Raw genomic sequence first — 70,413 nt, 5'->3', positions numbered from 1 at the left:
AAAACAGTTACAGCTTACCTGTAGGATTCCAACAGATGAACAACCTCTGTCTGTCCAAAGTGCCTAGCCCAGTCCACAGCCATCCTGAAATAGTTGCACAAGTATTTTTATTAGACTTTTCACTTCAAAAGATGCATATGAAGAGCACATCAAGAGAGGCAATTGACATCAGACTTTTGTACCCATTTCTGTATTGACATCGGTACTGTTATTGCTGGATCTGCAACTTCCCATTTGAAAGTGCTTGAATAGGTGCTAACAGCTGACTTTTAGGTGACTACAGTTCTTTACCACAACAGAATGTCAGTTTTACACAGGAGCAAACATGCACGAGGAAGTGAGGAGGAAGAAGGTGCCATTCCTTTAAAAATGGTGCAGAGATCAGACCTGCCTGTTTGCAGTATCCTTGAAGTCATCTCAAAAAGTCACACCCCAGGCATAACATCTGGCTATTTCATGTCTTTCAGAAGCTGTCTCCTCACTATGCAGTTCACTGTTTTATCTTTAAACTGCATTTCTTCCCCAAGTTATTCAAATGTTAGTACCAAATATCAGACCCCTGGAATCCTAATTCTTATCATTCCATACTACAATTATTTACTGTACTTCCCTGTTTACATGAAGACATACTCCATGACCACAAAGCCTGAGTTTCTACAGATTCACAAATATTTTTACATGCTACGATATATTTAGAAACATAACAGAAAGATCTTCTGATATGTGTAGCTCCATGAAACTAGAATTGCCAAATATTTTGGTCCAATTCAGTAGATTACAGTTGTTCTACTAACCAGTATCTTACATAAGACCTACTGAAACAAAGTTTATAGCTCATCATCAAGACCATGTAATTAAGAATTCAATTTAGAATTTACAGAAAACAATGTGATTATGAGGAGTTAGAAATTGTTGAGGCTGTCAAAATGTATAGTTCTTACAGCAGTGTGATAAGTTAGCAAATTAATTTAGATGTTAAAGAATTTTCTTTCTCTCTCCTACATTGACAAATAAATCTATCTTTTGGTTTCTCTGTTTTTACCAGCCATTAGATGATTTGCAGTGGATACTTGCTCCCATGCTGATCAACTGTTCTACTTGACTCAAAAAGCCTCCCCCTGAAGAAATCATCAGAGCAGTCGCACCAGTTTCACTGTGCCTATAATCAACTGAGAAGTAAAAAAAAAAAAAAAAATCCAGCAAACCCAGTAGAAATGTTATTTTTTCATCTAAATACAGTACAAATACTGCTTTCAAATTCCAGTCCAAAGAGAATTTGTTTCCTCACTTTATCTCTGAAGTTAGTTCATATGAATTCTACACTGTTTTAGAAACACACTTCTGTCAATACTTCAAAACAACAACTAACTAAACAACTCATTATTTTTGCTAGCCCTATAATTTTTTCAGTCGGCATCAGAATGCAAAGGTAACACCATTTGAAACTGGAGATAAAAGTAGCCATAAAAATCTAAGTACGTCTGAGGTTGCTTTTTTCTTATGTAATAACACATGAAACTTACCACTGACATTTTCAGTTAAAATAAGATTTAACAGCTGAGCAAACGAATCAGTATCTTCATGCAACCAGATGTCAGAAAGACAGGAATCCATTTCTTTTACTATCCACGGTTCAAGGCAATTCACATCTTTTTCAGTCTGAAAATAAAAAACAATATTGAAAGCTTAATCTTTTCCAAGAGTTGTCTTTATTCTCATACATTACCCACAAAGAATTGGAATGGTTATTTTTCCCAGCAGCAACAGAAACCCAGCACTCAGGCATCGGTTCATGCATTGATTTTGTCATACGCAAGTACGAACACAATGGCAGTCGAGCCATTTGATCTGAGGAAAAGCTGTGTGCAACCACCCGAACTGAAGAGCACACTTCAGCTAGAGCCATTCATCCTCATCAGGTAATCTTTAAAATACGTTAATGTCCTGAAAGACTCGACAGAACTTTAGAAAACAGATTTTAAATGGCTAGTAATACAACACAAATATAAACACCTGTAACATCTCTTCTGACAAAAGAAAAAACTTACCAGTTGATTAAATACTGTGTCACCACCATCATCCAACCGTTTGTATTCCTCATTTGTCCTTGGAACCGATTTTTGTCTCCGAGATGTCCCTTTGTTAGTGTTATCTTGAGCTGAACACCACTCATCAAGAGTGTTCTTCTGTTTCTCTTCTAGAATGCAAAGTATTCCCCAAGAAAGTTTTAGAGTCATATTTATTATCCATTGTTTTCTACTAAAAAAGTTAGTTACAGCAGGTTTTACCAAGTTTTACCTATTCAACCTCTTTTATTTAGTCTAGAATGCTACTACCAGTCCAACATAAATGACATGTTTAAGGGTACCCAAAGTGCACCACTGCAAACAAGGGCTATAAAAACAAGGTAAAACCCAACACTTTGGTGTTTAATCCCCCAAACCTCCATTATTCCAAACTACTGCATTCAAAGTATCTCCCGTAAGTAATCACCTTCCACACAACCTCAGACCAGATCTTTTTCCACAAATGGAATTCTGAAGACAAGTGATACAGTCCCTGCATGTAACAACTTACTTTTCTACACTAGTGGAAGAAACATCAGCAAACACCAGTGTCCTAACTGAACTTTTCTGACCCCAGTGATCAGAGATGAGCACTGTGATCAATACCCAGTTAGGACTGGATATTGAATGTTATAGCTTTGGGGTTTGCATTTTTTACTTTTTCTTTAAATAATCACTGGGATCATTACTTTCAGTTGCCAGGAAAACTTCTGAAGCAGTATCTACTTAATCAACTTAAAACCAATGATGTTTAGCTCAAGAGTGTTAACACTTAAAAAAATACATCCATGCCTGAAGAAAGCAGTGAAAAATGTTACTGAAGGGAATACCTTGTCCATTTAGTGCAAGATGTACAAAATCATGCCTGCTTTAATAGCTGCACTTTAATTTGCACCCAAAGGTACAGAGCATCCTATGCTTCTTTAGTATTCATGTGGGCAGAGCCCCCAGTTATATATAACTCTACAGCATAATAATTAGAAAAAGATGACATTTATCAACTGAGTGAAAACAGAATGCAACCACTGAATCAAAGTGATTTTTTTTTCTTTAATTGCATAAACTATTTCCATAATGTAAATATTGAGAGCTTAAAGGTACTTGTTGTCATCTGATCACACTCATTTAATCTCCTGACTCTGGAATTTCAACAGAAAATAATCCTGTTAATTGTTTGTTCAATCAATGATTCTCATTGCCAACCCTTAGAATTAACAAGTCCACTGACCTTGCTGCTTCTTTTCGTTGTACTTCACCATCTCTTTGTTTGTATACCCAGTGCTTCGTAAAATGTCCTCCAGAAACATCTCTTTAACTTCAAAAGGTCTCCCTTGGAATAAAATAAAAAAATCTGTAAAAGATCATCTATTCACCAGCTTCACTTACAGAATTAATTTTTAAATAAACTACCTTCACTGGAGTTCATTTTTCTCAAAACTGTACAAAATAAAACATTTCCAAAATCAAATGCCACCTTGTTTCGCCTCAACCTCTTCAATTTTATGAAGTGCTCCAGCAGGAGATGTTCATAAGATTGACAGTTATTAACTACAATTTTTTTAAAATGAGAAAAAGAAAACAGCCGTTTTTGTTTAGGCTTACAAACAAGAACTTGCCATGTAAGTCTGCCATCTGGATTAAAAATGTAATTCATTAATAAGCAATTAATACAGCTTTTTGCAAGGTTCCACACAGAGACAGTACATCTTTGTACTGAACTACTTTCTTTTCATGAGAATCATGTGAGAAGGCAGCCTTATCTCCATGTCCTCAACTAATTCAGCAAAGCTGAGCTTTCTTTACTGAATACTTCTGGACAGATGAGACACCCCAGCGGCCTTTACCTTCTGATAATTTATCCCGATTTCTTTTTCAACAGGACTGTTTTCTAGACCTTATCTGTCGACATTGCAGGATGCTTTTTGCATGGAGATTAAAATCTCTACATTTTGATTTCTTCTTCCTTAACCTGACTCAGGAACACTCAGGATTTTCCTTCAGAAAGAACAATCCACAATTCCCATACTTTTAGAAGCTGTCACAGAGGAAGCCTTCCAACACTGATCACAAACTCTGTGTACTACAGCGATCCACAGCTACCAAATGTGGTTTCTGTGGTCAGGATTTTGTATTGCTGAAGGAGACTCAAACCTTGTATATTACATTAACAGACAAAGCCACTTCTTTTTATTCTTAAATTAACCAAAAAAAAACCTCAAAAAAACAAACGGGAAAAAAACATCTTTTGTATTGTTATTGGCCTGTTACATAACCAGCACAAACACTGTGGTAAACTGGAGAGATTGGGAGAGATTGCCAGCAGATTTTCCAACACAAATTGACCGATCTGAAAGAACAGGAAGCTGCAAAAAGACTAAACTGGAAAGTCATACAACAATCACAACTGAGGCACTCCCTTGTAAAAAAAATTCAGAGCACATGAAATCACGTGTAATTTCCAGATTCCTGTCTCCAACAAGCTGCAAACCTTATTCAACTGGGCGGAAATTCAAAACTGAGAACTAAACACTTCCATCTGCAAAAAAAGGAAGGAAAAAAAGGTTTCCTCCTCACAAACATTTGCTAAAATAAACCAGTAAGCAATCCCATTTCCTAAAACCGTTGAGATTTTTTTAAAAAAGGCTGACATGCAGAGAGTCTACCTGATTGTCAGATAAAGCATTTCTCTTAAAAGCTACTTTTCAAAACACATTAAAGTTGGACATTACTGTTGAAAAAGTAAGAGGATTGCAAGGTGCCAGAGGAGGTCACCCATGCAGAAAACCTGCAAACCAGGAGGGTGGGGCAAAAACCACAAACCCACAAAAACCCCCCATCTCCCACGCATTTACATTTTGCTTTTACTAAAGATCAGTCAAATGAAATTAAACCAGCAAATAATGGTAACTTTTCTTTGCATTTGAATGTAGTCTAACTGCAGGTAACTGAGTCTGCAAACAAACTAAGCGAAACTGGATGTCTTTTCTGAATATTTACCCAGATGAACAACTACTAATTTTCCTTAAATCAGAGAGTCATGTGATTCTTTTTTCATGTGAAACCCAATCTGCCTAAGCCTGTATTTCTGAACCGAACTTGTACAGTTATCTGTGTTCTATCCAGTAACCAGTAACAACCTTCACAAAGCCTGAAGAGTAAGATCCTACTGGAATGCACTGATATATATCACACTCATGTAGCTCCTAAGTCCTGTATCAGCATGAAGACAGAATTTCAATAACCTCTTCCTACTTCTTCAATTAAGAGTGGAGGGGGGCAGGATGTACCTGCATTTACAGAACTCCCAGGGACTAGAACACTTCACTTTGAATGAGGTGCAAACAGTCAAGAAACAAGAAACCTGCAAACAGAAAGAACAAGGATTCCTGTAATTCTCAGTGTATTAATCATGTGCCTTTCCTCAGAATAATTTGCTACAGTTTAGTAAGATCTGTGAGTCTCAGGGCAGGTATACTCAGACTTAAGAGTTAAGATCAAGACTTACTATGTATTACTGGGCAGCTTCCAAAATACCTAATAAAGAGATTTGCGTCTAGAGCAGCACTAGAGAGAATTAGTTTTATTCTGGTTTTGCAGCACATCTCTCAGTTTTATTAGCAAGAAGTCGCTGAACCTATCCCTCTCATGTACTTCATCCTGTAACAAAAGGGGAAAAAAAAAAGAGATGAAAAACCATCACAGATTCAGGATCACAACTTCTGACAAAAACAAACTTCTCTAAAAAAAAAATACATGTTTTGGTGGCACATTACAGAGGCCTTAAAATGTGTGAGTCTAGTTTAAGTAATAGGTTTTTTTAAAAAAAACTATCCATAAAGAAACAAAAATGCCTCAAAAAGTTTTTATCCACACTGAGTGCCTTGCAACACTGAAGCTGTAAACACTTTAACTTTAGAGGCTGAAGTGAGTATCTGAAACCTCTCTGATTTTGTATTTGAAGCCAAATTTCAAGAAAACACCACAAACTACAAATCTTATTTTAATAAATTCTCACTTCACCACTGATAAGCATTTAAAGAAATGTATGACACCACAGAATCAGAAAAACAGACACATTGATTAGACAAGTCATACACAAAGCCTGTAGGTTAAGGCACATAACTGATTAATCATCTTTTTCATTCTTCTGTTTTGATTTATATTATGAATGAAGGAAACAAGGACTCAAAATACAAAGTTTGTAGGCTGACATCAAGAATGTATAGATCATTCTCCTGCTTTTTTAACTTTGATAAACAGGCAGGCACCTAAACTTACCTTTTCATCTTCAGTACTTAAATCTTGCCAAAAACATTCTAGTTCCCTTTACCTATTCAATTCCATCACAGGAATATTGACATAGTCACAAATGAACAATCTGAATAATTTGCTAGCAATTAGACTCCACATTACCTAGAAAACTCTGGGCAAACAAATGGACTGAAAACCTGTATTGCTAAAACAAATGGTAAGAGAAATTCTGACACAATCACATTGAGCCACATCAAGGTAAGCCTCCCTATGGATTTTCTGCTGACCACAGAAGTTCAGAAAAATTTACACTTCTGTCCTTCTCCACTCCTCCTGATTCCACACTTAATCATTGGCATGAAAATAAGATATTTTTACAGGAAAAACGCAAACACACAGAAAAACACCAAACTGCACAAAACATGCATTCTACTCTTTGAAGTCTTTAAAGTTGATTCAGATTCTACCAAACAAAAACACCTACAGTGCTCCGCAAATTTAAGTAAAACAAATGAGGACCTCATTTTCCAAAGCAATACATATTGCTCCACCCCACATGAAAGACCACAGGATGCTCACCACAATAACATGGGTCACGGTGGAGAGAGTGCTGTCTCCTGCCATCAGCGTGCCAAGGAGCATGTCATTAGTGCAGAATGTTACCAGCGTCTTTGGAGAAACCCTATGGATCACATCACAGAGACAACTCAGGGGTTTGCACCATTTAAAGCTTTCCATGGATCAAAAAATTAAAGCAGCTGCTGACCAGAAGAGATATTATGGTTCTCTCCTCAAAAGATTCATGCGCACCACTTGTTTTTAAACTGTGCCTTTTCCCAGACATTTCCTAACAATTTGTAGTGCTTGGCGCCCCAAAACTCTGGACAACGGACTAATTGGAAGAATAAGATTCAATTTTAATAAATAAGGAAGTAAAAGTAAACTGTGAAGAAAGCCTGCACGTCATTCATTTTACTAGAAAATTCCATGTGGAAAACCAGGTTCCAATTCCTCAGCCTGTGCTTGGATATAGCCTTTGTACTTGTCTACACGTGGTGGGATGAGCCTGTCTGGACGCCAGGTGCCTACCCAAGCCACTCTATCTGTCCTCTCCATGGGCAGGGAGAGGAAACACAACAAAAAGACTCCCAGGCTCCAGAGAAAGACAAGGAGAACGTGGGTCTCTCCCACGGGAAAGTGGGCTCTCCACGAGCTTCTCCAATATGGGTCCTTCCCATGGTCTGCAGTTCTCCAGGAACTGCTGCAGCACAGGTCCTTTTCCACAGGGTGCAGTGCTTCAGGAACAGCTTGCTCCAGTGTGGGACCCCACAGGGTCACAATCCTGACAGCAAACCTGCTTCTGTGTGGCTCCCTCCCCGGGGCCACAGCTTCTGCCAGGAGCCTGTTTCAGCACAGACTTCCCAGAGGATCACAGTCTCCTTCAAGCATCTACCTGCTCCAACACAGAATCCTTCACAGGAGGATCCCTGCTGCACCGCGGACCTCCACGGCCTGCTGGGCCACAGCTGCCTCACCATGGGCTGCACCATGGGCTGCCCTGGCACCTGGAGGATCTCCTCCCCTCCTGCACTGACCTTCCTGTGTGCAGAGCTGCTTCTCTCACATGCTTTCACCGCTCTTCCTGAACTGCTGCCTCTGTTGTGCAGGTTTTCCTCCCCATTCCCCACTGTCCCAGAGGCACTGTCACCATCGCAGATAGGCTCAGCCTTGGCCAGAGGCAGGTCTGTCTTGGCTGGCACCGGCTCTGTCACACACGGGAGAGGCTTCTGGCACCTCCTCACAGAAGCCTCCCCACAGCTCCCAAAGCCTTGCCTTGAAGACACAACTCATTACAGCTGACTAAATCACAGGGTCATCTGCTTGATCCTCTGGTTTTTCAGGAGGTGAAAATACTGAAATGTTACAATTCTATACCTGGGACACAGTTAGCTGTCCCAATAAAAACAGCAATTCTCACTACTCCCTCTGCTACTGCCATCCTAAAAGAGCTGAAAAGTTCCTCTGTACTGTACTCTACCGCTTTTCTCTGGAAGACAGTTAAGCAAACCTCTCTAAACATCTCCACTCCAAATTTCTTTTGTCCACAGCTCAAAATATTGTTATCTCTCCCTTTCAGTGTTTCCCTGGAGTAATTGTATTGATTTTTCTCAAGCTGGATTTTCTGCACTGCTTCCAGTAATTCTACCATTTTCACCTGACTTTGCTCTTCTTCTGCCAGCATAGTACTTCCATTTATTAATCATCCAGCTTATTTGTGACATATTTTCACCAGCTCTTCTAATCTCTTAATATCCTTGTGAGCTTTCATACACATATTTGAATTCTTATTGTGGCTTCATTGTTCAAGTGCTTTCATTTTAACCAGCTATGTGTTATCTTTGTTCACTCAAGCAACACAACCTTTGGCCATCTTCTGGTCACTCATATCTCAACTGCTGGCCCTTCCCTGAAATGTCATTTTGCTACATGGTGCAAAGATGTAAAAACCCCAACCAATCCATTCATGCTCTGCTTTACAGACAAACTCATCAAGTGATACTGAAATCTCTTACTTTTACATCACTTCATGTTTTAAACACAGAAGCTGAAGAAGAGTACATTTAATCCAGACTAGACTGATAAATAATGCTCAGCTTCATCAGTCACATTCCAATTGTTTTGTTTTCCCTTTTATGGCTCCTATCAACTCTCACTACATAACATTACTTACAGCATGCTGGTTTTCACACCTCCCTTCAAAGTTTGCAGACCTTTTGGATCCACACATGTTAAAAGCAGAGAGGGGGGAAAAAAAAAGAAGAAAGTGTAGACTTGATCTGAAAATCAGACAAGGATTTCCATGCCTACACTCCGCAGAAGAAATCAACAGAAAATACCTGAGATTCAGTTCTGTAAGACAACCTTCTACATGAAACTGCAAAACACAGGAAGAAAGCCATCCTTTTCACTCTTACGTATTCCTTACCTGCAGTAACGTATCCCACCTGTGAGGCTGCAACACAAACATACTGCGGTTTCAATGTACACAAGATTCACAAGACCAACACAAGATCAACCGACACTTAGAAGTACCATTGGTACCTGCTCTCGAACCGGATCTGGTAACCAATTGTCTGGCCAATCTTCTCTCTTCTTTCTGCTGCCACTCTTTCAGCCACTGCAACAGCTGCTAAACGTCTTGGCTGAGTACAAAACACACGACAGGGAGTTCCATTCTTGTAGCAGTCATCAAGGATAAATTGAGGGATCTGTAAAGAAGTGGTTCAAATTTGCTCTTTGAGAAAGTCACAGCTTTGTTAGCACAGGGAAACCATTAACTGCACATCAATATTGCACACTGCAAAAGACTTTTCATTACAATTATCACAGCAAGCATATCTGAATCAGCAGAAAATAAATTCCTAAGTATAACCTATTTAGGTTTTTTTAAAAGAAAAACCTTACAGTGCCTCCCTCCTGCTTCAGAGAAATCTAAAAAAAACCAAAGCCCTGTAGATAATCTCACATTTTAACACAAAAAAATAGATTACTCTGGATACTAAGAACAGAACTAGCCTTAGAAGAAAAAGAGTTCTACAAACATCACAGCTACTTTCCCTTCAATGTTTTGTATTATTTTAATGAGAAAATGGTATCTACCATAAAATTCTAAGGAATCATTTATGCTTCTAGTACCTATCTGGAGGCTTAGTGTTTCAAAAGCAAGAAAATAAACTGGAACAACATTTTCAATCACACAGGAAAAGGAAAGCCTTAAAATAGCATCAAAATACCCCATATCACAACTGTTACACAATTGGCATTAGTTTAGAATAAATACTGTTATAGTTTTTATTTCATTGAAGCAACATACCTGCGTCGTTTTTCCCCATCCAGTCTCTCCTATAATCAAAACAATTTTATTGTCCTTTATGGTTTGGACAATTTCTTTCTCTTTTTCAAGAACTGGTAGTGACTGCCTGAAGGAATCAAACTCTGATTCCCCTCTTTTCCCTGGGACCTGGGGGATACCATCATTAAGTCGACCACTTATTTTGTTTACTTCTTTCTTTTCTGTGAAGACAAGTTAAAAGTTTATTTATGCAGACACAGAGGAAGGTCACAAAAACACTGCTCAAAAATTGTACTTAAAAATTAACATTGCTGGCTTTTTATGCATCCCTCTGGGTAAAGTGACAAACCCATCACACATTTAGATGTCATATTTATAGCATGTCCTGCAGTGCTTGGAATAGATATTTTGTCAAAACAGTTATTACTTTCATAGGTATTTTGAAGAAAACCAGACTCTTCCAGAGCATTGCTCCAAGTCAAAATAGCCTACAAAGAGCAAAAGGAGAAACAAACTAAACCAGACCAGCCTGGTGTATTTTGGTGGCCTTTGTATCTGTGCCCACATTTCACACCTGCAGTTCCCTCTAGAAATACACGCTGACAGAGTCAAACCTTTAAGCTATTCCACACGTTTGCCTGAAATCATACCAATGCAAGCATGCTGTATCAAGAGCCCTGGCCCCCACGCAGCAGTGCGATGTGTTAGAAAGCAGTGCCTAAGTAGCCAAAAAACGGGCACATCTTCTGAGGGAGCTACTTCACATCCATCATTGCAAGTGCTACTCTATAATTCCTTGAGAATTATTCTTGCTGTAGCTTGCTGTAAACTCAGTTATACATATGTATAATATGTATATTATGTAATGCCATTAACAGATTCATATACTAAATTTCAAGCTCTGTTGTACCAAGACAGACTAAGAAATCAGGAGAACTAAAAATACATTCTTGAGATGCAGAGAAAGGCAAATATTAGACTGTTCATTAACTTATCCCTTACACTCCTAAGACATTGCATTTCAGTACTTTTATTACAGCTTCCCTCTGTTCATATAACAATCCCATTAAACAACAAAAACAATTGGAATTAACAGCAAAGAAAGCACGTCAAGAAGAGACACCACGTATCAAAAACATGCAATTAAACAAGGCATACTGGTACAAATGTTTTCTGTTCACTACACCCATCTCTGCACACAGAAACACAGTGCAATTCTTCCACTTGTAGCTGCTAAAGCAATAATCTAGATGAAAACCTTGCTTTAAAAATAAAAAAACAAGATTTCAACAGAAGTTTGTCTCTCAGTGAACTCTTCCATATTCAAGAAATCAAGTCTGGACAGTAGTCTCTTAAGGACCAAATCTATTTTGTAGAGATGAAGAAATAAAAACTGAAATTCTTCATTTATCAAGGACACTAATTTCTATAAGCAGAACAGACAACCTCATTTTCTCATATAGGCGTTCTTATGGCATCACAGTAACACTGACTCTTCAACCCCACCTCACAGTTACTTCTGTGAAGCCACATTTCAAAATGTGCTTCCAAAAAAGATTTGGCTGGAACTGGCTCAAAGATTCTAAATTAACACAACACAAGGTGGACATCTCAATGTGCATGATATGACTTCCCAAGTTCCTCACAGCACCAGTTATAAAAGACCTTAAAAGTAAGGAAAATTAATGCATTTGTTCGAAGGTGTCTGTTAGGACACCAGAGGGGACAGAGAGGTTTGTTTTGTCACTGGGTTGCAGGTGGTTTCGAGTGGTGTCAATGGACAAGTCCAAATCAGAACACATGCTGAATGTACCAGATTCAACAGCACAGGCACTTCCTCGCTCTGTCCTTGGCAGGAGCTCCGCGCGTTCCTTATTTGTGACGGGAAAGCGCTGAATTAGGCTCCGGACGGCGTGTTTCGTACAGAGAGCCAAGTCACAAGTCATGACTGAGTGTGCCTCTGACACATCCTTCTTCCTTACAGTCAGGTATCAATTGGCTCCTTTTCTGTCAGGGGGGAGGGAAAACTTATTTTAGGAAAAAGGAACCTACTCTAGGTTAACTTTTATCTGTCAGGGTATGAGATGCTAAGCAAAATCTTTAGAAAAAAAAAACAGAAATCACAGTGAGAACCTTTTTTAATGGAGCCATTAAATCCACAAAGTATAAAATCAAGCTGTCCCAAAATGCATGTCACAAGCTTTTCCAAGCATGCATACAGCAATGAACAAAGATGCTCATTTCTGTAGCTACTTTTACACTTTTTTCTCTAATACTCTTCCTTGCAACACAGTTGGGTATGTTGAAAACATCAATCAGGTTATCATTAGTCTTGAAATTCTATCTGTCTGCACCAAAGAACTGAAAACTGTACCCCGACTCACCCCTTGCTTTTAGATACCAGTCCAAGAGACTGACAGAGCCGGTGAACAAATGTTCTTTCAGTACTAGTGAAACTAGAAGGAAATTCCATCTCTAGAATGATAAATAAGAATGAAAAGACAGTAACAATGCAACAGGCAGCAATCTTGACATCTCAACGTTACAGAACACAGAATTGTTAGGATTGGAAGGGAGACCACCCAGTGCAACCCCCCTGCAGGGTCACCTGGAGCAGGTGACACAGGAACACATCTAGGGTTTGGGATGTGTCCAGAGGGGGAAATTCAACGCTTTCCCTGGGCAGCAGTTTCAGTGCTCTGCCACTCTCAAAGGAAAGAAGTTCTCCCTCAAGTTCAGGTGGAACTTCTTCTCTTTGAATTTATGGCCATTGCTCCTTGTCCTGTCACCAAAAAGCCTGCACCGCCTTCCTGGGACTCATCTTGGAGATATTCATATGCATTAGTGAGATCCCCTCTCAGTCTCCTCTGGGCCAAACAGGACCAACTCCCACAGCTCTCCTGATGCGAGACCTCTCATCTCAGTGGTCTCTGCCGGACCCGCTCTATCAGCTCCCTGTCTCCGTGCTGGGGAGCCCAGAGATGGACACAGCACCCCAGCCGTGCCTCACCAGGGCCGGGCAGAGGGGCAGGATCCCCTCCCTGACCCGCTGCCAGCGCCCTCCCCACACCCGCAGCTGCCCCGGGCCGGGCCGTGCCGCGCACCCGCCTCGTCCCCGCTCCGGAACCGCTCCAGGGCCAGCTGCGCCGCTATTGCCACCACCTCGTCCACGCCGGCGGCCCCGAGGGGCTCGGCCCGGGCGCGCACCGCGGCGGCGGCAGCCCCGTCCCCCGCAGCCCCGCCGGGCTGCCGCCGCGGGACCCGCCCGTGTCGCGACATGGCCCCGACACGGCCCCGCGCGGCCCCGCACGGCCCCGACACCGCCCGGACCCGGGGCCGCAGCCGCTCGGCCCGAGGGCGCCGCCGGGGCGGGGCGGGGCCGGCTGGAGCCGCCCGCAGCCGAGCCGGCCCCGGCGGGAGGAAATTGGCGCTGGTCCCGCCGCTCGGGGGGCACGGCTGCCCGAGGAGCGCGCTGCGCGTGTGGCTGCGGGCAGAACGCGGCCCTGCTCCCTGTCCCGTCATGAATTACCTGCTTTCATGGCATGGTGTGAAACGGAGCTGTGGCGAGGGTCATCTCGGGCCTCAGCCTCCTCACTCGGTAAAGTGTTGCTTGCCCTGCTTTTCCTGCTGTCCTTGGACTCCACGCTGAAGACACGAGCTAGAAACTTAACCAAATCCACTTGGGCCTGACACAGGCCTCGGTACTGAAGGCTGCTGCTTCGGAAACATCATTAGGTCAGAAGGAGAGTACCTGGAAGAAGAACAAACTGCACAAAGCTCTGTATAAAAGAGCGATGTATTTTGAAATAAACCAGTTATAGTCTCAGCCTTCTGAACAAAGTCTATTCATTCCCATCCTGCCTCAACAGCGTCAGAGGGGAGCAGGGGGCAGACAGCTGGGTTTGTCTCTCTGCTAAAGACATTTCAGCTAACTGGCGCAGTGGTGCAGTGTATAGAGGCAGCGCTGAAAGCTGCTGTGCAGGTGTGAGATAAAGAGGCTTAGGAGTCTGAGAAGGAGATACTTTGGCAGCCTGCCTGGAAGCCTTAGCAGCTTTCCCAAAAGCTTCAGCATCCAGCGCAGAAGCTCTGGCAACTTTCCTGGAAGCTTTGCTAGCCTGCCTGGTAACTTCCATGGGCACCTGCACCTTCTTCAAGGATGTATTCAACAAGTCCCCCATCAAAAGCCCTCATCCCTCCCATCAGAGTCCTTTATCAACCCCAAATCTTCATCCACGTTGTACTCTGCTTGTTCCCGCTGTTTTCCATTCCTTTAATGCCTCAAAAGGCGATCTCCAAGTAACAACTAGATTGACAATACTTTTACCTCCCGCTCAGATGACTTTCCACAGCTTGTCCCTGACTTTTTTCCAACTTTTAACACTAAATGCTATGTCAGGATCAATGGCAAAATCTTATGATCTACCCACAGCAATATACTACAAAGTACAGGGCCCCTCCTGCAGGAGAAGGGATCAGGCCCTGCTCTGTAACTTTCATTTTGGCCACTTCTGTTGAGCAGGTAATAAAGGTCAAAATGAAACCTTTCCCAGCTACTTCCCTCTGCTTTATCTTTTTATATGCCAGAACTCTGGCAGGAGAAAGAGCCTGCAGCGCCGTGCCCTGCTCAGCCAGGGCTCTCTGGCACAGAGCAGCAGCAGCGCCAGCACCTTTCAATCTGCTCCTTCCTTATTTCTCCTGGACACAGAAGCCTTTGGAAATCAGCAGCACCAGGTGTGTTCCCAGCTCAGAGCAGCTGCTGTTGGTGGGCAGACACTGCCAGTTTGACTGCTTCCAAAGGGCAATAAAATCAGAGATGTTCAAAGGTTTGTCCGGTGGGTGTCACAGAGCTTCCCAGATACTTCTGCAACCATATTATACCAAGTCCCCTTCTGGGATCAGGTTGGAAGGGAAATCCTCAATCAGAGGGATCCTTCCTTGTCCAAATTTAATTATTTGGCACTGCATATTAGGGATATTATTAAAAACAATTATGAAGCTCTGCCACAGCCATGGGCTGACAAACCAAACCCCAGTTCTAAAAATCCTACCCCTCTCTCCTCTCCCTCTTTCCAAAAACTGGGGATTCTTAGGCCTTCTGGCTATGTCCACAGGCAGACTCTGGCCCCTCTGAGAACCCTCAGGACCCTTACTAGGACAGTGCTGGCACTGCTCTGGACTCTCCCAGTTCCCCTGTTTCCCTGCAATGTACAGTCCCATCCCATAGACATTCTGTAAGCTTTAGTCTCCCTGATTCTGTTCCTAACCCCTTATCCCACAGTTCACAAAATGGTTTCCCCTCTTCTCAAAGGACACAAGATGGCAGGGACCGCATGGCTTTTCCCTACACATGTGCTCCTTTCCACAATCCCTTTCCAGCCTCTTCCCGAAACCCCTTCCACTCCCCAGATTGTCCCTCCCACTTCTCCACCCACCTCAGTCACCTCCCCTGTTGAATTATTTAACATCTCGTCCCCCAGCTCCGCCTCTGGGGGAGCTTTCCATCAGCCGCTCCCCCTGGCCCTGACTCTGCCTCCTCCTCCTCCCCCGGTTCCCACGCCTTGGGGTCACGCCAGGGCGGCGGGGGGGAGCGTGGGAACTCTGGCCTGCCCCATTCCCTGCCTGCCTTCTCTGCTGCCCCTGTCACCTTCACCCCACGGCAGGGGGGCAGGCCCCTCGCACAGTGCTCCCCCATTCCACAAAAAGCCATCAAAGACCTCTGCAAGGTGCAGAAAGAATTTGGCCGTGAAAGCGAGTTTTTTAGAGGGATGTTAAAGGCAACACGTGCCAGAACCAGTAGGCTGTAGAGGGCCAGGCACGCAGGCTGAAAGAAAATCCATTTTCAGGCATTCCACAACAAATACAAAGGCATAGCTGGATCTTTCCTAATTTCCAACTCAGAGCCTTGAAGACCTACAAACTCAGTTTTGCAGAGAGGACATTTCTTGATGACACCAGACAGGGATGAATACTTAGGAGAGAGCAACTTCCTGCAGAGCTGAATAAGCCCATTTTAATGAAGTGACAGCAACTTAGATTCCTATCCCTATCAAACTTCATGATACTTCCTTAGAAGATGTGGTTGTAGAAGTAGAAGGACAATTTAATGCGGTATTTGCAGTCAAATGGGCAATTTTGTGGCTGGGTACCTGTGTGGGCTAAAGGAGCCCGGGGTGCCGGTCAAGAGCAGCTGAAGGTGGCCAGCGCCTGGCCAGGTAGCCAAGAAGGCCGAGGGCATCGTGGCCTGTGTCAGCAGCAGTGGGGCAGCAGGAGCAGGGCAGTGACCGTCCCCCTGGGCTGGGCAGCGCTGCGGCCAGAGCTGGGAGTGCTGTGTCCACTTTCTGCCCGGTCGCTCTGCGTCTCACAAAACAGGATGGGACCCGGACTGGTTGCAGACTTAGCATTTATTATGTCTGTATCATCCAAGCAAAAGGCCAGAGACACAGAGAAACGAACATCCATGCAAATCTAGATCAAAGGCAAGATGGCAGTTTATGCAAAGCTTTTTTCTACATATTCTTTGAACCAATACCATAAAAGGTGCAGAGTCATTATACCCTAACCAATAAGAAAAGGACCCATGTGGGTTTAACATTAACAGAAGGACTTCTATGAACCCTAAACGGTATAGGGTAATTCATTATGTAAGATTGAAACTTTTTCTATTTTTGCAAAGCATATATCTAGGACTTTTGACATCTCCAACTATAACTAAGTTCTTGTTCTTTCTTGCTCCTTATGATAAATATAAATATATTTTCCTAGCTTCCCATGAGAAGGTTTTGAAATTTCCCAGTCTTTTTCAGCTTTATGTCTACTTTCTGGGTCCTTTTTGCGCTTTCTAAAGTTTTTTACCTTTTATATATTCCTACAATTCCCCCTCTCTTTTTTAAATAAACTGCTTTTGACTTGTCACTTATTTATTACTTTGTGTTACATAGCTTTACTAGTGCATATATTTATTCATGTAGGAAAAAAGTTATAAACTTTTTATATGAAGGTACTTCTGTTTTTGTTTGTTTTAAGCTCTATAATTCTAAGTTAAGCCATTCTTAATGTTGGGTAAAGTTAGGTTTAGTATCTGTATTAGGTTCTGATAAATTTTGACTTTTTAAAGTCTCAATTTAAAGGTTAAATTTGTGACTGACTTTAATTGTTTTTGGTGAGGTTTTGTGAATTATTTGTAATTTTTCTTTTGTATTTGGGTTTGTTAGTGTGTTTTGCTGTGTTGTATGGTTTGACGTTCTTTATTGGAATTCACTTTGCTTTTCTAGTGCTTGTAGAAATACAAGTATACTCTTTGCTTTAAGTTATTAATTGGAAAGGACTTTTAAGTTGTCTTCTTTATGGTCTTAATTAAAACAGGAGGATTTTATTTTTAGTTTTGTTTGTGTGTTATTTGTAAAATGCTTAAGAATTGGTGGATCTGGTTCTGCAAAAGAACTGTTTAAAGAATTAGAAACATATAAAGCTTTACTCAATTTTATCTGTGGTATTACTTCTGCTCCCCTCTTCTGTTGATCTAAATGTGTTTTAATGTGTGATGTGTCTTTTTAACAGTTGTTGGATTTGTGGGGGAGTGGGGAATACGGAAGGAGTGATGAACATTTTAATTTATTAGGAATGTTGTTACTTTTTGAGATAGATATGTGGGTCTATTGTGGTACACTTAATGAAGTAAATGTTTGTAAAAAATGTTGATAGGTACGATTACTTGTTCTCTTGTGTGGATAGAGGTAAAAACTGTACTTGATAGTGAATCTACTGAAACATGAATATTTTTAAATCTCTCCAAAGAAGGGTATTTAGTGATGTTTGTTATAATTGTAGATTTTATAAACTTTGTGGATGAACAGTTCTTGTAGAAACAGGATTTGCACAAGCTGACAATCAGGGTAACTGTTAATGACAGCTTTAGCTTGGGATTTAGAGATACGAAACGTCTGTACAAGTGCTTGTGTATATTGATGCTCAAAAATGTTTACTAATGTGTTTGAGATAACTATGGTGAGTTTTTTTGTTCTTGTATTTCTTTTTGCTAAACATCTTGGTAAAGATAAATGGGTTTTAATATGAGAAATAAAATATAGGTTAGTTCTGTGTTGTAAATTTTTATGAAGATATGAAAGCTAGCAATATAAATTATTATTACTAGTATTTTTTAAAACTATATTTTTACCTGCATTAGTAACAGAGGTAGAATCTGTAATTAAATTGAAAGGCTTTGAAAATAGCTGAAAAGCTTTAACAACAGCAGCTAGTTTAACTACTTGAGGAGAACTTTTGACTACTTGAATATTTGATTTCTAATTTTTTGTTGTTTGATTGAAATTACTGATTTATGTGTTTTTCTTGACAAAGAGCGTTGTCTTACTTAAAGGCCCTTCACTTAGCAAGGGCTTTTTTTTGAAACTCAATTTTGTTTGTAATAATTTGTGACTTGGATAATGAATAGCACAAACACTTGAAAAATTTAAGAATGCATTTTGTAAATCATCTGAATTTTGTCATGCCTAATCGAAATAATCTTTATTTAAAGGTAAATATAGAACTGTAAAATCTTTGCCTGTTACGGTTAATATTCTTGCTTTGGCCTTAATTACAATTTGTGCTATTATCTCTAGGGTTGTGGAAATTGTCTTTGGAGACTTGTAGGGAAGAAAAACTTATTCTACTATTAGTAATGGATCTTTCTCAGATGGAGCTCATTGAAAAACGAGGCTATAAAGTTGTAGCTTCTGTCTCAAAGCAGTCAAGTAGAAAGGTTTCTTGGGAGCATAATGATGGGCTTGTCTTCTTTGGAAAGTTTTTGTGACTGTTTATGGTGAGTTGAGCTTCAGGTGTTAAAATCTTGGGAGATTTAATGTCACAGTTTTCTCTCAGTAGATCAAAAAGTGGAGCAAGTTTGTTGTTGGTAATTTTCAAAATTGGTTTCATCTAGTTAATTTCTCTTAAAAGTTGCTGTAAGTCTTGCAAAGTGTTGATGTTGACTTGAAGTTGTATCTTTGTGGTGAAATTGTTTTGTTATCTTTTATCTTAGATATTTTTAGAGTGGGATTTCTTATATCTTAGATGTAGAAATTCTAGTTCAGTCTTTTGGATTTCAGTGACAGCACTGTCACGAGTTTGTTTCATCTTTGTCTATGTTGGTGCTGCAAGGAGTAGATCATCTATGTAGTGTAGAATCGTGGATTGTGGATGCTTCTGTCAAGTTGGGCACAGTACTTGTGTGACAAAATATTGTTAAATTGTTAGAGAAGTCTTCATCCCTTCATTGGTAAAGATTCCTAGTGATATCTTTGAATTGGCTTTCTTTGATTGATGACTGGAACTGAGCAGGCAAATCTTGGGGCATCTTCAGGATGAAGTGGCATGTTGAAGAAACAGTCTTTTCTAGCGATGATGACGAGAGGCCAGTTTCTAGGAATTCTTGATAGAAAGGCACGTACAGCAGCTATCTTCCTTTCAGGACTTGTAATAGTAATCATGGATTCACTTTGTAAACAAACATTAGTTCTTCTGATCCTTGTGAGTGTTCTCATAGGTGATATTAAGTGTTAGCTACTGGGCTAAAACAGGAGAGAAATTACAGAGACATCTGCACCGTATCTGGTATGCCTGTAACATAACTTGTTCTACCACAATGAGTTAGGCCACAAGTCAGTTCTGGTTGGTTTAAAACATACTTCTAAGTATGTTATACTTAGAAGACATCTAGCATTGGAGTAGAAATCACATCTGGAACACCTTGGTACACCGTTTGATTGGTTAACAAAGCATTTTGTTGAGATACATTTTGTTTGAATATGTCTATAGGTAAAGCCATTGTAAAAGCAAGAGGCGTCTTAGGTTGAATTACTGTTGGGGCTTTGAGGGGAAGAGCTAAAACTATTAGCTCTTCATTGTAGTTTACTGAAATGATAACTGGAAAAATTAATAGCCTAAGTCTTGTATTGTTGTCTTAACCTATAATAATTAAAAATTCTTGTCTTTGTTGTGATTTCTTAATCAGACCTGTAGGTATACATTCATAACAGAAATTTTTTAAAAACCATGTTAATTTTGAGTTTGCTAACTCCAGTTTTGTCCTTGGAGGTAATAAGAAGGAGCATCTTGTGGTACTGGTGGTAAAGGTAGATCTTGTGTTTGCCTTTGAGATCTCCTAGTTAAGGCTAAGGGGGCAAAATTCCCTGGATTCTGAGTTGCTATTGCTTGTTTCACCGCGTGGTGGGTCGCGCTTTGCTTGGAGTTTAACGGCAGGCAATTACTATCTATATCAAATTTAGAATGACAATTTCTTGCATAATGTTTCCCTTTTTGATATTGAGGACTAGGAGAATGTATTCTTCAGATTTTATTATTGGATCAGGGTAAGTCTTTATCACATGACTAGGCTTCTCACATCTGAAGCACGACTTTTCAGTAGAATTACATTGAACAGCAGCAAGAGTTTTTTTAAAAAAGTTTTATTTGTTCTTCAACTGCTTTTTAAACTTTGTTCTTTAGTGAATCATGAGATTTAGTAATTTGTTCTCTAAAGGCATTAGCTTGTACTGTAGCAAGATACTGTGGAGTGCTCATTTTACTGTAAGTTGAAAGCATTTGAGTAACAGTTGGAGGCTGTTTGGGTAATGTAGAAATAATTTTTTTGCAATCATCATTTGCATTTACAAATGCTAGGTTTTGGAGACTATAAGAATATAAGAGCTGCTTTATCAGGGCGTTGTCTTTCAACAGCTTGTGTTAACTTCTCTAAAAATGTACCATATGATTCATTTGTTCTTTGTGTCATGGTCGAATATGCTTTAAGAGGAGTACCTGTTGATTTGACAGAAATGAAAGTTTTTCTTGCAGCTTGTTTAATATCTCTCAGCACTGACCTAGGAAAAAAGTTTCTGTTTCTGGTTTATCATATGGCAGTTTGCTAGACAACTTAGCTTCTGAAAATTTTTCATATGTACTACGAACATATTTTTTCCTTAAAACCTTAATAAGTATCTTCTGCTGGAGTTCTCATAACTTAAATTGTGAATTAGTTAAAATCAGTCTTGCCTCAATGCGACAATCAGCTGGCATGAGTTTGTAAGAGTAACAAAATACTTTTTAACACATAATTAAAAATAAAGGGAGTTAATTCTGCTTTCTTTCAAAGTTTGATTTCGCTCGTTAATGTTACTGTCATGGTTTCACACTGCCACAATGCCAGTGCCCCCATGAAAATTCAATCTCTCAATTGAATGCTGTAATGCAGCCGAGAACAGAGCAAAGCAGGCCAAAGTTTAATACCAAGAAAAAAACTTCATTAAGCTACTACTATAAAAAGGGAAAAAAAAGAGAAAAAAAAAACCACACAAAGATCAAAATGAAAACCTTGCAAAGTATTCTTTCTCCCACCACCCAACTCTAACAAACCACAGTGAGATACAATCTGGACCCCAATCAGGTTTCCACCCTGCAGACAATCGATACTCAGTCCATCAAGGGGGACAGGAGTCTCCTCTGTGCCACAGACCCCCCAAGAAACACACTGCCACATCCTGTGTTTCCATGTCACACATGGCACTGCCCGGAGAAGAAGTTTGCCACGGTGACCCTTCTCCTTTCCATGCACAGTGCTCTCACCACCAATGCATGGATGGACAGAGTGCTTTTAGGATTTTTCCTTTCAAGGATGCCTGCCAAGAGGGGGAAAAAAAATACAGTCTCTCTTGGAAGAGAAATATCGGTTCAGTCTATGGCCAACAAGGAAAAGTCCAGCCAGAAAAACCACTCCTCATCTCCTCCCACCTTGAATTTCTCCTTCTAACATCCCAGGGTCCAAGCTGTCTCTCTTGCTCTCTTTCAAACCGAGGAGGAGTGAAATTTCAGCAAGCTTTCATTTCTCAAGGAAGGGTTAAAAGTCCCGACTCCCAGGGCTGGCTCGATGCCCAGGCTCCGGCTCCCACAGGCAGCTGGGCACCTTGCGGCCCCCTCGCTCTTCTCCTTCCCTGCGGCGTACTGCTGATGCTGATAAAACCACCGCTGTCTCTTTCTCTGTCTCTCTTGAGAGAGAGACTGGGGGGAATGGAGACATCCCAGATTTCTCCACCCTTCCATCTGCAGGGGCCAGCCCAGTTCCTGTCCCTCCACCCCTGGGCCCACCTCAGCCAGGCCATGGACCTTCCCCTCCCCACCCAGCCACGGCCGGGCAGGGCAGAGTCCTGCACTGCACTCTGACCGGAACCAAAGAGAGCCAGTTCTCCTGGGAATTCTGCTTTTAACCCCTCTGTGTTCTCAGAGGCGTGTCCACCTTCAATTGGTCAATATCCAAATTGACCTCTTCCTGCCGGGAAAATTCTTTTTCCACGTCAAACAACAACAGTTATATAGGGAGAGTGATTAATACATTGGCCTACTATTAACCCTCTCATAAGGGACTGGCATGGCTAAAATCTGTTCATTTAAAAACTTAAAATCTCTTTTTTTCCAAAAGATATAACCCTATTTTTTTTCTAATCAGATGTTGCGACATCATTTTGTGAACTAGGCAGGTTATTGTTGTAGCAACTGAGCTCTGAGAGAAATCTGTCTTGGTTTCTAGACACAGTTCTGATCTTTCTGCTCAAAGAAGTCTCAGCTTGGTTCATTAGTAGTTTGGTACTATAGCAACTCACAGTCTCAGCTTTCTAAATGTTTAAATTTTCCTTAATATTCAGATCCTGATTTTGTGAGGCTCCATCAGTGATCACACCAGAGCCTGAATCTTCTGAGCCAGTAAGTGCCAGTTGTGGGTGGTGCTGTCTTTAGTGCAAGGCAGAGCTGCAAGTTTTGCTTTTGCATTTCAGAGCTTTCAAGATTTAAAAGATCAGTTACACAAGTAGATCATTGCTACCTGATAGTAGGCAGTGTGGAATATTTAAATCAGAGCAATTTGCATTACAGATGGATCCGCCAATTTTAATAGCATGAATCCCATTGCAATCAAAATTTCTTAATATTCCTTGAAAGTTTTAGTGTTATATGTGAGAAGAAAGGTTCTTATAAATGATAGGTAACGGTTCATCCCTCATGGCTCCCTCTTGCTACAGCTGACAGAGGCAACAGTAGTGTCTGCCCCATCTCCCTCTGCTCCTGGAGAAGAAGCCAAAGAGGAGCAAATTGAGCAGCATGACCGCGAGGCTTCAGCAGTGGTCACAGCAGAGCCAGACACTTCTGTAAGTTCTGGGTGGTGCCGTCTATAGTGCAACACAGAGCAGCAAGTTTTCCTTTTGTATTTCTGAGCTTTCAAGAATTAAAAAGTCAGTTACAAAGAGATCATTGCTACCTGATAGTAGGGGTGCTGGAATATTTATTTCAGAGCACTTTGCATTACAGGTGGATTAGCCAATCTTAAAACCGTAAGAGTGCATTTGAATCCAATTGCAATTAAAGTTCCCCAATTTTCCTTGGAAGAAATGGTGGTAGATGTGAGAATATAGAAAGTTATAAATGATAGGTAAAGGCCTGTCCCTAATGATTCTTTCTTGCCCACAGATGACAGCGGGAAGAGCAGTGTCTGCCCCAGCTCCCTCTCCTCATGGAGAAGAAGACAAAGAAGAGCAAATTGAGGAGTATGAGCGTGAGGCTCCATCAGTGATCACAGCAGAGCCTGAATCTTCAGAGCCAGTAAGTGCCAGTTGTGAGTGGTGCTGGCTTTAGTGCAAGGAAGAGATGCAAATTTCGCGTTTGCATTTCAGAGGTTTCAAGATTTAAAGAGTCAGTTACACAAATAGATGCATTCCTACCTGATAGTAGGCAGGGTAGAATATTTAAATCCAAGTAATTTGATTTACAGTCAGATTAAACAATTTCAATACCATGAGAGTGCCTTAGAATCTCATTGTAATCAAAGTTTCCCAATTTTCCTTGGATGATATGGTGGTAGATGTGAGGAGAAATGAAGTTATAAATGAGAGGTAATGGCCTGTCCCTCATGCTTCTCTCTTGCCACAGATGACCGAGACAGCAGCAGTGTCTGCCCTGGCTCCCTCTCCTCCTGAAGAAGAAGCCAAAGAGGAGGAAATGGAGGAGTTTGACCACGAGGCTCCATCAGGGGTCACAGCAGAGACTGAATCTTCTGAGCCAGTAAGTGCCAGTTGTGGGTGGTGCTGTCTTTAGTGCAAGGCAGTGCTGCAAGTTTTGCTTTTGTATTGCAAAGCTTTCAGATTTAAATTGTCAGTTACAGAATCAGATCATTGTAACATGATAGCAGACAGGGTGGAATACTAATTCAGAGCAATTTGCATTACAGTTGGACTAGCCAAATTCAACACCATGAGAGTGCCTAAGAATCCCATTGCAATCAAAGTTTCTCAATTTTTCCTGGATGATATGGTGGTAGATGTGAGAAGATAGGAGGTTATAAATCATAGATAATGCCCTGTTCTCATGCTTATCTCTTGCCACAGATGACAGAGGCAACAGCAGTGTCTGCCCTGGCTTCCTCTGCTTCTGAGGAAGAAGCCAAAGAGGAGCAAATTGAGGAGTATGACCACGAGGCTCCATCAATGGTCATACCGGAGCCCGACAGCTCGGAGCCAGTAAGTGCCAGTTGTGGGTGGTGTTGTCTTTAGTGCAAGGCAGAGCTGCAAGTTTCTGACCAGCCAGCTCTTGCTGCTGCTTGGCTGAGGATGCTGAGTGCTGGAGTCCTTCCAGGAGCCAGCGATTTCCTGCAGGCACTGACCACTAGGCAGAAACTGGCCTTGGAGCTGTCATGTTGAGGCACCAAAGCCTGTTGCTTCAGGGTGAGCATCTGGCTGCTCGGCTCAGTGAAGCTCTGTCTCTTGGTTTCTGAAGTCCTGTTGCCAAGGGAACACATGGCAGTGCTGGAGCTTGGTTTGTTTGCTTTGTTTGCTTTCTCCTTGTGGAAACATGTGTTTGGCTGGTGAAATTGCTCTTCAGCTTTCTTGAGTATTTATTCAGTTCTAAGAAGTGTGTGGCCCAGCTGTCTTGTGACTTTTGATGAGATGGAAGGAGACGAGTGTGTTGTCCATGAATCTGTGGGGGACAAGACCTGTGGCCAAAGAAACAAAGTGTGTAGTTGTGAAGCCCTGTTGTGAGGCAAAAAGCACAAGGAGCAAGGTTCTGTGGTTGCATTTTTAGGGGTAGTGTGCAGCTTGGGAAAGTGCATTGGAGCCTGGAGGTGGGGGTGAAGCTGGAAGTCCTTGACTGCTGTCTTGTGTTGCTGAGAAGAGGCAGGACGTCTCCGAAATGGGGATGCTGTATTTGAAATCAAACAGGCAACTCTGTGGTGGGGGAGCTACATAGGCCCAAAGCATGCAGGGTTGCTGGTCAAGAGAAGTGGAACAAGAGCCAGGGTGTGGCCAGGTAGCCAAGAAGGCCGAGGGCATCGTGGCCTGTGTCAGCAGCAGTGGGGCAGCAGGAGCAGGGCAGTGACCGTCCCCCTGGGCTGGACAGCGCTGCGGCCAGAGCTGGGAGTGCTGTGTCCACTTGTGGGCCCCTGTGAAGCAGAAAGTCCTTGAGGGGCTGGAGCGTGTGCAGGGAAGGACACGGGAGCTGGGGAAGGGTGTGAAGCACAAGGCCAAGGAGGAGTGCTGAGGGAGTTTCAGCCTGGAGAACGGGAACCTCCTGGGGGACCTTCGGGCAGACTTCCATAGATCCATATGGGACTATGCTCACCACCAGGGCTGTTTCCCTGCCAAACATGCCCTCACTGCCTCCAAGTGTTTTAGCCACCAGAGGAGGGGACACTTTGGACTTGTGGTTTGTTGCTTTGCTAGGAGGTGAAGCCCTGCTTGTGTTCTCTTTTTCCAACAAGCGCAGATGCTTCTGCACAATGTTTCCTGCCCTTTTCATGCCCAGGATGGCATTCTGATCCATTTTCAGTTTTCCATGTCTGCTGCAGCAATAGCAATGGCCTTGCTGGCTATTTCCTACTTTTCCATTTCAGGGCTTTAAAGAGCCAAATGCTCCTTTGTGCAGAGGAAGAGTTGCTTGCTGATTGCAGCCAGAAAGGATTATCAAATACATAGAGTGCATCGAAGAGAGTTCTGTTGGGTTAGTCCAGTTTAATCTGGTCAGAGTGCCTTAGAATCCCAATGCTAACAACGTTGGTAATTTCTCCTTCCAAGAGGTTGTTGTGGATCCAAGGAGAAACCAGGCTATAAATGATAGGTAATGGCTGTCCATCATGCTTCTCTCTTGCCACAGATGGACGAAGGAACAGTGGTCTCTGCCCCGGCTCCCTCTGCTCCTGGTGAAGAAGCCAAAGAGCAGCAAATTGAGGAGTATGACCACGAGGCTCCATCAGTGGTCACACCAGAGTCTGACACGTTGGAGCCAGTATGTGCCAGTTGTGGGTGGCGCTGTCTTTAGTGCAAGGAAGAGATGCAAGTTTCGCTTTTGTATTGCAAAGCTTTCAAGATTTAAATGGTCACTTACAGAAATAGATCATTGTAACAGGATAGTAGGCAGGGTGGAATACTTAATTCAGAGCAATTTGCATTACAGTTGGATTAGAAAAATTCAATACCATGAGAGTGCCTTAGACTCCCATTAGAATTAAAGTTCCTCAATTTTCCTTGGAAGATATGGTGATAGATGTGAGAAGATAGGAGGTTATAAATCATAGATAATGGCCTGCCCCTCATGCTTCTCTCTTGCCACAGATGACAGAGGCAACAGCAGTGTCTGCCCTGGCTCCCACTGCTCCTGAAGAAGAAGACAACGAGGAGCAAATTGAGGAGTATAACCACGAGGCTCCATCAATGGTCATACCAGAGCCTGACAGTTCAGAGCCAGTAAGTGCCAGTTGTGGGTGGTGCTGTCTTTAGTGCAAGGCAGAGCTGCAAGTTTCTGACCAGTCAGCTCTTGCTGTTGCTGCCTGAGGATGCTGAGTGCTGGAGTCCTGCCGGGAGCCAGCGATTTCCTGCAGGCAGTGACCTCCAGCTACAAATTGGCTCTGGACCTGTCACCTTGATGCACCAAAGAGCTGGGGGTTCTGGCTGAGCTTCTGGCTGCTCAGCTCATGAAAGTTCTGTCTCTGGGCTTCTACAGTGCTGTGCCATGGCCAAAGGCACAGGACGTAGTGCTGCAAGTGGCAGGGCTTGGTTTGTTTGTTTTCCCTTTGTGGAAATGTGTGTTTGGCTTGTGGAAGTGATCTGCACTGTTCTGGAGTAGTTCTTCTCTTGTACATTCTCTCTTGACTTTTGCTAAGCTTCAAGGAGATGATTGTGCTGTCCAGGAATCTGTGAGGTGCCATTCTTGTCAGGTGTGGCTAACGAAAACAAGTGCCTCATTGGGAAGGTTTCTTTTCAGCAAAAAGCAGAAGCAGCGATTTCCTGTGGATGCCTTTTGCAATAAAGCCGCAGCCTTGGATCTGGCATTAGGGCCTAGGGTGGGGGTGAAGCTGCAAGTCCTTGACGGCTGTCTTGTGTTGCTGAGAAGAGGCAGGACATCTTGGAACCGGAGATGCTGTATTTGAAATCGAACGGGCAACTTTGTGGCTGGGTACCTGTGTGGGCCAAAGGACCCAGGGGTGCCAGTCAAGAGCAGCTGAAGGTGGGCCAGCGCCTGGCCAGGTAGCCAAGAAGGCCGAGGGCATCGTGGCCTGTGTCAGCAGCAGTGGGGCAGCAGGAGCAGGGCAGTGACCGTCCCCCTGGGCTGGGCAGCGCTGCGGCCAGAGCTGAGAGTGCTGTGTCCACTTGTGGGCCCCTGTGAAGCAGAAAGTCCTTGAGGGGCTGGAGGATGTGCAAAGAAGGACACGGGAGCTGGGGAAGGCTGTGGAGCACAAGGCCAAGGAGGAGTGCTGAGGGAGTTTCAGCCTGGACATTGGGAGGCTCATGAGGGACCTTCAGGCACACTTCCATGGATCCATACGTGACAGTGCTTACCACCAGGACTGTTTCCTTGCCAAACATGTCCTCACTGCCTTCCTGTTTTTTAGCCACCTGAGGAGGGGACACTTTTGATTTCTGGTTTGTTGCTTTGCTAGGAGGAGAAGCCCTGCCCATTTTCTCTCTTTCCAGCAAGTAAAGCTGCTTCTGCACAAACTTTCCCTGCCATTCCTCAGCTATGAGAGAAAACATGATTCTTAAAAACATGATCACTAGTGACAGACAAACAACTACAAATCAGGTGTTAGCTGTGTTAATACTCAGACACCATAATTATTACCACAATATTAGCATAACAGTCAAATAAATACGTTCTAGATATGCATTTTAATTCATTGACTAGTGTGAGCTATGCTGTGCTTTGATTTTATCAATAGATCCTGCTGCAGAAATGTTAAACTGTCTTTTCAACATCACGTAAAATCAGCTCTGTGACTCACAGCTCACCACAGACCTCTAAACAGGAGGCAAAGACCGACATCAGATTGCTTTCCAGAACTTTTCACACATCTGTTACCTTTCTGTGGGCAGCTTCAGAAGATGGGGAGAAAACCATTCCAAAGAACAGTACCAAGGAAATCACACAGAAACCACGGACTTTTTAACCATGGCGTGAAATTTTTAATGGATTTTGTGAAATTACACAGAAGCAACTCCTGCCCACAGAAAAGATTTTAAATCTTTTTTAAAAGGTTTTTGTTTCAAGGACAACCACTGGATGTTTAAAATCTCTGGTGCTGAAAGCTGCATTAGGTCCTCAACACTGAGTAATCAATATCCCCACAACTTAAAACTGTGTAATTACTATCTCCCCAAGGAAGAAATTTTCAGGATTCGCAACTCATCTCAAAGCCTCAGTAAAATGACACCAGCAGAACGTCCCTGAGATGGCATTGTGTTCTACTGAAGCGATACGCGGAATAAATAAATAGACTCCACAACTCGATGTAGTTATGAAGTGGGTATGTATGACAGCGCCCGGCACAAGTGAGATAGCTCTCCAAAATCTTGTGCCCCTAGCTGAAGTTTGTCTCACAATTTTATACACAAAGGTGTTCTATATGCAATATATTACACAACTTTCCTATGCATATTCAACCCCTGGCCCCGCCTGTCTTTGCCTCTCATGCTAAATAGGTCCACGCCCTTCTGGGCATGTGTGGTTTTCTGTGGTGGTCTTGCGGGGGTCTCTGGTGGTCTTCTGATGTTGAAACCATAGTCTTCCTCTGCATTAAACTTTTGAACTCTTCTCTGCGCATGCGCTTTTGGTCTTCTGCTATCTTATCTGGGTAAGTCCATCATCCTGGAGATGTTGGGAGACAGACGGGCCTCCTTATCTGAGTTCTTTGCATTCCTGGTCTTCTCTGGTATTTGTCTTTTTCCAAGAAGCTTTAAAGATTTAGTTTTCCCTATGCCTTTTGTGCCATGGCAGAGGGTTCTTAAAATTCAACACATGATTCTACAAACATGATACATTCATTTTTGATACATTCATTTTTGATACATTCATTTTGTTAGCTCAAGTGATCCCTGGAAAATCTCTTATTTCACTACTACCCTTCAAATACGCATGAAAACAGACTTGTTTTCACTAGGACAGGTGTCCATGAAAATCTGGGGTAAAACCTCTAAGAAATGGCAACGTGCACAAGGGTTCCTTTCACAGCAGGCACAGCCCAGCGCTCCTGTGAGTGGCTAAAAGCTGAGCAGCACTCGCTGGCACAGCCTCTTCTCCCACGCCCAGCAAGTACCCAGCGGGCAGCGCAGCCTCCTCAGAGATGGGCCTGACACGAGAGAGCAGATGCCAGCAAGGGTCTGAAGCTGTGCCGAAGGAGGTTGTTTACATTGGACATTAGGAAGAACTTTGGTCCAGAGAGGGGCAGAGACAAGGGAACGCTCTGCCCTGGGGGAGGCGTGCCGGGCCCCACTGCTGCCGGGGCCGCGGCTGCCCCAGGACGCTGATCCAGCTGCTGAGGCAGAACCGCGCCCTGCTGGAGCTGTGCCTGCAGCACCCTCCCCGCAGGGCCCCGGCCCGAGGGAGCAGCGCCGGGGCCGTCGGAAAGAGGAGGAGGCTCCGGCCTCGCTCAGCACCGAGCTCCGGCCCCGGCGTGGCACCGAGCCCCGGGGCACGTGTGACCGGCGCCATCCCCATCTCCGGAGCTGGAGGCGCCCCAGCCTCAGCCCAGCGTGCCCCAAAGCCTCGCCCTGAAGAAGCTGACCTTTCCCTCAGTGTTCCCTTTCTAGAAGTTCAAGTAGTTTATGAAATAAAAGGGCCAGGAGACCTGCTCCTTTTTAAGGCCTTTATTGAGTAACCAGCTCTGGGTTGGGGGCCCGAGGGGTCGCGCACACCGCCGCTGCTCCCACGTGGCGACGCTGAGGAGGAGGAGATCGGCTCCGCTAGGCAGCAGAACCGGGGCTTCCGTCCTCGCGGGCGTGCCCAGGAAGGCGATTTTCGGCTCGTTGTCTGGGGTCCTGATCCTAGATGTACTGTTTAAGTTATGGTGACACGTCGGCTGCTGTTCCGTGGGTCTGGTGATGTCCGGGGACCTCTTGCCAGCTGTCCAATCCGGTCTGTGGCCCTGAAGTTGGTGTGGCTCATTTTCCTTGGGGCTTTTTTTGAGATTTTGCGCACGGTTCTTGATTTGCATATCACCGGAGGTGGATCGGCCGCCATTTTGGGGAGCAGCGGAGGTGAAAACCCGACGGTCACAAAGTGAAGGGCAAATGGGGCAAGGGGGAAACATAACAAGGGTGCACATAAAGGGGATTTTAACGGGGTTTGAACAGTCAACAGCATTTTAATTAACATTTTCAATACAAAATTGAATTTATTCATAACAACTCCCCACTCTATTTGTTTGATTGGGCTTTTGCCCGCATCAATTAGCTGTTTTGGGCTCCTGGAAATAGACTTTCCTGAGCTTTTGGAATTTATTCTAGATCTCCCTGGCGTTCTCATGATTCTGCTAGTTATTTTTCATTAACATGATTTTTGTCAGATCTCGGTTAGATCCCTCAGACAACTGGATACTACCCCTGGCTGTGGAAGTTAGCGCCCGAACTAAACAAGGGAAGAGGCAAGGTAGAAACAATAACCCTGCTACGGAGCAAACGGTAATGAAGGCGGCCTTTTTCCACCATGTCCCTTTTAGGGACCAGAACTCGTCCCACCAGTCACTATTTATCAGAGGTGTCCAATTTTGATTTCCAACGTATGCCAATTTGTGAATTTCCTTGGTAATGTTTTTAATTACTGCACTTTTGTCGTCGATCTCCAAGCAGCAGTCTGAGGAGTTAAATTTTCCGCATATTTCTCCTTCATCTGCAAGTAAATAGTCCACTGCCAATCTGATTTGATAAATCACTGCTCTTGTTTGCGATAGTTGGTCACTTACATGGTCAAACGCCAATGCTGTCCGATTAGATACAGTCTCGAGTACTGCTTGGAGTCGAATTATCCTGTTTAACATATAAATTGGGGTGCGGTATCCCCAGGACCCATCTTGAGCCCATGTTGCTGGCCCATATGTTTGGATAATTTCTTCTGGGGTCCATACCTTGCTTTTCCACGTTTGTGTGCCTCCCATGTCAATTGTATCCCTTTTCTTTCGTTGGTCTTTTCTCAAATCATCATAGACTGGGACTCCTAGGTGTGCCCCTGATCTCTTGGGGAGAAGGAAAAAGGCCAGCTTGATTACCCCTACAGTGCAGCTCCCTGCCCAATCCCCCGGGAGCCTGGTATTGGCCGCATCCCCACAAATCCAAAATAAACATTCTGGGGCTTGCCAAAACCCATCTCTTGTCTCTGTTGGAACCTCCCAAAACCTGGACAGTTCTCTAATTCCCCAAAAGGGGTTGGCCCCTTTCTCAGTGCACTTATGAAGTTTATACCTTTCATGATAGATACATCCCTTTCCTGTTTTTCCCACCGCCCGATATGTAAGGGGTTCCTTTGGGACCCATCTTGTCTCTGAGTTCTTTACTATCAGATACCTTTTGCATGCCATCTTCGCCACTTGAGTCTTGTACCTTCTTCCCATTCTAAGTATGCACTCTTCCCCCAATACCATAGATTTCAGCTCCCATCTTTCTTTTCCCCTGGATGCTAGCATTTAATTTGGTGGTCTAATTTGTCTCCATTGTAGAACCTCCAATGGGCTCAAGCTACTCCCTTCCCATGGCCAGATTTCTGTCATCTGGGTACTCCCACAGACCCAACAATTGCTTAAATTCAATTCTCTACTTATCTTTTCAACCAGGTCTATGAATAAGTTCTTACCCACAAAGTTGTCAGAAATACTGTTCTCTTGCATTACTTGTTTCTCCTTTACCAGATCCTTTAACCCTGCATGTTCCAAACAGAACCATTCCTCTCCTACTGGGCACTCCCCAAGCAGATGCTGCCTATAAGAGGCAGTGTTCTTTGTGGTCCAATATGTTTTTCCGTTTTCCTGACAAGTGATCAATTGAGAGTGGTTAAAGCAGCCTGGATTTATATTGGTATGGACTCTGAATAGGGACCTCAAGTCATCCCCATCGTAAATGGGGTGATAACACTTCGTGCAAGGGTCTCTTTCTCTACTGAGAGAGCCCTCCAGTAGTAGCAGCAACATTAGCTTCCCCAAGAGTCCGGTAGGGGCCCTCTTCCCTTTGTTGACACCCCCTGGTCTTGCCTCTTGGGTCTGAGGTTTCCCAAAGAGCTCCATAGAGTCCTTCTCTATTGGCTACTTCACTCCTTATTAGTTAATTTTCTTACTACCTCTTTAGAAAGTGCTCAGTAGGAGAAATTATTCTCTATAGAGGGGGTTCAAACCTCTTAACACTCAACACATAAAACATTAAAACAACTCTGACTTGTAACAGTTCTTAGCAACAAGGCTAATAATATTTCATCTGGCACAGTCCTCGTTTCCTGTCTTCTTTTTTAGTGTGATATTCGGGTTTTCTGGGTCCCGGACTACCGTCCATTCTCCCGGATTAGTGAGAGACGTCTGTTGGTTTCTCAGAGGATGCAGAGGAGTCAGATGTCTGGCTTGGAGATGACACTGGCCCTTTGACTCTGGTGATATGGGTCCAACCCTTCTGAGTTCATACTGCAGTGTGGGTGGTCAGCAGTACCTGAAAGGGACCTTCAAATTTTGGAGTTAAGGGAGTGTTATTCCAAGACTTAATTAGTACCCAATCCCCGGGTTGAATACAGTGCACATTGGTGTCATGGGGGGAAGTTTGGGGAATATATCCCTTTTTCCTGAGATCCTCTAAAGTCCTCCCAATAGCCCTTAGATATTTTACGGGTAGCCTCTTCTCCATCATCATAGTTGCCAACACTGTGTGGGGACAGCAGAAAGGGGAGCCCAAACATCATTTCGTAAGGGGACACTCCTATGTCTGCTCTAGGCCTTGTTCGAATACGCAATAGAGCCAGGGGTAAACACTTGAGCCAATTCAGTTTGGTCTCTGCTATTAATTTGGTTAATACATTTTTCAAGGTCTTATTCATTCGCTCGATTCGGCCTGAACTCTGAGGGTGCCATGGAGTATGTAACCTCCATTTTATCCCCAATGCCTTGATTACCTGCTGTAATGCCTGAGCAGCAAAGTGAGGTTCCCTATTAGAATCAATAGTATTTACTAGACCGTATCTGGGAAGGATCTCCTCCAGGATCAGTTTTGCGACCACTTCTGCGGTTTCCTTCTTAGTGGGAAAAGCTTCCACCCAATGGGTGAGGTGATCTATCATTACTAATAGATGTTTGTATCCTTGTACTGGAGGCATTTCAGTGAAGTCTATTTGGATATTTTGGAATGGTCTGAGAGCCAATTCTCTTCCTTCAGGTTCTACTTTTCTCATTACTTTCTGATTTATCTTTTGGCAAATTATACATCCTTTAGTTATTGCTTTGGCCAAATCATATATTCCTATGCAGAGGTTTTCCCTGAGGAAATGGTCGCATAACCCCTGGGTTCCCCAGTGTGTCAGTTTGTGTATCTCAGTTAGTATCTTCCGGGCTAGTGCTTGGTTTATAAATTTCCTCCTTAGCCAATTCGCAGGTGGCTCATCCTTTTCCTGTGTCCCCTCAAAGGCCAGCTTAATATTGCTGCTTTGGGGAACAGATTCTTTTATTCCTCTAATTATCAGCGGCCTATAATCCTTCATATTCCTCCTACCCTCTTCGCGGTTGGGAGCCCACCCAGGGTCTACCAAGGGCATTTTCAGATCTCCAGGGAGACCCATCCTATTTTCCCGTTCCCAGATTCGTACCCCTGCTGCTCTTATCATCCTAACCTCCTCAGGACAGAATAGAATGTTTAAAATGGAATTCAACTCCCTCCAGGTGTAGATGTTAGGTCCTAAAAACTGGTCCACCTGGTTGGAAATCCCCACAGGATCTTCTACCAAATTCCCCAGCTCCTTTTTAAAACTCCATACCTCCGAGGCTGTGAGTGGCGCATTCACAAATCCCATTCCTCCCAGCGCTCCCCCCATAGGCACCTCCCTGAGAGGCATTGTCTTTTCGGGCTTCATTATTCTAGACCTCGTGTTACACCAAGGACCTTCACTATTCTGAACTGCTGAGTCAGGTGTGTTCGAGTCCCAATCCAGAGGCGGTAAGGGGATGGATGTTGGTGCCGGAGAGGAGGACCAGCTCGGTGGGTTAGAGTCTGAAGCTGGGTTCTGGTGTGGGGGCTCACTCGGGGAAATAGGGAGAGTTACTATAGGGACGGGGGAAGGTTCCAACCCAGGGTCAGGGACCTTAGGTGGAATCAAGGATGGTGTTGGAGGAGGAGGAGAATTTGGGGATGTTGCCGAAGGAATTGGCCCAGAAAGAGAAATTGGGGGTGCAGTTCAGGTAGGTGCTGGGAGGGTAGGTACAGGGTTTGGGTCTGGTAATACAGGGACATTAGATGGGGGTGGTAGTGGGATGACAGCTGGAGGGACTAATACGGGAGGTAAAGGGTTGAGGTTCAGGTTTGGGTAAAATGGGGGTGGAGGAGGCGGTAGATGGTCTAGGTGATCCCAGTCTTATGGGTGGTTTGTTCCCCTCCATTTTCCTCTTCATTCTCTCCCTTTTTCTTTAACTTATGGATTTTGGCACTCTCATGGCTGATATTTTTCAGCCAGCATGCGGCATTTTCCATCTGCTCCACATCTGGAGCCTCCTGTGTTTTCAGGTAGTTACTCAGGTGGGAGCACATCCACTGGTCATTCGTTCCACACCAAAGCCATTTCCCTGGCAATTTGTATGTGGACCAAACCTCAGTACAATAATAGATCATTTTTACTTGATCTAGTGTCTTGGTGGCCTCCCGTGACTCCCAGCGGTCTAACATCTGCCCTAATGGGCTCTCCAGGGGGATATTTTTCACCTCTTTGTCTTGGGGCATTCCTCTCTTACTCACACACTTTCCCATTTATAAACTTCTAACTTAAATCCCTTTAAGGTGCCCCTACCCGAACGGAAAATTACTGACGGGCAACACAGAATCCCTTTTTCTTTTCCCTCCTTCCTTTTCTGTGAGGCGGGCACCCCCACAAATTTGCCCGTTTGATTTACAAAACGAAGGAGGAAACCAACGACTAAACACACTCCTCAAACAAAACTGCTCAACTCCAACACAAACCTTTTCCCCCCAATCTAACTCAATCCCTCTCAAATACTCACACCTTCCTTACACTCCAGGGAACAAACAAATGAGGACACACTCACACTTGCTCACCCGGGTGATCACATTCACACCTCTTCCCTCCGTCCTCTTCTGTGAGGTGGGCGCCCCCACAGATTTGCCCGTTTGTTTTACAAGACGAGGGAGGGAACTTCGGCACCGACTCCCTAGGCCAACCCCCTAGGCCAGCCCGATGCCAGGGCCCACCCTAGTGGTATGACCCCCTAGGTACCCCCGTGCCTTGCCTACTCCTGGGCACTTGTTAGGCCGCACCAGCCAGGGTACCCCGTACCAGAAGCCCCCTGCGCCAGGACCTTCCTCGGCCTGACCTCCTGCCGGGTCGGACGGATCCTCCCCGGGTCAGACCGCCCTGTTCTGGTACAGCCCCTTCCTCGATTTGATCATGGAGGCAGGAAGGCCCAGGAGACTCCGGTCTGCTCCTCCTATCGCCATCCGCCCGAACGGGCTTGACCACCCCTCCCCAACAGAGTGATCTAGCCGATAGGGATGCGTGTGGGTGTGTGTGGTGCCTATCCTCGCCCTCCACCGGACTCCCCACCCCGGTGCCCTCGGGCGTGGGTTTACGGCCCCCCTCCCTGGGACCGCGGCAGCACGCCACCTACGGCACTTCTGGCTCGACCCCAGGAAGTCAGGGCCCTCGTGAGCACTCGACGCTGGCAGTGCCTGGGGGCACCCAGTGACTGCGTGGGACCCACACAATGCCTGGGTAGTCCCCACGCCTGGACCTACCCAAGCCGCTCCGGTTCCTTCGGGGGAACGTAACACCTCACGTGCCACTCACACTGGCTATCCCCTGCACGCTCGGGGGGGCCCCTTAATAACCCCAGGAGACGCCTCTCTCACTCCTCCTCCTTTTGCTTCCCCCCGTTCCTGGCTGGCCCCCTCGAGGGAGTCCGGAACCGTGGTACTAGGGGGTTTTCTCACACGCTTCGAGGGTCCGAGCTGCCAGCCCTCGTCTCACTCACACACCACTCGCTCGTCTCCCACGCACGCCACCGGGGTTCTCACCCTCCGGCGCTCCTCTGCGTCGTCGGTCCCAAGCTGGTCCCTCGCTGTCCGGATCTGGCCAGCAGTCCTGGAGGCCCAGGAAGGGCGGCCGTCCCGATCCTGACGTCCTCTTCAGGTGTGGCACAGATCCCGGACGAACCCCCAGCTGAAATAAAAGGGCCAGGAGACCTGCTCCTTTTTAAGGCCTTTATTGAGTGACCAGCTCTGGGTTGGGGGCCCGAGGGGTCGCGCACACCACCGCTGCTCCCACGTGGCGACGCTAAGGAGGAGGAGATCGGCTCCGCTAGGCAGCAGAACCGGGGCTTCCGTCCTCGCGGGCGTGCCCAGGAAGGCGATTTTCGGCTCGTTGTCTGGGGCCCTGATTCTGCAGTCGCACTGTTTATGTTAGGGCGGCATGTTGGCGGCTACTCCGCGGGTCTGGCGCTGTCTGGGGACCTTTTGCCGATTTTCCGATCCAGTCTGCGGCCCCGAATTTGGCGTGGCTCGTTTGTCCTTGGGGCTCTTTTCAGGATTTTGCATTCGGTTCGCGATTTGCATATTACCGGAGACAGCGCAGCCGCCATTTTGGGGAGCAGCGGCGGTAAAAACCCGGCGGTCACACAGTGAAGGGCAAGTGGGGCAAGGTGGAAACATAAAAAGGGTGCACATAAAGGGGATTTTAAACGGGGTTTCAACAATTAACAGCATTTTAATTAACATTTTCAATATAAAACTGAATTTATTCATAACAAGAGTAACTGTTCCTGCAGCTCTCGGTGACAGATGCTGCAGCCTTGTCCACAGGCCTCCCTCCTGAAGACTCAGGGGCAACATTGATTTTCCCTCTGAAAGAACAACAGAAAAAAAGGAAACTAATGATCATTCAGTATTTTTTTGGAATCGCATCAAGGATGCAGTTACTCTCCTCCATATAACAATGTTAGAAGCTCTCAGACGAGCCTCTTCCATTCCTCTCCAATGGGTTTACCTGGGCAGAGGGAGACCTTTCAGACAGGGACCTCCTGATCTCCTGAAACATTTGCTCTATGGCAAAGCCAAGATCCACTGGTGGCAGTTGCTCTTCCCGAGGTACATTCTGTGCTGAGCCATCGATGCTGCTCAACCTACACTGGCTGAAATGCCCGAGGCAGCTGCAAGAATCCAAACACAGTGGTCGCACTCCACAATGGTTCTGGTACACAGATCTTTGTTGCTTCCTTAGATCAAACAACACAGGAAATATGCAGGCAAATCAGGAAGAGAATCATTTGGCTTTCTAGGTGGCCCTTCTTAATAGGCTTGACAATTTTGGGCCAAGAATGACAGAGCCTTGAGGAAAAATTCTTCAGTCAGGATTTATGTCTGGAGTGAGAACTGATCTACCCCTCAGATAGGCCCTGATAAGCAGCCTTGATGGGGCCTCGAAGCCTTTGATGCAGTGAGAATTCAGTTGTGGCGCAGTTAGAAATTATGTTAGGGTAACTACAAAGTAATGAGCTATCTGAGCATGAATTAGAGGAGAGCGGCAGTGTGGAAAGCCTGACCGCCTTAAGGCAAAGGTAAACAATGTTAGCATGCCAATCAGAGTGCCTTTGTAAACTAAACTATATGGAAGTGTATATAAACTGCTATCTTACCACTAATAAAGGGGAGAACGTTGCATTAATCATATTGGTTGGATTTGCGTTCTGACCTGTCCAGTCTTCCCGATTTAATGAGGTCCCTGGCTTTTAGTAACTTTTCATGACCTTTCGGAAAAGCAAGGCTACAGCTCTTTTCCTACCTCGTGGGACGGAGGCTGGGGGCTGCTGCTCCCTGTGGAGAGCCTGGAAGCTGCAGGGCTGCATCCTGAGCAACTCCAGGTCGACTGGAAGCAGCTGCTCTCTGTAGAACTCCTGGAAGCGGCTGCAGGGCCCCGCTCGTCTGAGCAGTAGCAGTAGCTCCCCGTAGAAACCGAGCAAGTCGCAGGGCAGGATCTGAAGCACCTCCCACTTGGCGGGCAGCGGCTGCTCCCTGGGCAGCGGCTTGAAGTGACTGCCCCCATCCTGCCCGTCCGGCAGCAGCCGCGCCCCGGGGAGCTGCCGGGAGCCGCAGGGCGGGCGCCGGCGGCCCTCCCGCCCCACCGCCGGCCGCTGCCTGGTGGCCGCGCTCCGGCACCGGATGCGGAGCAGGAGGTCGGGGCGGTCGCGGCGGAAGCAGGGGTTGCTGTAGTGGAGCCGGGCCCTGGCATCGCCCGGCGCAGCTGAGCCAGCCCGGCCCGGCACGCTGCGGAAGCCGTAGCGGTGGAGCTGGCGCACGAAGCTGCGGAACCGCGTGGCTCTGAAGGTGCGCGGGGCCGGCCCCTGGGCGTCGCCCGGGCCGAGCAGCTCCCGCTCGAAGAGGGAGCGGTCGATGAGCAGCCCCTGGGCCCGGCTGTCCCCGCGCACGGAGCGGACGCGGGGGCTGTTCACCAGGCGCCACAGCTCGGCGGGGAAGGTGCTGGGCAGAGCTCGGCGGGCAGCGGCAGCTCCGCCATGACACCGATCGCCGAGTGCCGCCACAACGGCCGCGGCTGCGCCGGCGGCGCGCGGCCTGAGGGGGGCGCTGCGCTCGGGCCCCCGGCGCGGGCTGGGCTCGGCGGGGACGAGCGCGGCAGAGCCGGGGCCGCGGGCACAGCGTGGGCGGGGCGGCTCCGGGGCTGGCCGGGCTCGGCACGGCACGGCTGGGCAGGGCAGGGGAAGCCCCTGGCGAGGGCGCCGGGAGCGGCGGAGGGCTCTGTCCCCACGCTGCATCCTGCGCCTGCGTCACCATCAGCTACAGGGGGAAAGGACATTGCTCTGTCATGTCTAGGAGAATAATGAAAAGGGGGATTGGAAAACATTCCTTTGGCGTCCTTTTCAGCAGACTAGCTGGTTTTATCTCAACATCTCTGCCTGTCTTCGGCAGAGTTAGCACACTGCTCGTGATTTGGAGTCAGCAGCAGCAGCAGGAAGGGGCAGCAATTTTGTCAACATTGTCCTCAAAACCACACTACTGCCCCACGGATAGATATTGCTTATCCCAAGGGATTATAATGCCTGGGCAACATGATAATCATCAGCTGGGGGAAGCTGTCCCAGCCAAGCCCTGGAAAGCCACGGCTGGGAACTGGGAAATCCCACGGTGCCTCCACCGCTGCCAGCCACGAGGTTTCTGACTGTGCTGTGAGAGCAGCCCAGCTTTGGTAGTGCTGGATGAGCAATGTGACAGAGCTTCTGCTGTGGGTGCATCTGATTTCATTCTCCTCCTCGTTTTCTCCCCAAGCCTGCTCAGGGCTCAAGGAGAAACCAAGGCCAGATTGGCCTTGTCCAGTTTCCTAATGCCAGAACGTGAAAACATGTTTCACTAATGAATGGATGCATCAATCCTTTTGAGAGCAAAACTTGGTTAAGGAGCAGATACATAGAATATTTGGCTGTAAAGGTCATCTGGAGGTCAGCTTTGGCTCAGGTCCTGTGGAGGCTTCAGTCAGGGTCTGTTGTTCAGGCCTTAGTCTGTTGGGGTTTAAGTTCCCCCATGTTATGGTTGCTCCCTCTTCCCCTCTTTATGTTAAATTGTATGTCCCTCCTCCTCCCCCTCTGCCGGTCAGTCTTCCCTTTCCCCACCCATGTTATGTAACTTTGTGCTGAGTCAATCCCCTGACCCCACCCCGGGGCTTGTCTGTCACTCTGAGGCCTCTCCCTTCTTTCCAGAACCTTCCATAATACCTCGGGTGATAGGCTGATCCCTGGGGACCCCTCCCTCCTTCTCACCTCATTGGACACCTCTCCTGGTTGTCATTCCCTTCACCACTCCCGGGTGGTTCACTATTGTTCTCCCCCCGGGTTGCCACCCCCTGTTATATACCTGTGCAAGCTGTTCTCAGTTGCCTTTTGGGACATTCCTGATTCGAGTTGAGGTTGGTCTCGTGGACTACCAATAAACTTGGAGCTGCGATACTCCCAAAAGGACGACTCCCTCGTCTTTGTCAATGTCGCCTAAGGTCCTTTACTGGTCTGGTGCATCGGAACCTATCGGTCACATCCCTCTCCCGCAGTGGTCATAGGGAGTGGCTGTTGTTGTCAGCCGTGCTGAAAACCTGAGCTGGCTGCAGACCAGAGGAGGCACCGTGACATTAGTCCTTCAGTATTTTGTGGTGCAATCAATGCTGTGCAGAGCTGGACACAAACAAGTCTGTACTTAGCACATTTGAGACAGCAAAGAGGATTAGCCCTGCAAGGCCCGGCTAGAGCCAAGAGCAGAAGGCCAGCACCCTGCATTGCCCACAGGGAGCTGTCCAGAGCAAGAAGCCACTCCTGCCCAGGGCTGGGGTGCCCGAAGCTGCCTCCCCGCTGTGCAGCTCTGCAGAGCCCGCGGAGCGCAGGGCCCTGGGCAGCCAGGGCAGCCCGGCTGCCTTGGGGCACAAGGAGTGTCCCAGAGAGAAGCTGCTGCCCTTTGCTTTGGAGCTGCTGCTCAGAGTCTTGTCATTAATCCACAGCGTCAGACATGTTTTCCCTTTGTCTCACAAATTTAACACAGCTTCTTGAGAAAATTGACTGATGTGGCTTCTGCTAGTGGTGGTGCTTTTGTCTGCAGGTGATTTGAACCAAGGACAGAGTCCATTGTTAACACCCCAATTTTGCCAAGTCAAGGAAACCATTCACAATGGGGCTACTGGGGATGAGCATCTTTCCTAGTTTTTGGCAAGTTACAGCCTTGAAAACTCAGCAGATTTTTCTCCATGAGGATACCAGCAGTAGCATGATGCCAAATTTTTCCACATCTTTTTTGTCTCTTCAGTGCTTTTAGGAGCTCCTCAGTGCCTAGCAGGCATGATAATGGAAGCAATTATACATGTGATAATGGATTTGAGAGCTTTGTTTTGTGCCCTGCCACATGAGTGTTCATGACAAGCTGAACACCCAACTCGTGGGTCTGTCACGTTAAATTCATCCCAATTCTGTGCAAACAGCAGCCCTGACATGCTGAGGAGAGCAAGGACAGTGTGTGGGTGTGCACGCATACTCAAAAAATACATCAAAAAATAAAATTGTCCAGAAAGACATGTGCATTAAATTTCATGCGTATTATATATTATATATTTTGATTCCTACCATATCATATCTAAAAGATATAAGGAATATATGTGATCATTTTCGAGGCCACTGCTTGTGGGGCATATAGATCATGTCCTAGTGTTTGTACATTTTTCCTTTCTGCTACTTCTGATCCTAGCAGCTCCCCTGGCAGTTCTTCCAGGGAACTTCACCCAGAGGGCTTCCATCATGTTAGTGCTTGTGAGGACTTCTTGTTTCCCAGTTTTCCAGCCTCCTTCTGGATTTTAGGGCATCTCAGCACTTGTGTCCTTCATCCCCAGCCTGCAGCAGTCACAGTCACTGCTGCCTCCCCCTTGCTGCAGCTCATTTCCCAAAGTGCTGCCAAAGGCAGCGGAGTTGGCTCAGGATCCTTGTTGGCTTCTGGTCTCCGGGACGAGCTTCCGAGGGACACTTGGAGCGCTGCCTAGAGAGCTGCCCCTGGGATGGGGGTGGATTTGTCCTCCCAGGTGGCTCCTACTTGCAGTGGAGTCCCAGAGTTTCCTCAGCAGGCCTCTCCAGCAAGTTCTGAGCCAACGTGTGGCTCTGCTGCCATCCCAAATCTGTGCTTCCCTTGCCCAGCCTGAGTGCACGTTGGGCATGTGCTGGGCATGACTGGAGATTTTCAGGGCCAAAATCATCCAGCATTGTATCTGGTCATGGCTTTGGGTAGCAAAAATCTGTACTTCTTTCAGTCAAAACATTTACTTTTCTGCAGATTGTTACACTTGCACTGCTAATAAACAAATACACAATCATCAAATTAAGTTTAAAAATGAAATTTATTTTAAATTGCTACACTTGTGCTGCCAATATAGAAACATACAAATAGCAATTTAAGATTAAAATCTAATTTATTGTGACAAGAATGTTATGTAAATATATACAGGTATCAGATTCAGTTAAAGAAATTAATCTTCTACAACTCACAATACACAAATATGAATTTAAGTCTAACAATTACATTTTATTATGTATTACTACAACTGTACAGCCCATATACAAATACAGAAATATCAAAATCCCTCTCTAAAGAATGTCAATCCAGAACTAAATAAAAAGAATTTTAGAACTATAGTGTTGCAGCATTTTTGAGAGAAAAGAGGACATGAGTTATGAGATTTGAGCTACTCCAGTCTAGGCCTCAATTTGGGCCTTGTGAGGCCTTCAAGCCTCTGACGCAATTAGAAATTAAGAGTTTATGGCACATTTAGAAATAGTATTAATGTGTGATGGGGACCACTGGGCTGTCTGGGTGTGAATTAGTATAGGTTTATAGGATAAGGTTTAGGCCACTTTAAGGAAAAGGTAAACAATGTTAGCTTGCCAATCAGAGTGCCTTTGTAATCTGTAAACTTTGTAGAAGCTTATATAAACTACCATCTTATCTCAAATAAACGGAGAACGTTTGATTAACCACATTGGTTCAGATCTGTGTTTGTCCTGTCCAGCTTCCCATTTCCTGAGATTCCCTGGCTTTTCTATACAACTCCATATATATAAAAATAAGTAAATACATATATACTCATAATAATATACAGCTGTAAAAATGCATTACATATTTCATGACATATAACATGACACATATAATACACACATAAGAAATGTATCTATAAATATACAAATATCAATGTACCAATAAAACAATCCATACAACTCCAGCAATAGAACTACACAGCTACAGAACTGTGCAAGTATGTGAACATAACTAGAGATGTAAACAGATCAATATACATGCATCAATATAACAATATAAATACATGGGCACCCATACAAATATCAGTATATATATATAAATATCCCTATACTTGTAACTAATAGAATCTAACTCTACACATTCATAAACAGAACTAGATCAGGAGGGATTGCAGCTGCCAAAGCTCCCAGGCTCTCCCTCGGTCTCTCCCTCCCATGCAGAGCAGGTCTCCTGGACACGGACAGCAGATGGCACATGTGGCAAGCAAAGGGAACACTCACTCAGTATGGGGACATTTCCCTTGGCAGCAGCTGCACTTCCATCCGGGAAGAGAAGATCTCAGAGCCTCCCCAGGAGGGTGAGTAGGAAAAAGCAGCTAATCAGGCCAGGCCATGGTGAGCTGTTCACTTCTTTCAGGCATCCCAGTTGGTCTGAGGGTGTGGGAGGTGCCCCTGGGGAAAACAGTTTGCGGATGCCAAGGGAAATTGCATTTGTTTAAAAAAGAACACTTCCCCAGAGTTCCCTGGTTCCCCATGCAGATGAGCACATGTCGATTCATCAGTTCGTGCTTGTCATCTCCCCAGGTTCTAGAAAGTTCCCTGTTCTCGTTACTCCCATTGGTTCCCTCAGCAAACCACTCCTTCCCCATTATTGGTCCAGTTCATGTCACCCCATGCCTGCTCCTCCCCTGAACCTTTCCCTCAGTGGACTGTTTGTACCCTAGCCCTGCTATCCTGCCCCAGTTATATGCCCTGGGCCCTCCTTCCCTAGTCACTCTTTTATAGCCTGCTTCTCCTGCATGTGGTTGTCTCCCTGTGCCTGCTCCTGCCTCCCTTGTCCTTCAACCTGCCCTCAAATAATCCATGTGGATTTCAGCAGCCTGAGAGTCCTCCGGGCTTTTGGTGGAAGTACAATTACGCTATCCAGGCACCTGTTGACCAGCCAGCAGTGGCCTGCCCTGCAGGACAAGGCACAGGGCACCTGCAGGAGGGAACTCCATCCTGTCAAGTTATTGAACCACCTTTGCACTGTCAAGCTTGTGACTCCCAAATCAATCAGTATTTATGTCTCCAACTGTTTGCACCAATGTCCTCTAACAGTGATGGGGCACAAAGTTACCTTCCTCAGGTCATCTGACAGGGCCTTTTTCTTCCTGTGCTTCTTGACTTTCTCCTTATCTTCTATTTGGAATTTTGAAAGGATTTATTTTTATTTTCTCTTATCAGTGCTAAAATGCATGTTTCTCTTTCAAGTTTTAGTTTGTTTAGTGAACCTGTCAAGCCTTATCTCAGAAGCCTTTATAATAAAATTGAGAGTAAATTTCAGCAACTTTTGTTGATTTCCTGTGTGATTTACACAAATTTCCTGTTAATTAGGTCACTACTTAGGAAGGTAAAAAGAGAAAAAGGTTGTTTCTATATGTCAGTTCAGTAGGGGAATATTCATGGATAGAGAGTGATTAGCTGAATTTTACATGTACTCCTAACCTGAAAATGCAACAGATAACTTGGGGAGAAATTAGAGCCAGATCTCTTCTCCTACCAGCCTGTATTCAAATGTAAAGTAAATAGAGCAGAATGGGAATGTTAGTGCTCAGCTCCTAAAGTGCCTTGTTAAGGTGTTCTTAGAGTAATGGAGATAAAATCTGACTTCTCATTCCTAATTTCCAGACACTTATTGTCAGTTTCATTGACTCTGAAAACAGCAGAAATGTGCACATCATACCTTATCAATCCATCTGGGAATGTTTTAGGTTTGTACTGTAATAGATGTTTAGATCTCTAGACAATGCTGTCTGGAGTCTAAATTATTAAATGTGTTTGCATCCAGTGTTTGCATCCGTGTGCAAAGAGATCTCCAATGAATGTATTCCACTCTAATACAACTCCAAGCTGAATCTCTCAGCTGTGTTTACAGTGGTTGTCTGTGTGTCTCTTCTGCAGAGCACAATTTTAAAATCTTCATTCCTCATTATCTCTGCCCTTCTTTTTCTGTTTTAGCTTACAAATGCATGCAGATGTATCAGAAATGGCTTCCCCCCCATATCACTTCCTGTCTAGCAATTTCTTTTTATCCTGTTCTGATGTTTTCCTAGTTTTGTATGTTTTATTCTAAATGCACTTCTGTTTTCTTGAATGTGAAGTTCTACAATGCAATGCTCTCATTCACCTGCTTTCGTGAAATCCTTCATTAACATTAGCTCAAGCAACTGTCTTGTTCCATTCCCCTTTGTAGAAGATTTGGGAAACTCAAGTCATGCTCAGGTACAAAAAACATATATGGTGCTTGGTAATACTCCTAAGAGCTTAAGTTAGTGGTAAAGCAACTGCAGCTGCTTATTCACAGAAACTGGGAGAAAACACACTGCAAATACTGAGGGATGCAGTGCAAGGGTGATGGGCATCTCTCAGTTATCATGACAGTCTGATGTCACTGGCAAAATTCCCTGTTTTCCAAAGGGTTTTCTGTTGCAGTGTCTTCCCAAAGTCTCTGGCAGCCCAGTACCTCTGGCACTGCAGACAAAAAGGGCCATGTTCGTATGCCACTGTGGGCAAGAACTATGGCCTGTGGGCCCGAAGCCACCAGACAGGAGGAGGCGCGTGACGACAATGACAAAAGCAAGGAGTGATCCTTTCGAGGGTATCCACATTCTGAGCTTATTAGAAGTCTGAGCAGACAACTGTGGCTCTGAGGGAAGATATGCCCCAAAAGGCACCGAGCACTGTGTGCACGGCCTTTTAACTGAGGGTGGTAACAAGGGGAGGGAACAACAGCAAAGGAATGGGGTAACAACTGGGAGTGATAACTGGGGTGACATACAAGGGAAGCGTCCAATGGGAGAAGGAGGAGGGAGGGAACCCCGGAGACCAGCCTGTCACCCGAGGCCCTGGATGGAAGCTTCTAGGTGGAAAGGAGAGGCCTCAGAATGACAGGCAAGCCCCGGGGTGGGGTCAGGAGGATGACTTAGCAGAAAATCACATAGCTTGGGTGGAGAAAGGGATGATTGGCAGAGGCAGGGAGAGGAGAAGAAGGGAGGTCAGACCATTTTACATAAAGAGGGGGAGAGGGAGCAACCATAAATGCGGGGAACTTAAACACACCCCAACAGTTTCATTTGCTTTGGCTGTACTTTGTATGGCTGCAGGTCACATTTCCCTTGATTTAAGGAAGTATCTTGGCAGTTCTTGAAGAAGCTGCCCTTGAAGGAATTACTCAATTCTGCAGTCCTTGTTATACACCCTGTTCTAAAAGACTTTTATGCTATTTTCCCTTGCTCTGTTATCACAATTGTTCAGCAAGTTTTCTTTCTAAGAGTATTAATCACAGTATCCCAATGAAATAAAAAATATTTGGGTACTTGTTCCCCATGTATTTACAAAAGAACAATTTAAAAAACCTGTATAAATGCTGGATGTAATATGCAAATAAAAATAAATTTGAGAATTCGCCCAAAAACCTTAAGAAAAAAACCCATGTATTCAATGAAAATCAGATAATTCACCTGCAGACTATGCAAAGGGTAATGTTCTAGAAGAGGAAATTTGTACAACAGTGCTGCACAGAATTCTATTCTTTCAAGCTTTTTGTACTTCAGGGACAGTATCATTCTCTGAACTGTAATGCTCTGAGCATGTTCTGCTCACCATGGCAGATATCTGCTCTCCCTAGTACAGATCATCCTCCCAGCAAAGGGTGAGTGCAGCCACCACAACTCACAGCATCTTCCCACACAGCAAGAACCTGAAGGAGATAGCTTTCACCAACTGCTATGTGTTCTAATACTGCCACCTCTCAGTTGCTGAAAGCCTGAACTTCTGTGCCCTTTTCTCCTTCCCCAAATGTCACATTTTGCACCCCAAACATGCAAACCATTCCTCTCATCAAGGAGGAATGTCTATCCCACCTGTGCTTCAATGTCACCACTTGGCTCAGCCTCCTTTCCTTAGACCTACAACCTTTTTTCCCAGTGTGGGAAATGCCTCTTCTCTAGAAAGGCATATTCCAGAGCTTAGCAGAACAGCAGGGGTGATGAATGGATTGAGAGCAGCCCTGTGGAGAAGTACTGGGAGATCCTTGAGAAGGAAACACTGGATGTGAGCTGGCACTGTGTGCTTGCAGCTCTGAAACCCCTCTGTAGCCATGTTTAAAGAGGGATGTCTGCCGCGGCATCAGTCCAGCTTGGTTGACCCTGTGGGCTGTGCTAGCCACCTTCCCGGTCCTCGGAAGGTAGGGACGGCGGCTTGTGGGTCTGGATGCCCCAGCCCCAGAGAAACGTTGGCAGCCAGGAGTAGGTGGAATCTGAGATTTGGTTGGTGAAGAGAGATTGTTCGGGGGAGAAGCCAAATTGGTTGTTAGACAAAGAAGTTGGGGCAGAGAGGGATGTTAAGGAAGGAGTCGGGATAGGGGCCGGGGAAGTCTGGGCCGGATTGTGGTCTTGTATATAAACGTTAGGAGGGGGTAGTAGTAGAATTACTGCTGCGGGAGCTGGTAGGGGATTGGGGTTCAGGGTTGGGTAAATTGGAGGAGGAGGAGGTGGCAAATAGTCAAGGGGATCCCAGGTCTTAGTAGTGGTTTTCTCCCCCTCATTTTCCTCCTTATCCTCTTCTTTCTTTTTTAATTTATGGATCTTCACATTCCCTTTACTCATATCTTTCAACCAACAAGCAGCATATTCTATTTGCTCAATGTCAGGAGTCTCTTGTGTCTTTAAATAATGATGTAGTTGGGAACAAATCCATGGGTCATTAGTCCCGTACCATGGCCACCTCCCCTGTAATTTTAACTTTGGCCAAATCTCGGTGCAAAAATAAATCATTTTTACTTGGTCTAGGGATTTGGTGGCTTCCTGAGACTCCCAATCGCTTAGCAACTGTCCTAGTGGACTTTCTATGGGGATACTTTTGATTTTCTTTTTCCCTACCAGGGGGCTTCCTCTTTTACTCACACACTGTCCCATTTTTAAATAAACAACTCAAATCCCCTCAAAGGTGCCCCTACCCGAATGGAAATCTACAGACGGGCAACACAAATCTACAACCAACCAAACACTTTCTGAACTAAAACTATTTAACTTCAACGTAAGCCTTTTCCCCCCTCAGTGCAACTTAATCCCTCACAGACCTCTTTCACACTTTACTTTCGCTCCAGGGAATAACGTTAAAAGACAGGATTCACACACACTCTCTCCACCCGGGTAGATTTCCACACTCACACCTTCAGTATCGACTTCCTAGGCGTCCCCTCAGGACATTCCGATACCGGGGCCTATCCTAATGATCCGACCCCCGACCGTACCCCTAACCGTACCCCCGTGCCTCGCCTCTACCCTAGAGTCTCCTGAGCACACTTTTCGGCACCAGCCAGGGTACACAGTATTAGAAGCCTCTCCCCGGGCACCAGGACCTCCCCTGGTCTAGCCTCCCGCCAGGCCGGACACCTTTAGTCCGCTCCCCGGGCTAGACCGCCCTGTTCTAATACTGTTCCTTCCTAAATTTTTTGAACGGAGGTAGGAAGGGACCAGGAGACTCCGTGGGGTTACCCGGGGGGTATCCCTTCCCAAAAAAAACTGGGATCAACCCAAGCGGGGCCCGACCCCTTTGCCGTCCACCGGTCCGGCTTGGCTACCCCTCCCCAGCAGAATAACCTAGGCGAAAGGGATGTGTGCGGAATGTGTGGTGCCTGGCCTTGCCCTTCCGACTCCCCACCCCGGTGCTCTCGGCCGGGGGTTTACGGTCCCCTCCCTGGGACCGTGGCAGCGCACCACCTATGGCATGTCTGGCCCGGCCCTGGAAAGCGAGGACCCAAACCTACCCAGACCGCAACGGTCTTATCAAGGGAGACCTAGCCCTGCTGCGTGCCACTCACACTGGCTATCCCCTGCACGTGCGGGGGGGCCCTTATTATCCCCAGGAGACACCTCTTTCTCACCAACTTTTTTCACTTCCCCCCGTTCCTGGCCGGCCCCTCGCGGCAATCCGGAATGGTGGTACTAAGGTTCCAGTCGCTTCGAGGGTCCGAGCTGCCGGCCCTCGTCTCACTCACACACCACTCGCACGCCTCCTTCGCCCGCCACCGGGGTTACTCACCCTCCAGCACTCCTTGTCGTCACTGTGCCCAGGCTGGTCCTCTCTCGGTCCGGATAGCCAGCTGTCCCAGAGGCCCAGAGTGGGCGGCCGTCCCAGTCCTGGTGTCCTCTTCGGGTGTGGCTATCCCGGACGAGCCCCCAGCTGTTAAGAACAGGCAAGGAGACCAGCTCTTTTTTAATGCCTTTATTCAAGTGACCAGCTCTGGGTGGGGGCCCGAGGGGTCGCGCACACCGCCGCCGCTCCCTTTGGTGATGCAGAGGAGGAGGTAGTCAGTTTTGGTGTGCAGCAGAACTGGGGCTTCCGTCCTCACGGGCGTGCCTGGGAAGACGCTTTTGGGCTCGTTGACTAGGGTTTTTGTTCTTGGTTGGCTCTACTTAGGTTATGGCGACGCTTTGGAGATGATTTGTAGCACTGGTAAGGTGGAGGGACTCCTTCCCGATGGCCAGAGTCAGTTTGTTGTTCAGGTTTTAGGTTGGCTTGCTGTCTTTAGGGGTTTTTCCGAGTTTCTGGTTACTGTCCTTAATTTGCATATCCCCAGAAGTACTCTGGTCACCATTCTGGGGAGCAGCAGAGGCAATACCCGGCGGTCGCACCATGGATGACAGGTACAGCAAAGGGGCACAATATAGGGAGATATGAGGGAGACATCAATGGGGATTTAACAGATAATAACAGTCTTAATTAACACATTTAACCTTAAATTCCTTAACTTCCTTTAACTAATGAACTTGTTCATAACACTTTTCATTGCTTTATAGAATTTTCTTTGATACAATCGGACTTCCTTTCTTTAAAAAGATAAGAAAAAAAGAAATATATGGGATTTAGCTGTGTGTCTGGATATGAAGCCACATGAGGTTTTTGAAGGGCCCCACACAAGTTTTTCAAGTTTTCTCTAAGCCTCCAGGTTCCCCAGCCCCAGGAGCACCCGTGGCCGGTTTTGTTGGTTTTGCATGGGTCAATTTTTGGAGAGGAGGAAAGAAGCCAGCCGGGAAAGTGAGGCACTCCTGTGAGGAGCTGCCATAAGCTCTCCCTGTGCCAGGCAAAAGCAATCCCTGAGTGGCTCTGAGAGCAGGCGCACTGCTAAGCCAATTAGAAAAGCTGGTGCCGCCTGCAGCACAACATTTTGAAGAGAGGAAAAAGAGAGGGAAAGAAGCCGGCTTTGTGTGTGCCCCCAAGGGGTGCTGCGGGGCAGCGGGGCCCCTTCCCGGCGGGCTCGGGGCTCTTTCCCAGCAGGGCCGCCGGGCCGTGCTGCCGGGGCTCATCCCAGCGCCGCCAGCAGCTGCGGCCGAGGCCAGGAGCGGCCCCGGGGCCAGGAGCGGGAACGCTCCCGCTGCCTGTGCCGGGAGCAGCCCCGGGACGGCGCCAGGGGAGGCCAGCACGGCCCGAACTGAGCGCAGCAGGGCCAGAAGGGCCCACGCAGCCACCGCCACCTCGGCACGGCCAGCGAGAGACTTTGCCTGCCCGGCCAGCGGCAGCTGCCGCCGCAAAGCAAAGCACAGAACCTGCTCAGGGGAGCGCTCTCTTCACTGGCAGGGCCGGGAGAGCCATTTGCAGGCATTAATCACTGCACGGGGGAATAGAGGGCGCAACACCGCCTGCTACAGCTAAAGGAATGCAGGATTTGTTAGGATTAAACTTTTCCTCGACACATCCCTTTCCTGGGAATTGCTCACAAGCATTTCGTCAATGCAACTGGCAAATGCTTTTGCTGACTGAAGCCACACTGCGTCTTTCCTTCAGAAATGAATAAAGGAAACACAAGTTGCCTGCTGAAACCCTTCTGCTCCCTTCCAAATCAGATCACTAGTCAAGCACAAGGCTCAGGCTCATCCCCGATTCCCTCTGAGAGATAGGAGGTAATATTTTGCTGCAGCCAAAAGGTCATTAGAAAAAAGAATGAAAGTTGTTGGTGCTAGGTCTTGTTAATTATGGTTTGAATTTCTTCAAGTTAATTTTTTTTTGTGTTTCTGTGAGCTGGAAAAGGTGGGGGGGGGTGGGGTGGGGGGATGGGTTGAACACCAGAGCAAAAGGAAGTATACCCAGCTCAGTTGAACCCTTACTAAGAAGAATGTTCTCCTTTGCTTTAATGACTTTGTCTCCATTTAATTGTACCTAAGAGTTTATCTCTAGTACCTCTCTTCCAGCAGCTCCCAGCTGCGGCGTGGCACAGCACTTGCTGTGTGCCAGGGAGCACAAAGCAGGCTGGCCTGCCGGCCCTGAATATTTCTGCAGAGCACTCTGCAGCTCCCAGTTTTGCCGTGGCTCAGTGCAGAGCTGCGGGATTGCGGGCGCTGCCTCCCAGAGCTGTGTGAGGCACTGGCTCCTGCAGCCGTGAGCTGACAAGCTGTCCCTGCCTCCCGCTGGCCTCGGCTCCCCTGGCACAAGTGCCGTGCCCGAAGGACGCTGCCCTGTGCTCCAGCCTGCCGAGCAGCCCGGCTCCCTGCCCTGGTGCCCAGGGTGCTGCACACACTGCTGACCTTTGCCAGGAGTCGCAGGGCAGCGGCACAAGAGTGGGAATGCTGAGCCAGGCCAGCGGGCCTCGGCTGCCCTTGGCCTTTCTCTCCTCGGGCAGACTCCAGAGGGCCAATGCCTCCAGGCTGGGCTGTGCCCAGCAGGGCTCCGCTTGCCCTCGGGAGCAGCCGGCTGCGCTTGGGCTCTGAGAGCGGAGGATGCGCCTGCTGCCAGCAAGAGGCACGCAGGGCCGGGCTGTGCCTCCTGCAGCTACCAGGGCCTCCTTGCAGCCTGGCCCTGCCGAGGCTCAGGCTGCTCCGGGCTCTGCCAGGGCTCTGCTGCGGCTCCACGCCGGGCAGGGCCGGGCCCGCTCTCAGCTCACACTCGCTGACAGCTCTGCACCGCAGGAGACCTTTCAGAGCACCTCTCTGATCTTTCTGCTTTCTCCGCTGAGCGAGGCTCTCCTCCAGCCAAAGACTTTGCCCTTTGTGATACAAATCCAAGTGGCAGGCACCCAAATGCTCTCGAGTCACAGCTGAAGGCCTGCATCTGCACAGGATGTTTTGGCTGCACAACTCACCCTTTGCTTTTTCCTGAAAATGCCATTCCCCTTTCTGTCTCAACTGGAAGTGCCACAGATGTGCCAAACAGGGCCCACGGGCCGTATGCCAAAGGCAGTGTGGTCTGGAGAGGATGAATGAAGAAGAGCCTTCTCCACTTACAAACCATACCAAAGGAGCCATAAGCATGTCTTAGCACCAATAAAAGACAACTGGCAATTCAGAAGGAAATCTTTTGTGAAGGGGTCAGAAGGAAGAGAACCTTCCAAATGATTTGATGTTTTGAAAACTTTAATTATAATCCTATCTATAAACCTATACTACAAAACTACTTAACAATCCTACTCTAGAGTCCTACTCTGCAATCCTACTCTAACTTGGTAATATCTTGATTGTTAGATTCTTGTCTTCTTTGTCTTCTTCTTCTTCACTGAGCTGATGAGTGGTGCCAGGGTGGATGCTGGCTTGGCTGCTGTTACAAATGGATGCTAATCCACAGGAAAAAAACAACAAAGAACAGTGAACCATGAGTTTCCAAGCTCAGTACATCACAGACTCAATCAGGATTCCTCTAACTCCTAGAAAGACCCAGAAAGTAAACCAACGGGACCATCTGCTCCCTAGTCGTCATGTGCAGGACCTTGCCATCACAGGCAAACCTGGCCCAGAATCTCACTCATCCATTTATTCTGGTTTCTCCATCTTGCCAGGATTTTTGCCCTGCCAGTGCCCTAGAAATGGTGCTTTCTGTCCCTGGGGTTTCTTCCTTTCAAGAAGCTCCAATGACTCCCATAGGTCCCTGTCTTGGAAAGACAGGCACCGTGCTGATTTCCACAGGCACACAGAGCAGTGTCTGCCTTTCCATGCCCTGCCCCTCCTGTGCTGGATGGCACCTTCCTTCCCAGCAGGGCCAGCCGAGCGGTGCTGGGTCCTGCAGTTCCCTCTCTGCCACACAACCTGGCAGTCAGCCTGGGCCAGTTCCCCTCTGCCTGAGTGTGCCAGGCAGCAGATGGGGCTGGGACAAGTCCCTCTCAGCTGTCCCTGTTTGTGTGCCAGAAACCTCTAAGGATGGGGTGGGGGGCACAAACCAGGGACCCTCAGAGGCTCACAGTGAGTCCCTCACAGCCCCTCCTGCCCACAGCCAAATCTCTGCAGAGTGCTCTGCCAGGACTGGCAGCCTTGGGTTCCTCCACCACCATTTCATGTCTCTCTAGCCTGCATTACTGTACTTCAGTTCTTTTGCCATTAGATAAAACTGAACACCCCACCAAATCAGGGCAAGAGAAACAGCCAGAAAACAGGGCACCTGTCCTCTCAGGAAATGTTCAGAGAGGTGGAGTTATTCAGTTTTGTGAAGAACAGGCCCCAGGGAGACTTTATTGCTGATTTCCAAGATTTCAGAGTAGCTTTGAAGAAAGTGGGGAACACCTTTTTTAACAGGGCCAGTTACAAGAGAGTGTGGGCGAATAGTCTTAAACACATGGGGATCTAATCAGAGTAGGTCTAAGGAAGAACTTGTTTACTTGGAACATGGTGTCTCCCTGGCACAGGTTGTCCCAAGAGCTTGTAGGTGCCTCCATCCCTGGAATCATTCCACTTCAGGTGGGACAGGGCTCTGAGCAACCTGATCTCTTTACAGATATCCCTGCTCATTTCAGGACAGTTGGACCAGAGGACTTTACAGAGCCCTGCCAGCCCAGCCCAGTCTAGCACTCCTCAGCATTTTCATTTGAAGAGCACCAAGAGTGGACGTGAGGAGGAAGGGGGCTCATCTGATGCCTCGGACCTCAGTGGAGGAGGAGCCCATACCTGCAGGAGCCTCTTGGCAGGCCAGCGCTGCTGTTGGTCTGTCTGCAGGCAGCAGCTCAGGAAGTCACACAGGTGAGGTGAGGATCGGTTGGGCTGCCGCAGCTGTGGTCTCTCTCCTCTGGCTATCAGGAGTTCAGCCTGCAGGAAAAGGAAACACGAGGCTCCACCTGCTTCTTTCCCATCTGTAACTGCTCTCCCTGAGCCCAGTGTTTAAGCTCCACTCTGCAGAGCAGGTTCTGGAAAGTCATCTTTCCTTTACCAACAAAAAGCCACGGCTTTTCCAACATCCTGCTGATCGTGCCTTGGCAGTCAATTTCATTGACTGACCCAGTTAGTGGGAGCTACATCAGCAAAGCATGTTTCCTTCTTGCAGGATTCACACCACCCTGACAGGCTTTCCAGAATATGGGCTCTGCTACACTAACTAACTCTACTATTTCCAAGGATTAGTACAGGAAAGGCATCTCTGCAGTGCTTGTTGGTCCCTTAAGCACAGTGGTCATAAACCAAAACTCACTGAGCTTCTTGTCCTCTTCTAGAAAACAGTGGTACATGGGAGGCAAGAAAAGAAATCCACCAGGTATTCCTCAAAGTAAGGAAACAAACATTTGGAATCTCATATTCAACACAGACCCTTTAAGATGCCTGCACAAATGTATTGGGATGAAAATGCTTGCTTGAGCAAACAGGAGCCACCTGCAGCTCTGTTTCAGCCTCTTTATGTGGCAAAAGGAAACCTTTTCAAGGTCAAATCTGAAGAAGAAGTCAATGCATTAATGGCGCCCCCATCGCAAACAGTGTAGGTAAGAAGTGGGAGGTTTTGACAGGCTCTCCATGACACCAGGCTGCAGCCTGGTCTCCATAAAAATTCCCATCACAATAGTAACAGCTCTGTGCTGGTGGCACTGAAATAGATGGTGACCAAAAAGACTTTGTTATTATCCTCTTCAACTCAGAGGAAAATTTCCAAGCCTAAAACAGCAAGCATAGTCCCCTGGAGTATAAATAATTATGGCAGCTTTCTTTCTTTTTCCTGCACGCCCAGAGGTCACAAAGGGGGTTTTATCCTGTCTCTCTGCAACTGAGCTCAGCCACTGGACATGGTGGGGAGCTGGAGTCCTCATTGTCCTCAGAACTGTGCAAGCCAGGGATGTCCCTGCTCCTGTGGTAAAGGAACACAGCACCGGCATCAACCGCCCACGTTGGGTCCCAGCCCCAGGCACCGGGCTGCAAGCTCATCAACTTGTTAAAGTACCCAGAAACAGCCAAGGGTTTAGTGTTACTGCAGTTGGAGAAAAACACATCCTTAACTTATCCAGGCCACCCTCACACATGACTGAACAATGTACAGATGATTTGAAAGCCTGGAAGTTCTGAAGACCCACAGGTCTTGGAAAAGATGCTACAGTATGGAGGAAACTTGATGTGCTGTGGTTGAAAAAAGAAAAAGAAACCAAAACTATTGGGGAAGATGAAACAGGAAAACCTTACAAATATGTATGCCTGGAAAAAGATTTTGAGAATATGGAAACTGTAAGCGAGATTGAAATGAAAGTAAGCTTTGAGATAGTTACTAGCCTTAGTTAATGAACAACTGGAAAACAATGGTATGGCCAGCTGAAGGTAATCCCCTTTTGATTAAACTATACCCTCTGCTGGCAGACAGGTCCAAGGGTCAGAGCAGACCCTACTAGCTTGACAGAAAGGGTCCAAAGAGTAGTTTTTAATCGTTTAAAATGTAACACAGTATGGTAATGTAATGATTCTTATAGGCTGTAGGTAAATGCTCTAGTGTTTGTATCTTGTACTAGATTGGTTAGTGAAAATTTGAATATTCAGCCCAGAAGAAGATTTATTGTATTGTAACAGGAACTTCCTCACTCTTTCAGGTCTCTCTTTTGGGCTCCTCTTTCGGGACTGCTCTGAGCTGTGGCTGGCAGCTCCAAGCAGGGCCCTGCACCCACGCCCTTTGCAATAAACTGAAAGTTCCAAGACCTGGCTTCAAAGATCTCTCATCTCCCTCCATCCCGACCATCCTACCCACTGTCACTCCTACACAAAACTACTTGGGCATTACTTTGGTGGTTGTTTCTTTTTTCTTTTTCTTTTTCATTTTTTTTCTTCTCCGATAAAATTGAATCTGGGAAGGTCTGACCTCAGTTTCTCAGGATATTTATCACATGTCTAACCTCTCCACTGAAAAATTCTTGCCCTTCAGAGACTGTGGGAACTCAAAATGTCTCTCAGACATTTTTAGAGGTTCCAGGCCTTGGTCAGAAGCATTCTAGACCCTGGCAGACAGCTGAAAAACAGCTGTGATTTTGAGTTTGAGCCATGGAATGAATTACCAGCTTTGGAGGTGGAACAAGCAGTCACAAAAGGTTAGATAGTATAGTAAAAGTAGTTACAAAGTAGAGGGGAAAATTTTTTAGTATTGTACAGGGGGGTTTTAACACATGTACAGGGGGGTTTTCACTTTGTACATGGGGGTCAGAAGTTCTAAGATGGAGGAAAGTGGGCTGATCCTGTTCTTCCTCCTTCTTTTTCCTTACCTCCATGTTCTTGGTGATGTTGGCACTCACAGATTGGTTTAGAGTAGAAAAACACTTGGCAACGTAGGTAGTAGGTATTGGGGAATAATTGTAAACATGTTATACGTAATATACCTTATAAAAGATAGCAGCAGCCCTGGGCGGGAAGAGAGACGAAGAAGACAGCAGATAGAGAGGATGTCAGGGTGTGTGTGTGCCTCTACCCAGGCCGCTGATCAAATAGCCGCAGTCCAAGAACATAATCTGTTAGATAACTAGCAATAAACTGCCTTGAGACCGAACAGCTAAAGCCTGCGGAGTTTTTCTTTGGAAGCACGGGTTGGAGGAGGAATTTCAGCACCACATGAGACCCCAGAGCAAGGCCGGGGTTCTCACAAGAGACAGAGCACCAACGGAGTTCAAAAAGCAAATGAGAAATGTCAGGCAGGCTGGAGGCCAAAATGGCAGGTTTCTGAACTGCCACTTCACTTCTGATGCAACCAAATGTACAGCAGATGCTGACGTGCTGCAGGGACATGTTTAGAAGGGGACCTTGGTGGAAGTGGTGCCAGCAGATGGCAACGGGACTTGTCCAATGGCACACAGGACATGGGACAGGTGAGAAAGACAGGTGGGATCAGGGAGTATTTGCACCTTACCGAAACAGGAGTTTCATTCCTGTGAGGAACTTCTCGTTCCACCATTTCGATGCCCACGATTCCAAAAGACCATATGTCCACTTTGGGGCCATATGGTTGACCTGTCAGCATTTCAGGCGCCATCCAGCCAGAAGTGCCGGCCACTGAGCTCCGTCGACGCTGCTCAGGGGTGAGCTGAGCAAAGAGGCCAAAGTCAGCTGTGGAGTAACAAACATACCATGAAAGCCAGCTCAAGTTAGGAAACCAAGCAAAAGAATTCCCCACTCTCAGTCTATGTGTTGTTGAATCTCCTGGAGAACTGTCCACGCTCGGTTTCCTTGGGGCTTTAGCCAAGGACATATGAAATTGGCCACTTCCAAAAATATCCCAGTTTTTTTAACGCTGCTCACAGCAGTGGCCTTTATTCCCCTGAAGCTTTAGTTTGTGGCTCCCTCCCTCTGGAAGAGACAAAATCACACCAATGACACCCTTGACTTCTCGTGGTTCCTTATACCCCTGTGCACGTTGCAACCGTGCCCTCAGCTCACAGCGGTGGGGCCCTGCACTGCCACCAGCACCATTTCTGGGGAGCTGGCAGCCACTCAAAGCAGCCCCTCACCCCACATCCCTGAACGCTGCACCTGACCAGGAATATACTGACCCAGCTTGACAGAGCCATTGGTTCTGAGAAGAATGTTGTCACTCTTCACATCTCGGTAGATCACGTGGTTCCAGTGAAGAAAATCCAATCCTAGCAGGCACTGAGAGGGAAAACAGAAACAGGAGGGCAAAAATTAGTGATGTGATTTCATCACACCAGAAAGGAAACAGAGACTCTAAAAGATTCCCATTCCCCAGGGGAATGGCAAGTAATGGCAGAACACAGTGCCACTGAGAGGAAGAGTTGTGTTCCAACACTTGCAGAGGAGGACCTTTCTACGGAAAGGCATGTCAGCTTTTGAAAGAGCAACAGCACCTGCTGTTGTAGACTGTCCCCTGCAAACCTGCCAGGATGACTGCTGCTGCAGTGGATGTGCTTTCTCCATGCAGAGGGCAAAGGAGGGGTTTGGCCAAGAAAGAAAAAGTCCCTCTCTCTGGTGTGAAGCGGATCACTTTTGGGTGGGAGGCTGCATGACGAAGGTTTTGTTGCTGGCCTCAGCACAGACTTAGAGTATAACATCAGTCACCTTCCTGAAGCAAAGAGCATTTTGGCTGCACTACTGTTCTTTTCAGTTGAGGACTGTGAGAAATGAGTCTCTGTTTCTCAGCTGATCATTTCAAATCCTGCCACCAGCACCTTTGCTTTTACAGGCAAGGAATGCAGTGCAGATAGGTTGAAGATAAAAGTTTAAGGAGGCAAGGTGGGGAAGAGCAAATACAAATACAGGAGGCAGAAGGAGAATACAACAGTAGGAGAGAAGAGTACAAGAACTGAGTACAGTGAGTGCAGGGACACTGGCAGGCAGTTCCCTTGAGATGCTTTTACTTGCCCATAGCATACTGGCACTAGGGAAACAAAACTTTATACATGAAACCTCTCTGTTCCGAGCCCGTTTCCCAGACAATCCTGCCCAAGCCCTCTGAAGCACAGGTGGGATCCCTGACCTCCCGACTGATGGCTGCTATCTCCTCTTCAGACAGGTAGGTCTTGCTGATGACATCGCTCAGAGTGCCTCCATCCATGAACTCCATAACCAGCCAGAATTGATTATCCACAAGGTAGCTGAAAGAAGGAAACAAGAGCATGGAGGTAAACATGCATGGTTAGTTTGTTTTCTTGATTCTTATTTCCAAGTCCCTTTGTGACAAGGACAGAATAAAGGGAATAGACATTCCCTCTAGGCTGTGCATTGTTTGCAACCTGTCTCGAGAAGAAAGGCACAGCTTTGAAAAAGGAGAGGCCTTAAATAGCCAGCAAGTAAAAACTGCAGTTTAGGAACAGATAAAAAAGCCTGTCCCACTGCGTGTTTCTGGAAATAACCACCTAGTCTTCCTGGCATGCAAAGCAATGGAAAAGAGGGGACACAATCCAAGGAAAATCCATGTTAGTTTACCCAGATGTAAGAGGACTGTTGAAAAAAATCAAGCCCCAAAATAATGTGGTGGCTGTGAACTTACAGCCTATTGATTTAGTTAGATATGACTGATGCAGGTTTTTGAATAATTTTCAAACTATGTGTGCCAGGGAATACTCCTGCAGACAAGATGCACTCTCTTCCCAGCCATTGGACATGAGCAGAGCAGTAATAATTCACCAATAATTACAGCTCTATTTTCTGCCACTGAATATCCTTGCATGTTTGCAGAATGTAAACAAACATTTACAACAACTCACCTGTCTAAATAGTTGACGATGTTGGGATTCTTATTTATCTTCACAACCATGAGTTCATTGACTTTTAGTTCCTTCTTCCTCGGTCCTTGGAGATTTATTTTCTTTATGGCCACCTAAAATGACATTGAAAACCAGTAACTTGAGAAGTTGGTGGCACAAAACCACCTGGAGCGAGTAATTTTGCAATGACACAGCCGAGCTGTGCCAGACTGCCTTATGATCAGGCATTGCAGTAATTAGGAACTGACATTGCAATAGCCCATTGCTCCACTCCCTTGGGGGCCAGTTACAGGACACGTGGCCACTGAGGTTTTGCCGTGAACACTTGGTGACAGTGGTGTCTCAACTATCACCCACAAATCTCTGAGCCCACTCCCTGCTGCTTTGTATGGGATTCAGAAGAAGTAATCCATGCCTGAATACTCTGTGGCTACATCCTGGGCTATGGGCAGGGCTTGGGGCTTCTAGGGATGCCTTGCAGATCTCTCCCTTTGTGCAGTTCCCAAGTGCAGCACTGCAGGTGGCTAAAGAACTACCAGTAACTTTCAGATGTATTTGCTGGCAACCAGAAGTGAGAATTCAAGACTCTGAAGCTGTAGCCCCAAAGAGCAGTGAGATGCTCTAAGGCACCACCTTTGTTTTAGCAATTGAGAGCGAGTGAGCACATCCTTCTCTGAAATGGACTGCTGCCCTGCATGACTTCCTTCTGGCAGCTGAGAAGGACAAAGACTGTCCCCAATGTATTTTGCAGGCTGGTGCCAGTCTGTGTTTCTTGTGCCTCCTCAGCACAGCTCTACCCAAAGCTCTGGCCACAGCTGCCCACACCAGAGGGGAAAGCCCTTGAGTGCAGCAGAGTCTGTGGGGGATGTTGACATTTACCTCTACTCCTGTGGCTTTGTTGATTGCTCTAACCACAAATCCAAAAGTCCTAGAGACAAAAAAGCAGCAAAGAAAGGACAAGCCATTTAGATCTCACAGTGAAAGCCAGCCCACACAGGAGATCTCTGCTGTAAATGCCCAAGATCTGCAGGATGCAGGAGGGCTCTGCCAGAAGGCAGCTGATGCATTTTCCTCTTAAGTGCATGGGCACTGGGCCTGTCCCTGAAGTGTTGGGGTTTACTGCCTCAGCTCCTAAAGAGAGCTCCTTCTTTCATCTCAGGTTTCAGGTTCTAAACTGTGCAGTTTTCATAGTTTTCATCCTTACCATGGAGAATTCCCTTCAGCAAACTCTTGGAAAGAAATGTTCCTGAGAACTGTTATCTGACAGCTATCAGGGAGTAGGTTGCTCTTTCAGGCATGCAAGTTTCTTGCCCTTTTATTAGTGTGGCTGTATGATTTGGAGAGATACAGAAATGCTAAGGAAATTAACAGAGAACTGTCCCACATTTGAGAGACAAGGAGATCTTCCAGGTCCTGTTCCTTGCTGAAGGCAAGAGACCTTGGCAGCATGGATGTGTCTCTGACAACACCTTCAGGGCACACTCACAAATTCTGAGCAGCACTGAGAGATGGGACAATCTATCCCCAGTGTCTGAACATGGCCATAGATGTCTGTTTGCAGCTGGCCTGACTTCACACTGCATAGATATTCCACCAGAAAAACACCTGGCCCATGGTTATGGAGAAGTAACTGTGGTTGGACTCACCCGCTGCCAATATATTCCAGTTCAGCATATTTCCCCACAGGATTTTCCATGTTCACTATTTTCCCTGAGGGAAACAAAATGCAAGATGCTCACTTTAAAGCAAAGACCCCAGCTTCCAGGAAATGCAAAAGGCAGCCCCAGAGCTTGGAGCTTTGAACTTCTTGTGGTTTCCTGGGTAACAACATCAACCAGGCAGACGGCTCTGCAGCACAAGTGGCCAGCACAGAGACTGATTTTCTACAGCAGTTCCCATGGGGAAATGTCTCTAAATGTCCCTGGGACACCAAACTCAGGAAAACCATTTGGTACAGCTATGCTGAAACATGCACACAATATACTGTCCCTCAGAGAAGAAATACAGCTGACGTACTCAGTTGCTCCAGGGAGTCATCCTTGTTCTCCTGTTGCTGAGCAGCGCTGGAGATGAGCAAATGGCCCTGGTTCCACTTCTCAGGTTGGGGAGCAAAGGCTCCTTTAGACAATGCTGCTCCTGCAGCAGGTTTGACAAAGCCCTTGTACATCTGTGACAAGAAGTGAGTTCATGTAGGAAAGGTCCCTGGCAGAGATTAGCCTGAGATCCCACTTCAAATGCAAGCCCTTAGGAAGGTGCTCTCAGCCACATGCAGGGATCTTAAATGGGTTTTTTCTGATGTCCACTTCTCAAACTGGATGGGTCAAAACCAAAGGCTAGCTCTACTCAAGTTCATGGCCAGATTCATGTTCCATTTTCATGGATTTTCTGAAGGATCACTGCCACAATGACCATTCTGCTTCCTCTCAAGGATTCCTTTCCCCCTCCAAGGGATTCAGACACACTTGCAGCTCCTTGTTCAAATGTTCTGCCTCCTCCCACTGTGTCCTCTTTTCCTGCACCATCTTCAGGTCATGCTCAACCTGTAGCAGCTTTGGTGGGGACAGTTCCTGTACCTCATGCCAAGCTTGGGGCTCTTCATTGCCACCCATTTGCTGGAAGTCTTTGTAGGCTGCCCGGTGAGATGTCAACACTTTCACCTCAAGTTAAACAGAAGAAAGCAGTCAGAGACTACAGCTTATCTCTGTCAGTCAAGAGTCATTGACTGTAAGGAAAGGGAAAGAACAGATTTACAAGGGGTACAGACAGCTTCTTTCAATCCTCCCTCTGGGTCATCATGCTCCCCTGTAAAAACACCTCAAGAAACAAGGAGAGCAGGAACAGGCCACCAGGAATCAATTTGGATGACTGCTGGCCAAAAGGCCGAAGGACAAGTCCCTCTGTCCAGGGCAGCAGGTGAGATTCAGCACACCAGGAAATCCTTCAGAGTGAGTGTGATACACACTACAGCAGGATGGCACTCAGAGGCATCACCTCACTCCCTGCAGCTCTGCACTGGAAAGGCAAGAAGGGCAGAAACCACCAGTTTGGTGACTGCGGTGGCTATCCCTCTTTCACTCACTTGCTCTTGTAGAGCCTGAGGGAGAGGATGAAGCTTTTCTCTGATGATTTTAATTTCTTCCTCCTGCCTCTTCTCCTTTGCTTTCATCTTACTGTGAACTTTCTGAAACTCCGTGTCCAGCTGTTCCTTCAAGTTCTGTAAAATACAAGAGAGAGGATCTTTCACGAGTGGAGTGGCTGCCACTCTTTCACTCACCTGGTTTTGTTGATCGCCCCTCTGCAGACGGAGATTCATGTCCTCTTGAATTCTTCTCATGTCTTCCTTGTTCCCCTTCTTCACGTCCACGATGGCACTCTGAGCTCCGGGCAGCTCTGCTTCTGACTCTGCCTTGATGTTCTGTACACACAAATGCAGGGCAAGTGACTGGGAGCTGCCATCAGGCTCAGCTTTTTCCTCTTGCAGCCTCAAAGTCACATTTATTCAGCCACTTCTTTCTGCTGCCCTACCCACCTCTGCTTCCAGTGTAACCCTCCTGTCCCAGTGCTGACTTTGGCAGATTCCAAGGCTCTGTGCTTTCAGTGCCTCCGTTTTATGCCCTCTTCCTGCCCTTCCCTCTGACACCTGGTGAGTCAGGCTTACCTGGCCTTTCTCCTGTGGCTCTTTCACCTGCTGCCTGAGCTGCTCTTCCTGCTCTCGGGCTGGGAGCAGCTCTCCCCAAGTCTGCCATGGCATCTCTGACAAAGCAGGCTGCTCCTGTTCTTGTTCTGGAAGGACCTGCACAGAAAGCAAGAGAAGATGGGTTTCAACTTTCCATATAACATTTGTGGGCCAAGGCTCAAGGACTGATGGGCTCACACGTTCCCAAAGCACTGCAGTGCTGCAGCTCTCCTGGGTCATTCTCTGCCCGTGGGGAGGCACAGATGCCAAAGTGACCCTGGCACTGCAGTCAGGGGCTGAAGCTCCAACAGCCTCTGAGGCAGCTGACAGGGAAGCTGTGGCATTTCTCAAGGGTCTGCTGAGGACCTCCCTCTGCTTCTGCCATGCTCTGTTTGTCTTTCAGTAGTGACTGACACCCCACCCTGTCCCACAGCTCCATCCTGGCTCTGCAGGTAGCTTCCTGGGTGAGCTCAGCCCTTGTGAGAGACACTTCTGGAGTTCATGTTCTCTTCACCACCTAAAATATGGAATTCTTCCACCTCTCTGGGACAGACAGAACATTAAAGCATTAACTGGGGGCTTCAAGAAGAAGTGGCTGGAGGGAGAAACCATGTCTGAGGGGAAAAAAACACCACATCTGGAGGAGGAAACACCTCTGGCTGCTCAGAATCAGTCAATGTCTTTAATCCTCTCCTGAAAGGGATGCTTTACATGAACTTTTCACCTCCAACTGCTTTGGACCAGAGCCAAGAAGATTCAATTATGTAAATGTTACATAGATAGATAGATAGATAGATAGATAGATAGATAGACAGATAGACAGACAGATCTCACTCTTATAATCTCTTGTTACTATAATTTCCATTCCTGCACACATCAACACTTGGTAGCCATTGCCCCAGTCAGCAGCAATCCCAAGACTGCTCCTTCAATAAACCACACTCTCAGGGAATTTAGAGCATTTAGGTCCTTATGGAATACAATCAGATCCAGAGCATTGCACTGGGAACTGCACTCTTGCAGCATCTGTGCTTGGCCAAGTGCTTCTCATGGACTTGACCACACTGACAGTGCTAAAGGGGCTGTAAGCAGAAATAAAGCCCAGCCCCTCTCAGCTCCTCTGATCTCTGGGGACCAGCTGGAATGCAAGGGCATTGATTTACTGCTGAATTCCCAAACACCACACCTACTGGTTTCCTGGGTTGCAAAAAGACACAGGGACTGTTAATAAGAAAGCAAAGAGCAAGGGCCTGTTGACTGGCCTGGCACCAAAACAGCTCCCTGTCCCAAACAATGTGTCATGCAAAAATACTGCATCCTCCAGAAGGGCCCCCTTACACAAGAAAAACCAAGGAGAATCTTTACAAGTGCAGGAAAAGGACAGAAAAGATGGAGGAAAATCGACTTGCATAGATAAAAGACAAGAAAATGAACAAGACTTCTCCTCCTACCAAAGGAACAAAGACAGGAGAGCCACAGATGCCAGAGAAAAATACACTTGGATAAAGTGAGGGGATATTTGCTGAGGAAACAACCCTGGTGGTGAGCACTGTCACGTATGGAACCATGGAAGTGTGCCTAAAGGTCCCTCAGGAGGCTCCCATTGTCCAGGCTGAAACTCCCTCAGCACCTCCTCCTTGGCCTTGTGCTCCACAGCCTTCCCCAGCTCCCGTGTCCTTCCCTGCACACGCTCCAGCCCCTCAAGGACTTTCTGCTTCACAGGGGCCCACAAGTGGACACAGCACTCCCAGCTCTGGCCGCAGCGCTGCCCAGCCCAGGGGGACGGTCACTGCCCTGCTCCTGCTGCCCCACTGCTGCTGACACAGGCCACGATGCCCTCAGCCTTCTTGGCTACCTGGCCAGGCGCTGGCCACCTTCAGCTGCTCTTGACAGCATGATCCACAAATTTGCCCATTGGACTAAAAATACAGCATCCCTGGTTCCAAGATTTCCTTCCTGTTCTAAGCAACACAATACAGCGGTCAAGGACTTGCAGCTTCAACCCCACCTCCAGGTTCCAATGCACTTTACAAAGCTACAGACCACACCAAAAAATGCATACACAGAACCTTGCTCCTTCTACTGTCACTGCCTGCAGGAAGTCGATGGGTCCTGGCAGGACTCCAGCACTCAGCATCCTCAGGCAGCAGCAGCAAGAGCTGGCTGGTCAGAAACTTGCAGCTCTGCCTTCCTCTAAAGACAGCACCACCCACAACTGGCACTTACTGGCTCTGAAGATTCAGGCTCTGCTGTAACCACTGATGGAGCCTCACGCTCATACTCCTCAATTTGCTCCTCTTTGGTTTCGTCACCAGGAGGAGAGGGAGCCAGAACAGACACTGCTGGTGTCTCTGCCATCTGTGGCAAGAGAGAAGCATGAGGGACAGGCTGTTACCTCCAATTTATAGCCTTCTTTCTTCTCACATTTACCACCACATCTTCCAAGGAAAATTGAGAACCCTGGATTAAAATGGGATTCCAAGGCTCTCTCATGTATTAAAATTGGCTAATCCAACTGTACTGCAAATAGATCTGAATTAAATATTCCACACTGCCTACTAAAAGATTACAATGATCTATTTGTGTAAATGACCTTTTAAATCTTGAAATCTCTGAGATGCAAAATCGAAACTTGCAGCTCTCCCTTGCAGTAAAGACAGCAACACCCACAACTGACACTTACTGGCTCAGAAGATTCAGGTTCCAGTGTAACCACTGATGGACCCTCGTGGTCATACTGCTCAATTTGCTGCTCCTCTTTGGCTTCTTCACCAGAAGCAGATGGAGCTGGGGCAGAGACCGCTGCTCCTTCGTCCATCTGTGGTAAGAGAGAAGCATGAGGGACAGGCCGTTACCTCTCATTTATAATCGAGTTTCTCCTTGGATCCACAAAAACCTCTTCAAAGATGGAATCATCAACTTTGTTATAATTGGGATTCTTAATCACTCCAACCAGATTAAAATGGGCTAACTCAACAGAACTCTATTTGATGAACTCTATGAATTTGATAGTCCTCCCTGGCTGATATCAGCAAGCAACTGTGCCTTCGCGCAAAGGAGCATTTGGCACTTGAGAGCTTCAAACTGGAGAAATAGGAGATACCATGGCCTTTGCAATTGCTGCAGCAGACATAGAAAACTCAAACTGGATCAGAATCCCATCCAGTGCATGAAAAGGGCAGGAAAACTTTGTGCAGAAGCAGCTTTACTTGCTGGAAAGAGAGAAAACAAGCAGGGCCTCTCCTGCTAGCAGAGCAACAAACCAGAAATCAAAAGTGTCCCCTCCTCTGGCAGCTAAAACACTTGGAGGCAGTGAGGGCATGTTTGGCAGGGAAACAGCCCTGGTGGTGAGCACTGTCCCGTATGGATCTACGGAAGTGTGCCAGAAGGTCCCTCACGAGGCTCTCGTTCTCCAGGCTGAAACTCCCTCAGCACCTCCTCCTTGGCCTTGTGCTCCACAGCCTTCCCCAGCTCCCGTGTCCTTCCCTGCACACGCTCCAGCCCCTCAAGGACTTTCTGCTTCACAGGGGCCCACAAGTGGACACAGCACTCCCAGCTCTGGCCGCAGCGCTGCCCAGCCCAGGGGGACGGTCACTGCCCTGCTCCTGCTGCCCCACTGCTGCTGACACAGGCCAGGATGCCCTCAGCCTTCTTGGCTACCTGGCCAGGCGCTGGCCACCTTCAGCTGCTCTTGACAGCATGATCCACAAATTTTCCCATTGGACTAAAAATACAGCATCCCTGGTTCCAAGATTTCCTTCCTGTTCTAAGCAACACAAGACAGCAGTCAAGGACTTGCAGCTTCAACCCCACCTCCAGGTTCCAATGCACTTTACAAAGCTACAGACCACACCAAAAAATGCATACACAGAACCTTGCTCCTTCTACTGTCACTGCCTGCAGGAAGTCGATGGGTCCTGGCAGGACTCCAGCACTCAGCATCCTCAGGCAGCAGCAGCAAGAGCTGGCTGGTCAGAAACTTGCAGCTCTGCCTTCCTCTAAAGACAGCACCACCCACAACTGGCACTTACTGGCTCTGAAGATTCAGGCTCTGCTGTAACCACTGATGGAGCCTCACGCTCATACTCCTCAATTTGCTCCTCTTTGGTTTCGTCACCAGGAGGAGAGGGAGCCAGAACAGACACTGCTGGTGTCTCTGCCATCTGTGGCAAGAGAGAAGCATGAGGGACAGGCTGTTACCTCCAATTTATAGCCTTCTTTCTTCTCACATTTACCACCACATCTTCCAAGGAAAATTGAGAACCCTGGATTAAAATGGGATTCCAAGGCTCTCTCATGTATTAAAATTGGCTAATCCAACTGTACTGCAAATAGATCTGAATTAAATATTCCACACTGCCTACTAAAAGATTACAATGATCTATTTGTGTAAATGACCTTTTAAATCTTGAAATCTCTGAGATGCAAAATCGAAACTTGCAGCTCTCCCTTGCAGTAAAGACAGCAACACCCACAACTGGCACTTACTGGCTCAGAAGATTCAGGTTCCAGTGTAACCACTGATGGACCCTCGTGGTCATACTGCTCAATTTGCTGCTCCTCTTTGGCTTCTTCACCAGAAGCAGATGGAGCTGGGGCAGAGACCACTGCTCCTTCGTCCATCTGTGGTAAGAGAGAAGCATGAGGGACAGGCCGTTACCTCTCATTTATAATCGAGTTTCTCCTTGGATCCACAAAAACCTCTTCAAAGATGGAATCATCAACTTTGTTATAATTGGGATTCTTAATCACTCCAACCAGATTAAAATGGGCTAACTCAACAGAACTCTATTTGATGAACTCTATGAATTTGATAGTCCTCCCTGGCTGATAGCAGCAAGCAACTGTGCCTTCGCGCAAAGGAGCATTTGGCACTTGAGAGCTTCAAACTGGAGAAATAGGAGATACCATGGCCTTTGCAATTGCTGCAGCAGACATAGAAAACTCAAACTGGATCAGAATCCCATCCAGTGCATGAAAAGGGCAGGAAAACTTTGTGCAGAAGCAGCTTTACTTGCTGGAAAGAGAGAAAACAAGCAGGGCCTCTCCTGCTAGCAGAGCAACAAACCAGAAATCAAAAGTGTCCCCTCCTCTGGCAGCTAAAACACTTGGAGGCAGTGAGGGCATGTCTGGCAGGGAAACAGCCCTGGTGGTGAGCACTGTCCCGTATGGATCTACGGAAGTGTGCCAGAAGGTCCCTCACGAGGCTCTCGTTGTCCAGGCTGAAACTCCCTCAGCACCTCCTCCTTGGCCTTGTGCTCCACACCCTTCCCCAGCTCCCGTGTCCTTCCCTGCACACGCTCCAGCCCCTCAAGGACTTTCTGCTTCACAGGGGCCCACAAGTGGACACAGCACTCCCAGCTCTGGCCGCAGCGCTGCCCAGCCCAGGGGGATGGTCACTGCCCTGCTCCTGCTGCCCCACTGCTGCTGACACAGGCCAGGATGCCCTCGGCCTTCTTGGCTACCTGGCCAGGCGCTGGCCCACCTTCAGCTGCTCTTGACCGGCACCCCTGGGTCCTTTGGCCCACACAGGTACCCAGCCACAAAGTTGCCCGTTTGATTTCAAATACAGCATCTCCGGTTCAGAGACATCCTGCCTCTTCTCAGCAACACAAGACAGCAGTCAAGGACTTGCAGCTTCACCCCCACCCTAGGCCCTAATGCCAGTTCCAAAATCTGCAGGCATCATTGCAAAAGGCATCCACAGGAAATTGCTGTTTCTGCTTTTTGCCACACAAGAAGCCTTCCCAATGAGGCACTTGGTTTCTTTGGCCATACCCGACAAGAATGGCACCCCACATGTTCCTGGACAACACAATCATCTTCATGCAGCTTAGCAAAAGTCAAAAGACAATGTACAAGAGAAGAACTATTGCAGAGAACTGCAGATCACTTCCACAAGCCAAACACACGTTCCACAAAGGGAAAACAAACAAACCAAGCCCTGCCACTTGCAGCACTACGTCCTGTGCCTTTGGCCACAGCAATGCAGAAGCCCAGAGACAGAACTTCCCTGAGCTGAGCAGCCAGAAGCTCAGCCAGAACCCCCAGCTCTTCAGTGCCTCAAGGTGACAGGTCAAAATCCAATTTGTTGCTGGAGGTCACTGCCTGCAGGAAATCGCTGGCTCCTGGCAGGACTGCAGCACTCAGCATCCTCAGGCAGCAACAGCAAGAGCTGGCTGGTCAGAAACTTGCAGCTCTGCCTTGCACTAAAGACAACACCACCCACAACTGGCACTTACTGGCTCCGAGCTGTCGGGCTCCGGTATGACCATTGATGGAGCCTCGTGGTCATACTCCTCAATTTGCTCCTCTTTGGCTTCTTCCTCAGAAGCAGAGGAAGCCAGGGCAGACACTGCTGTTGCCTCTGTCATCTGTGGCAAGAGATAAGCATGAGAACAGGGCATTATCTATGATTTATAACCTCCTATCTTCTCACATCTACCACCATATCATCCAGGAAAAATTGAGAAACTTTGATTGCAATGGGATTCTTAGGCACTCTCATGGTGTTGAATTTGGCTAGTCCAACTGTAATGCAAATTGCTCTGAATTAGTATTCCACCCTGTCTGCTATCATGTTACAATGATCTGATTCTGTAACTGACAATTTAAATCTGAAAGCTTTGCAATACAAAAGCAAAACTTGCAGCACTGCCTTGCACTAAAGACAGCACCACCCACAACTGGCACTTACTGGCTCTGAACTGTCAGGCTCTGGTGTGACCACTGATGGAGCCTCGTGGTCATACTCCTCAATTTGCTGCTCTTTGGCTTCTTCACCAGGAGCAGAGGGAGCCGGGGCAGAGACCGCTGTTCCTTCGT

General features: G+C 46.7%; 2 protein-coding genes and 1 long non-coding RNA gene across 3 annotated transcripts; all 3 read right to left on the bottom strand.

Annotated features, from left to right (window-relative positions):
* Positions 1-36,906: 36,906 nt before the first annotated feature.
* Positions 36,907-38,827, bottom strand: LOC146763636 (uncharacterized). The gene is made up of 2 exons (XR_014951252.1): positions 37,702-38,827; positions 36,907-37,558 (listed from the first exon to the last, which is right to left on the bottom strand). It is a non-coding gene; the product is annotated as an uncharacterized LOC146763636 (long non-coding RNA).
* A 13,368-nt stretch (positions 38,828-52,195) lies between these two features.
* LOC146763635 (serine/threonine-protein kinase PAK 3-like) lies at positions 52,196-61,925 on the bottom strand. Its single transcript, XM_085567794.1, has 8 exons — positions 61,559-61,925; positions 60,792-60,840; positions 59,913-60,025; positions 59,183-59,300; positions 58,239-58,338; positions 57,599-57,795; positions 54,409-54,546; positions 52,196-53,087 (listed from the first exon to the last, which is right to left on the bottom strand). The coding sequence occupies exons 1-8, from the start codon at positions 61,606-61,608 to the stop codon at positions 52,995-52,997; spliced, it is 858 nt and encodes a 285-aa protein (XP_085423920.1). The 5' UTR covers positions 61,609-61,925; the 3' UTR covers positions 52,196-52,994.
* A 122-nt stretch (positions 61,926-62,047) lies between these two features.
* LOC146763634 (uncharacterized) lies at positions 62,048-65,211 on the bottom strand. Its single transcript, XM_085567796.1, has 3 exons — positions 63,571-65,211; positions 62,992-63,327; positions 62,048-62,569 (listed from the first exon to the last, which is right to left on the bottom strand). The coding sequence occupies exons 1-3, from the start codon at positions 63,826-63,828 to the stop codon at positions 62,336-62,338; spliced, it is 828 nt and encodes a 275-aa protein (XP_085423922.1). The 5' UTR covers positions 63,829-65,211; the 3' UTR covers positions 62,048-62,335.
* Between the last annotated feature and the right edge of the window lie 5,202 nt (positions 65,212-70,413).

The sequence above is a fragment of the Lonchura striata genome, chromosome Z (assembly GCF_050655825.1).
Source record: "Lonchura striata isolate lonStrDom1 chromosome Z, ASM5065582v1, whole genome shotgun sequence".
NCBI lineage: Eukaryota > Metazoa > Chordata > Aves > Passeriformes > Estrildidae > Lonchura > Lonchura striata.
Note: the sequence above shows the minus strand (reverse complement) of the source record. Positions and strands in the feature narration are given on the sequence as shown.

What these genes read in the sequence shown, in the direction of transcription:
- LOC146763634 (XM_085567796.1), bottom strand. Translation starts at nt 63,828, where the DNA reads ATGACCCAGGAGAGCTGCAGCACTGCAGTGCTTTGGGAACGTGTGAGC. An exon ending in AGCCACAGGAGAAAGGCCAG is followed by an intron (nt 63,328 to 63,570) that starts GTAAGCCTGACT and finishes TTGTGTGTACAG; the next exon opens with AACATCAAGGCAGAGTCAGA. An exon ending in CTCAGGCTCTACAAGAGCAA is followed by an intron (nt 62,570 to 62,991) that starts GTGAGTGAAAGA and finishes GTTTAACTTGAG; the next exon opens with GTGAAAGTGTTGACATCTCA.
- LOC146763635 (XM_085567794.1), bottom strand. Translation starts at nt 61,608, where the DNA reads ATGGAAAATCCTGTGGGGAAATATGCTGAACTGGAATATATTGGCAGC. An exon ending in ACAAAGCCACAGGAGTAGAG is followed by an intron (nt 60,026 to 60,791) that starts GTAAATGTCAAC and finishes ATGTCATTTTAG; the next exon opens with GTGGCCATAAAGAAAATAAA. An exon ending in TAGCAGCCATCAGTCGGGAG is followed by an intron (nt 58,339 to 59,182) that starts GTCAGGGATCCC and finishes TTTCCCTCTCAG; the next exon opens with TGCCTGCTAGGATTGGATTT.